This window comes from Ictidomys tridecemlineatus, chromosome 5, assembly GCF_052094955.1.
Source record: "Ictidomys tridecemlineatus isolate mIctTri1 chromosome 5, mIctTri1.hap1, whole genome shotgun sequence".
Classification (NCBI taxonomy): domain Eukaryota; kingdom Metazoa; phylum Chordata; class Mammalia; order Rodentia; family Sciuridae; genus Ictidomys; species Ictidomys tridecemlineatus.
In genome coordinates, this window is record NC_135481.1 from 174,447,892 (window position 1) to 174,518,419 (window position 70,528).

Consider the following 70,528-nt stretch of genomic DNA (forward strand, 5'->3'; position numbering starts at 1 on the left):
CTCCTTGATATCACGTCTCCCTTTCTGACATGACAAAGACTACATTTCCCAGACTCCCTTGCAGATAAGTGGGCCACGTGATTAAATCCTGGCCAATAGGATATGAATAGAATTGATGTGTTCAGTTTCTGGGATGTGCCCTTAAAAAGATGGAAGAGGGTGACCCCCCATCCCAGTGTCCTCTCTCTGCTAACTCCAGGGTAGAGATAGGACCAGCTGGAGCAGCTGTCTTGACCCACAAGATGAGGGTGGCAGAAGACAGAAGGACCCCAGGCCCCTTGTGATGGCTGAGCCGCCATGTTGGCCTCAGCGACCAAGTAGACCTTTACAGGAGAGAGAAACAGGATCTGTTTCATTGAAGACATGATTACTTTGAGTCTTTTTGTTTCAGGAATCAAATCAATGTCCTAACAATAGAGCAGAGTGCTAGACCAAGTCCTTTCCATAATCCTCCTACCTAGGTCTTTAAGTGCTGTATTCTCTTCCAAGAGTTTTCTTGTTCATGACTGAATCTGGCCCCTAACAACATGGCGGAGAGAGGGCTCCTTGGCCATGACCAGATAGACAGGAAACCAGGATGTAGGAGTGGAGGGTGATCTGCCCTGAGACACAAAGGCAGACTTCTCATCTCTCAGATGGGCAGGCAGGTCAGAGTTGCCATTTAGCTCTTCCCTGTGTCTAGCTTCTAGGATTGGGGTCCTCCACATTTGGGAGGACCCTGGGCACCTGAGCCCTGATCTGCCTATAAAACACAAACGAGGTGGAAGTCTCACAGGGAGAAGTTTCCACATTGTGACAGCCCCCCGCCTTCCTGCCCTGGGACACAGAGACCCAGGTACTCAGGATTCCCAGTTCTACTTCTTTTTCTGTGGCTCTTCACCTCCCCGTACGTAGGCCCTCCCTTTGGCCCAGACAGACAAGGCCACTTGTTCGATCGTTTGCCTTCTGACGATGCCCCTGTGTCTCATGGTTCCCTGCCCCTGCGTCCAGTAGTAGCGAGTGCTGTTGGGCCCCATCCACATTCCCGCCACACTCCCCTTCTCCTGGGGCTTCCTACTGCAAACACATCTGACTCTGCTTAAGGCACCTGCGTGACCTGTGCAGAGGACAGGCTGGGAGTACCCAGGACAGCCCTCAACGATGACAAACAGGTCCTGCTGGATAAAGACCTCAGTCCCCTCAGCTCTCAGGTGGGACATACTCCATCCAGCAGGACTGGACCCCAGTTGCCCACGATGCTCACCTGCCCGTCAGTGCACCTGTGGCGTATTGGAGCTCCTTCCTTCCTAGTCTTGTTCTGCTGTTCCTCCACTGTGCTTCCTGGGATGACCTTCACATAAACCACCTGTGCTCAGATTCTGCCCTCCAATCTGCTTCTGGGGCAACTCAACCCACAAGGTGTCTGCTTGGTCTCTAAAATGCATGTTGAGGGCTGGGGCTATGGCTCAGTGGTAGAGTGCTTGCCTAGCATGTGTGAGGCCCTGGGTTCGACCCTCAGCACCACATACATAAATAAATAAAGTAAAGATATTGTGTCCATCTACAACTAAAAAATGTATAAAAACAATAAATAAAATTTGTGTTGAAACTTATTTTTTTTCTTTTTAGTCCTGTTGAAACTTAATCTCCAGTGTAACACTGTGAAGAGGTTTGATCTGTGGGGAGTGATCAGCACCCTTATAAAAGGGCTCAAGGTTGAAGGGAACACACCGGGGCCCTTCTGCCTTCCAACATGTGGGATATGGAACAAGGTGCCATCTGGAAAGCAGAGAGCAATCCTCACCCAACACCAACGATGGTGTCTCATCCTTAGACTTTGCAACTTTAGAACTGTGAGAAATCTCTCTCTTTATAAACCACCCAGTCTCAGGAATTTTGTTAGAGCAGCAAAATGTACTGTAAGGCAATGTCCTGACTATATGTGCCTGTACATGAGTCCCCTGCTCCTCTTTCTGCACATGTCTATTAAGCTAAACCACCTGGGATGGTTTACTATGTGGCAATAGATAAACAGAGCACATATTTATCTATATAACACATAAAATTATGTCATATACCACTATTCTTTGCAAAATTCTGTATTAATTGATGTTCTAAAGTTCTCCAAGCAGACCCTATTCTCTGACAGATCAATGTCTCCACAGATATATAATTGCAGCGAGTGCAATTGAGTGACCGTGTGCCAATATGACCATAAATAACCTTCCACAAAGTCTGTTTTCTCTCTTGTGCCTTTGCAGCTGGGAGTAGCCAGGAGAATATTTTCATAATCCAAATATGACCAAGTCACTATTTTATTTTATTTTTGGTACCAGTAATTGAACCCAGGGGCGCTCAACCACTGAGCTACATCTCCACCATTTTTTCATAATTTATTTAAAGACAGGGTTTTGCCAAGTTGCTTAGCGCCTTGCTGTTGCTGAGGCTGGCTTTGAACTCACAATCCTCCTGCCTCAGCCTTCTCAGAGGCTGGGATTAGAGGTGTGTGCCACCACGCCCAGCCTGACCACATCACTATAAAGCTCGTCACCCACTGCAGTGTCTACAAGGGAATCTTTGTAGGTTCAACTACACACAGACTCAACAGGTGACCAGAAGCCACACCTGGTTTTAGCCTACTCTGAGAATGTGAGAGGGAGACCCCAGCTTGGGAGCTCAGCCAGCCTGCTATGCCACCAGGTGCTCCCTCAAGTGGAAGGCCTTGTTGTGTCCAGCAGAGGGCGCTGCCCGGGTACAAGATGGACTACCTGCTGGGCAGCAGCAGGCCCCATCCTGGCTTAACATCTCAAGTCCCATGGGAGCCAATGTCTTTGGACCTGTCCAGTTATGAGTCACTGTGTTCAGGAAGCCCAAAGTATAATTCCCACCAGGTATTTATAGTTCTCTCCAGTTGTTAAAAACGACAACTTTATTTTTTTCAGAACAGTTTTAGATTTACAACAACAACAACAAAAAATCAGGACAACAGTGCAGAGAGTCCCCTGTATCCTACCCTGAGAGACCTCGGTCATTAGCACCCTACACTAGAGTGGCGCATTTGTTTCGATGAATGAACCAATGTGGATACACTGTCCTTAGCTAATGCCCACATTTTATTTGGATTTCCCTAGGTTTTATCCACTGTCCTTTTTCTGTTCCGGAGTCCCATTGAGGACACGGCACCGTATTCAGTTGTCATGTCTCCTTAGGCTCCTCTTGTCTGTGACAATTTTGCAGACTTTCCTGGGTTTTGATGCCCTTGACAGTTTTGAGGGGACTGGTCAGGTATCTCGTCGAATGACCCTCAATGACATTCAGTTGGTCCTCAGTGGCGTTTATCTCATGATTACCCTGGGGTTACGGGTCGTGGAGAGGAAGGTCACAGAGGCTGAGTGCCATCTTCAGCACATCACATCAAGGGTGCATACTATAAGGTGATTTGACAGTTGATGTTGACCTTGAGCACCTGGCTGAGGAGATAGGGTTTGTCAGGTGTCCCCAACCCCCTTCCACACTGCACTCTTGGAAAGGAAGTCACTAAGCACAGCCCACACTTAAGGATCACAGAGTTATGTGGTCCTTATATATCAGGAGTTGATAAAGAGAAAAATCCAGAGAAAGAAGTAAAGGTGCTGTCCCCATCTTTGAGGACCAAGGACCTACATATTTGGAATTCTGCATGGGAGATTTATCTCTTTTCCTCACTTGTTTATTGATTTGTTCAGTTATTTGTATCAGCATTGACTTAGGGATTATTTGTTTCATACTTCCGGTTGCAATCCAGTATTGGTTCATTTATTTTTTCCAGCTTTAGTTATTGAAATTCTTTTAGTTGGCCTATGTCCTTTGACACACCCCCATCACTCTCTGTGTGTGTGTGTGTGTGTGTGTGTGTGTGTGTTTAGCATTTGTCTTCTGGCACTATAAGATGCTCCAGGTTCATCTTGTACATTTCATGCCCCATTTCTCCAAGGAGCCCTGGCTCTTCTTGCTGGTGACTGGCATCGGGAACCAGGATCTGGGTGCGAGGTGAGCTCATTGCTATGGAGCACCACTGCTTCTAGGCCTCTCAACTGACAGAGCAAGGAAATAGATATGCATATACTAATCCATGTTATATAAACGCCTATAAATATGTCTCATGTAATCATCTGCATCTATATTAAGCCAAGCATGAATTCATATTGATGTGTCCAATTCTAATCAATTGCTGTATGGATCATTCTAGCCTCTTCCTCGGGGGGTCATTTTTACCATGGACAATGTTGCTCAGTAACACAGCAGACATAGTGGTTTTTTTTTTTTTAAATCTGTTTCCAGGAAACAGCTTGACAATTAACCAAAGGTCAAATTCACATGCAACAGAGGAAAAGGTTTAGTTAACCCTGTCCACACACTCTTCAATATAGCTCTGAGGACAAAGAACAAACTCTGGCCTATAGGACTTCCCAGAAACCTGGCCTACTGACAGATGCAGTCTCACCTCTACCACATTCCTCACCAAGCAGTCCACATAAGCCAATCTGTCTCCTTCAGCCCTCACTCTTACTGTGCTGCCTTCCACCCCAGGGCCTTTGCCCATGCTAGCCCTCTAGTGGACCTCTCTTCCTTGCTCTCTCTACCCAACTGTATCTTCTAATCAGGGCTCAACCCTTGCTTCTACAGGGGAGCTATCCCTACCCCCAAGGGTCAGCACCCTTGCTTGAGGCTTTCACAATGTCCCTTTGCTGGGTAGCACTGACTACAGCTGCAGGGTTATATTTACTTATCTAGAATATGGGCTCTTGTGGATGGGTAGGGTTTACCTAGGTCACTGGTATAGAATAGGTATTCAAAAAAATACTTGCTCATTTTATTTGCTCTTTAGTTAAAAATTATTTATCAAGAGGCTTCCGGGTGTTGGTGTCTTTTCTAGTCTCTGGGGACACACCCTCAGGGAAACAGGCAAAGCCTCCACTTGTCTTTGGACACTCGTGTTTCCCTGGTGACAATAAACAAAGAAATAAACTAATATCAGGAGTTGATAAAGGCTGCAGAGAAAAATCCAGAGGAAGAAGTAAAGGTGCTGGGGCACTAGAATTTTTTTGAAGGATGGCCTGGGTAGATGTCTCTGGGAAGGGGACATATGAGCAAAGACTTAAGGGAGGTGAGAGGAGTAAGTACTGAGGATATCAAGAAGAAAATGTCCCAGGCAGAAATATTGGCCGAGATCCAAGCTGTGTGGTAAGACTGTGCACCACAAGGGAGGAACTGGGTGATAGCTGCAAGGAAATCTTTAGTTCAACTCCCATTCCCTTGCTGAGTCCATTTCACAGATGAGAAAACTGAGCTATGAGTGGCAGAGCTGGGATTGCATTGGTGGGTGGGTGCCAGGGCTGGCTTCCCTTTGAAGACCCTAACACTGGGCCAGGTCTCAGGACGTCTTGGCAGGAGACAGGCCTTCCCAGGCCCAGCGACTCTGCATAGGCTATGCTACCCTGGCGGGAAGAGTCCAGGGTGGCCTCTGCTCTCCTGGGGGGTGAAGACTGCACAGGCCTTTGGATGATGATCTGCTCATGATGAAGCAAAGGAGCCAGGACAAGGGGTCCTCATTTGCAGTCCTCCAGAGCCCCAGGAGCCTGCATGGTCATGATGCCCATGGACAGTGGTGAGGACTTGAGGCTCAGAGAGGCCCCCCGGGTCTTCTGGAAATCCCACGCCTCTCAGATCAAACCTCTCTCTGGGCTTGGCCTGGGCCCCCAGAGGAAGTGCCTTCTTGAGTTCTGTGGAGGAGAACTTCACTCAGCCCATCTTAATAAGTCTGGGCTCAGTAAAGGACAGAAGCTGAGGAAGTCACCCCACTCCTTAGCTGTGCACCGCACCCGCACACCGGGTTCTGGGGGCTCAGGCTTGGACCCTGCTCTGCAGGAGTTGTCAGTCTGATGGAGGGGGCTGCCCTTAACCAGAAAATCACGCCGGTCAGAGATCAGAGTTCTCGGGCAGGCAAGGGGGGAGATCAGATGGAGGGCCCCCGGGGACAGGCTGTGTGTGAAGCAGCCAGGTAGCCTTCCCAGCGGAGGAGGCGCTGCAGCTGGGCCTTGGAGCGCGAGGGTGTGCGCAGCCTTTAGCAGCGTCCCAGGAGCCCATCCCTCTTGGGCAGCGCACTACGTGGTCCCTCGGAGAAAGAAGGCTGGGAGGCCGCGCCAGGGCTTCCTTTCAGCCTCTAGGTGGCGCCTTTGAGCCGCCGAGCCTCCAGCGCCCGCGGAGACTACCGACCTGCAGACCTCAGAGGGGACCCTGGGTCCTACCTGGGGCCGGGTGTTGGGGGGTGCGGGGGTCGCTCCTGGCTTTGGCGCAGTGGGGGCTCCCCAGCGGCGGGGGAGGGGTCTTCTCCAGCCCCTCCCCCCGCCCCGCCCCCGAGCCCTGGGACCGGGGACTCCAGCTCGGGTTCCCGCAGCCCAGGCGCTGGCGGTACAGAGGTGCCCTAAGGGGAGGGGAGGAGGATGGGCTGGCACCCCCCCGCCTTCGCCCCCGTCCCCCACCGGTCTCCCGGTCCCTCCCCGTGCTAACTCTCCGGGCGCCCTCGCCGGCCAAGGGCGGAGCTCGATCCGCGGCGCCGGAGAATCCCGGCTCCCGCCCCTTCCCTGTCGCTACCTCCCCGGACCCCGCCACCCCGCCCCAGCGGTCGCCACCGCCGCGGTGTAGCCCCGCGCGGCGCGAGCAGGTACGTGCTCCTCGCCGGGGGCTCGGGCCGGGCGGGAAGGGGGCGGGAGCCGGGGAGGACCGGGCGGCGGCGGCCAGGCCCGCGCGCTCCCGGGCTGCGCTGCAGCCGAGCCCCCGGCCGGCGGGCTGGCGGGCGGCTCCGGTGGCGGGGGGCGGGTAGGCGCCGGGGAGGACGCACCTCGCCCGCCGGCCTCCCGGCGCCCTTCGCTTCCGCGCGGGGAGGCAGGGGAGGCCGGGCACAGGTACACACGCCGAGGGGGGCTGCGGGGGCGGCCGGAGGCTGAGGCCGGGGCCGGCGCGTGTTGGCGAAGGACAGCGAGCCTGACCTCGCGGCCCGCCGAAGGACAAGCGGCGAGGGGACCCGGGCACGCCAGCGCCGGTGCAGCCCGGCCTCCCTGCTGCGGGCGCTGCCCGGCAGGGTCTGGCCTGGGCCGCCCGCGGCGTTCGCGGTCAAGGGCAGGAGCAGGGGGTGTGAGCTGCGGGTGGCGGGCGCGCGGGCGCGGTGGTCGCCCAGCTGCCGGGCTTCCTGCGCGGAACTTTGGGTATAGCAGCGTGGACTGCGTGTGCGTGTCTGCGCGCCCCGAGGCTTTGTGTACAACTCATGCGTGTGACTATCGATTGGGTGTTGTGGAGCTTCACCCATCCCCGCTGTGCGTCCGTCTCCCTGGGTGTCAGTGTGCGCCATGGGTGGGGTGCTGGGCCCAGGCAGGTCTTGGCGGATCAGGCTTGAATCTCAGCAGCCCTACTCTCCATTTCTTTTCGGTCTTTTCTATCTTTCTAATACCAGTTCTTCCCCCTCCGGGGTACCAGAGTGACCTATGGATCTATGGGTCACACTGCTCTTACTGGGTCTGTGGGGACTGCTGTGGGAACCACCCCCAGGGAATTGAATATGGAACTGGGGTGTGTCTTTCAGGACCTGTCCAACTTCAGATGAAATTGGAGTAACTGGCGTGGTGCTGGGGTACAATCGGTGGGTACAATATTTGTGTCTGTGCTTATGTTTGGGTCATTGCGCATGGCCTTGTGGGCTTCTGAACCCTCGATTGAGAAACAGTGACATTCTGATGCTGGGGGTGGGTCTTTCTTCTCTGCCCCCACACTGGGCATCCTAAGGAATAAGTTTTGGGTTTCCTGGTGGGTGAAGGAGAGTCCCTTACCAAGAATTTGGGTGCTTCAGATTTCCTCTGGGACATGGAGTCATCATGTGTCCATTTGGGACACAGTTCTGTTAAAGGTGCTGATGGCCTGGTGAGTGGGTACCACATTTGAAGACCAAGTAGCACCTTCTGGGGGCCATTTATGGCTTTTGGTGTTAAGTAACAAGCCAACCAGCACTTCTGTCCTCTCTATCTATTCCCTGGGAAGTGACTGGGTGGGCATCTGGGGACCCAGGTGAAATTCAGACGTATCACTGTCCTCTGGATGCTCATGGTGGCTGTTAGACGGTTGGACCAAGTGGAGGGTCTGTGTTCCTGCTGGAAGAGCCAGGATAGTAGTGGAGAGTGTCACCACCTGCCTAGGAGTGAGTGGCTTTGAAGGTTTATGGGGAATGATAATTCTTAGGAAACCTGCATTCAATTCCTGATCCCTCACGTACATGGGATGAAATCTGGGCCTTGTTTTATAAGTTGGAGATAGTGATTCCTGATCCAGGGCTGGAGACGGTTATGGGTGATACTTGTAAGTGAAGTGCCCGGTACAGGGCCCAACAGGTAGTGGAGGCTCAGTAAGCGTTTATAAATATTGGAACTCTAGAAAGAGGAATGTAGTATAGAATGGGTTGTGAGTAGAAAGAGGATTTGTACTCAGATGAAAGGCCCTGTATGTGCTAAAGGGAGATGTCTGTGGTAAGTCCATATTGGAAGGAAGGTCAGAGAGATTGAAAAATGTCCTTTTTGTGCTGGACCCTTGGAGTTTTATTCATCCATCTGTTCATTTCATTCATTCTTATTTCATTCATTTGCTCATATTCAAAAACACACTCCACACATGCAGAACCGTAGGGCATCAGAGAATAAACATAGCCTACGAATGCAGAGAAAGTGTTTATGAGTGTGTGTAGATACATTGGAGCTGCTTTGCATTGGGGGTCTCTGTGCCATGTGGGGATTGTGTGCCCGGCCCCCTGGGTGCATGTACCCTCAGGTTATCAGCTTGTAAACAGAAGAGCATGATTCTCCTGTGGGATCAGGAAGGACACATGACAGCCAAGGAAGGGGACTGAGGTGGAAGCTGTGGGAGAGACACTTGCTGTCGGACCCCATTACCAAGTCAAGCAGAGAGTTGGGAGGGGATGGAGACCTGAGATGCCCAGATTCTTCCATTTTGCAAGAGAAGCCAGTAATCCAAAGTTTAAAATGTCAACCTTTTGCTTTTTTGTGTATTGGCAACAAATGCACCAAAAACAAATGAAAAGACCAGAAACAAAACAAAGCAAAACTTTTGCGAGCCAAATATGGCCCTGGGTATCCCCGGATGGGAATGCACATGTTCTGTGTGTCTATCTGTATGGTGGTGTTCAGGTCCTTGGTGGGGTGTCTCCTCTTTGCAGCCCAGAGAGTACCCCCTTCTCACCTCCCTCTCCCAACCCTCCTGTCCAGGCCTCCACTGAGGCATTTGACTTTGACCTCAGTAGTGGCTTTCAAGTCTGCCCCACTTTGCCCCCGCCAGCCAGTCCCCACCTGTTGGCTTTCTTGCTGGATGGCGTTACCTTCTGGACCATCTGTCCTGGACCCCTGCGCACCCCAGCGCGCCCTGCTCCAGTACCTGCCTGCCTATTTCTCCCTGGCTCCTTGACCTGGTTTTCAGAGTCTTCCATGAACTAGCTCCCGCTGACCTCCAAGGCACCCCTCTCTCTTCCAGAATGTCCTCACCCTCCTCATTGATACAGAATTTCCCTTTCTTCCTCTGAATCTGGCTTTCAAATGCCACCAACTCCTGGAAGCATCCCCTCTTTTCTCTTCTTGGTCTCCACCATGACCCTCGCCCCCCACTCCCATCCTCTTCCTAACACACAACAGTGCCCACTTCTTCAAGTGGCCAAGGCCTTGTGTGCATTATTTTTAAAACATTTTTTTTAGTTACACATGGTCTTTATTTTATTTATTTATTTTCATATGGTGCTGAGGATCGAACCCAGTGCCTCACATGTACCAGGCAAGCGCTCTGCCGCTGAGCCCCAGCCCCAGCCCTTGTGTGCATTATTTGATGAAAGCCTCACAACCACCATTGGGGGGAAGCATTTGTTTATTCCCATTTTACAAGTGAGAACAGTGAGTCTGCAGAGGAGCTTGCATCACATGTCTAAGCTCAAGTGGTGAAGCTGGGATTTGAACCTGATAGCCACTCAGTCTGAATTTCTCCATCATGGTAATGGCTCATCACTAATGCTTACTGGGCACGCACTTACTCTACTGAGTGCTTTATATGGGTTGTCTCAATCCTTGTTTAAGCCCTGTGAAGTAGGAGGAAGTGGTAATGTTGTCATTTTATAGGTGGGGAAACTGAGGCCCAGAGCGCCTAAGTGAATTTCCCACCAGCCAGTGATGAGTGGAACCCTAGCGTGGATCACACTGCTCTGTCACTGCTCTGTCACTGTCCCATTCTCCCAACCTCTTTGGTGTGGTGAGCTCCCCCAGTGGGGGAGGGGGGCTGTGCCCAGAGGTCAACGGTGGCACAGGCAGGGACTTGGTAGAGATTGGTTAAATTCAGCTGACTTTCTCTTTTCTCTTCTAGCTGCCAAGGGGCCAAGGGATGAGCTGGGGCCCTCCTTCCCAATGGCATCTCCCCCTGGTCTGGAACTGAAGACACTGAGCAATGGTCCCCAGGTCCCAAGGAGACCAGCTCCCCTGGGCCCCGCGGCCCCATCCAGGGCAGGCGTGGACAATGCCGGCTTCTCCTTGGAGGAGCATGAGACCCGTTTCCAAAGCCCCAGGGATGCCAGACCGGACAGCTCCCCCAGTCCTCTGGGGGGCGTCCCCTCACTGCCCCGGTCCCAGCGGGACGACCTGTCCCTGCGTTCAGAGGAGGGGCCGGGCCTGGAGCCCGTGAGCCGCCCAGTGGATTATGGCTTCGTTTCCGCCCTGGTTTTCCTGGTGACTGGGATCCTCCTAGTGGTGACAGCCTACGCCATCCCCCGCGAGGCCCGCGTCAACCCGGACACGGTGACGGCGAGGGAGATGGAGCGGCTGGAGATGTACTACGCCCGCCTGGGCTCCCACCTGGACAAGTGCATCATCGCGGGCCTGGGGCTGCTCACGGTGGGCGGCATGCTGCTCTCCGCGCTGCTCATGGTCTCCCTGTGCAAGGGGGAGCTGTACCGCCGGCGCGCCCTGGTCCCGGGCAGGGGCTCCCGGAAGACTTACGGCTCCATCAACCTGCGCATGAGACAGCTCAATGGCGACGGGGGCCAGGCCCTGGTGGAGAACGAGGTGGTCCAGGTGTCAGAGCCCAGCCACGCCCTCCAGGGGTCTTAAGGAAGAGCCCCCGCTTTCCGGCTGCCTTAGCTCCGGGCTCCAAGGCTCTCAGAGGCCTGGGGCTTCAAACTCCCCATAAAGGGCCCAGCTGTAGGGGGCTGGGGGTCTTGGGTGCGGAGGGGAAGCCCAGGGCAGCCCGCTCAGGCAGGTTCTGCAGTTCAAGGTCTTACTTACGGTTCTGTTGCTAAGAATACAAAGTTTGGAAAGCCCTGCTCTTGGAAGATGAGGTTTCTTGGCATGTCCAAGGGTGGGGAGCCATGTGAAAGGTGGCTCGTCCTGTTCTTATGCTGTGGGGAATTCTGGGACCTCCACTGTCCTCATGGGCTAGCTGAAGATGTTGGGTGATCTTGGAGGGGGCTCCTTTGAGCTCCCACCATCTAAGGTGGGAGGTGGTTTCATGGTGAGGGGAGAAGCCAGCATTTGGGTGACCCCCCTGTTGAATCCCAACTGACTGAACCGTGACCTTGTCCTCTCCAGGCTTTAGCGGCTCTGTCTGTAAAGTGAGGGGTTGGACTGGATGATCTCTCCGGCCATTTCTGCCCTGGAGATGGGAACCCAGTCTCTGCCTCTGGGCACCCTTTGCAGGAGGAGGGTGTCTGCCAGGCACTGATCCTTCTCCATGCCATTTTCTGGCCTCTCCTCTGTGACGGCCACTGTCAGGAGGCCAGCAGTTCTCACTGTCCTGCTGAAGAGCGCCTTAGTCAGTGTGGGTCCAACCCCACCGTGTGCCACAAACCTGCTTTTGGTCTGGGGGTCTAATTTCCTGTAGTGACTAATTTTCTGTGGTAGCACATTTTGCAAAGTTAGAAGCGCTGTTTCTACCCATTCTTGGGGATACAGAGAATCTTTCAGAAAAGAAAGTGTGACGACTTTGTGGTATCTGATGTGCCCTTATTCACCAACCCTCCTTAATACCATTGTCTCTTGGGTCTGACCTCATGCTAATTGCAGAAAGAACTTTTTTTGTTTGTTTGTTTTAAACACTGAGTTTGTCACCTCTACCCTCTCACTAGTCAAGTGTAGCCACCGTTGATCTGGGGGAGAGCGGGCACACTCAGTCCCGTTGGTGAACACTTGTTCTCTTTGGCTTGCGGAATGTTTCCGAGCTCCTTCCATACTTTCTACACTCTTGATGAGACAGGAACAAGGAGATACAGGCATTTGAGAATTTGGGGGGAGGCATCGTTTTGCCCAAATGGCTCTAGAGGGCTTTGAGCGTACCTGCCTTCTTAGGCCCTGGTATGAGGACTCTAAGGGGTCATTTCCGTGAGCCCCCTGCGGCTGAGTGGGTCCCACTTACTCCCTGTCAGTTGGCCATGTGGGCTGGGAATTCTCATTGTCTGGGGGGTGGGAGGATGGGGTAGGCCTGGGGTCTCTAGGGGATCCAGGGCCCCTGATTACCCGTAACAGGAGCCTTTAGTCCAGTGAGTGGAACATCTGGGCAGCATGAGATCACAGCTTCTGAGACAGATCAAATATCTGCTCCTGTTGGCAGTTTCTGTCAGGAGAAGGGGGCTGGGGAGGGCTGGGGAGGACAAAGATCCTTTAGCTTGGCTTCCCAGGTTCTGTTGGGGTGTCACAAAGAACAAAGGCCAAGATGGTGAAAGGGTCACCATCCCCTGGGCTCCCACGGATGTGTCATCTCTCCCAAGTTCCAAGCAAGGAGAAGCCACAGAAGGTGGTGAGCCAGGCAAGGTGAACGACAGTAGGATTGGACGCCCCAAATGATGGGCTGAGGCTTTTCAAATCCATAATGATCATAATAAAAATATCAACCCAAGCCCTGTGGATTACTAAGACAGTGGGGGGACTCATTTGGTTACTAAACCTGTTGAGAAGACGCATCTGGGACCATCAATTCCTATCAGTTTAAATGCAATGAATTGTATTTAGGGGCTAAATGTAGTAGAAGATTAAATCTCAGGTTTTCTCCAAGCCAGAGAAGCCTGCTTTGCATTCTAATGGGGAAACTCCTTTAGAAAACGTTTGTAATGGAGCAAAGCAATCATTACCTTGTCAGCAAATTAAGAAAATTCGAGAGATGCCAGAAACATTTCCTCAAGATTGCAGCTGAGATCTCCTCACCAGTGGGTCAGAAACAGGTTTAGGAAGGAGTCAGGGGGTGGGGGTGGAGGGGTGAGGATTTTCTTTGTAAGTTCCTAGGGGCCAGGTGTGGTAATATCCCAGAGGCCCCTGTGGTTGCTGGAAGAGGCCCTCCTCACCTCCAGGAACTTTTCGCATCTGACAAGTTACTAGGGTCCCCCAACCTTGCTTGTCCTGGGGGTATCTAAACAGATGGCAGGTTTGGAGTTGGTAAGACCTGGGTTGCATACAGGCTGTGCCATTTACCAGCTGTGTGACTTTAGGTAAGTGACTCTACCTTTCTGAGTTTGGGTTTCTTTGCAGAGTTGGTTTCATGAAAACTCTGCCTGGTGGGGGTGGTGCAGATCAGGATGGCCACTGACAAGGACACTCTGCTTCCCACCTGGACTGGCGCTAACTCGTTTAGGCCTGAATCATGGGGGTAGTGGGGGAGGTCAACCCTTCTCCCACCAGCAGATATTGTCAGATCCACTTTCAGAATGATCCGTGTTCATCCGTCGTGTTGGTCACTGGTGTCTGGCTTTCTTTCCTGACCATTCCATCCCCCCAGCTCATCAGCCCGTTGGCAGCTAGAGGAAGCCTGTTAAAAGGTCTGGTCACTTCACTCAAAGCTCCCCTCCGTGTCCCCTTCGTACCAGGCAAAGGCCCCAGTTCTCCCCACAGCCAGAGGCAAAGCCTGTGTCCCTCTCCTGCATAGCCCTTCCCAAGGCCCCAATTGCCTTTTGTATTTGCAATTCTGATGAATTTTTTCCTTAAGGATGGTCCCATAAAGTCCATAAGCTGCAGGTCCCCCAGACCTGCGTCGGTTCCCTACAGTGGCCTCAAGGCCCTACACGGTGTGACCCCTTTGCCTCTCCAACCTCATTTCCCTCTAGCCACCATCACCTTGTGGTTCCTCAACCTTGCCTGCCACCCCCACCCAGGGCCTTTGCACTAGCTGCTTCTTGGCTTAGAAGGCTCCTCCCCTCAATACTGCAAGCCCCACTCCCTCACCTCCCTCTCATGGACACCTTTACTGGCCCCTCTGTTTAAAACCACACCCCATACCCCGCCCTCACTCCCTCTTCTCCTGCCTGCTGCATTTTTGTCCAGAGCAAAGCATTGATCGCTACCCAGCAGGCTGTGTCCTGCTCTTATTGACCGTCTGTACTCCCCACTCCTCCCCTGCAGGATCGCAGCCTTCACGAGCCTGGCATTTTGGTCTAACCAGTTCATGCTGCGCTCACACTGTGACCAACTGGTTGGTGCACATAGTAGGTGTTCACTGATGAAGGGACAGATGAATGTAACCAAAGTTCCCTGCGCCTGCCAAGGAATGCAGTCCCTTCATGGGACCCAGAGCCCCGCAGTCCCTGCCGGGCCTCCTGGAGCCCTGGTCAGGGCTGAGATGCAGGGATGCAGAAGGCGGCCTGCCCAGAGTGTGCAAGGGCCTTATTTTGTCACTGGACCCTAGGAACCCACCTGCCTCCCCCTCTCTGGGTCTTGTACAGCCGTGTGCACCAAGGAGTCAGAAGGGCTCACTGATGAATGAAAACCCGATGTCTGCCATCACCTCTGCCCACCCACCTCAGGCTCCTGCGGGTCTCCCAGCTGAAGAGGCCGGCTGCAGAGCCGCGTCACTGTTGCTCTCTTTCTTGGGGAACAGTATTATTAGGATTCTCTTTAAAATGTCCTCCTCTCTGCATGGACACATCTGCACACACGTGAGCACGTGAGCATATGTGCACGCCTGTGCAAGGGCGGCAGACACACACACAGCTTGCCTGACCTTGCTCAGAAGCCAAGGACACGCGCTCTGGGAGAGTGGCTCCAAGCCAGTGCGTCCTCTGGATGACTGAAGATGGTTCTCTTTCCCCACCAGCCACAGGCTGTGCGGCTGGCCTCTCAGCAGCAGCCACGAGTCCCCTCCCCTGCCAGGCTGCTCTCAGGTGTCCTTCCTGCTCCCCTAACTCGGGGTGTAGGAGAGGTGTCCAGGAGCACTTCCACCCTGGCACTGTGAGAGGTGACTGTGATCCTGGGAACCAGGCCAGCCAGGTCCTCTGGTCACCCCTTGCCAATGGGTCTGTGGGTAAACAGAGCCACCTCTCTGCTTTTCCAGAGGAAAACAAAGTCTTCTTGCTCTTCTTCACCAGGGGCTGGGGGCCAAGAAACACAGGCAGGGGCCTTGCCAAAGTTGACAGCATGGTGCCCTGTGTCCAGGGGCAGGAAGGAGCCCCCAGGTGGGGTTCTGTGGAGGAAGGTGGGGTGTGGGTACCCTGACCAAGGCGGAAAGGTGATCTTGTGGAGTTGCAGGGTAGGGCGCTTCCTGTGAGTGCAGCTGAGTTAGCCTTTACTGGTCAGGTGTTGGGGTATCTTCAGGGATAGGTCATAATAGAGTGGGGTTGAATTTAGTTAAGAGGTTGCCCCAACCCTTCCTTTCAAAGGTCAAGGCCCCGGTGGCCAGAACCTAGCAGGTCTTGCTGTGTCTTCCTGTCTTTGCCCCAAATGCCCACATCATTCTCCTCCTGGACTGGGCTGAGCAGATGCGAGGACCAGGACATCTGAATGGTGCAGAGGAGAGTGGAATTCCCACCTTCTTTTCCCCAGAGGGCAAGTGCTGCCCAGCTTCCACCCCATGCAAGTCTCGGAGCCATGGGAGGCGGGGCCCCTGCGGTGGGCCCATCAGGGAGAGTGCAGGGGTACTGCCTCCAGAGGCGGACTGCTGGGTGCTCAGTGGTTGTTATCACCTTGTTGCCTGTTTCCTTATTGTAAAACAGCAGGGCTCACGACAGCGACAGCGACAGCATCTTCCCCATAAGGCTTCTGCAAGTAGCGAGGGAGGAGGTTGCCTGGACAGCACTCAGCACAGGACTTGGCGCTTCTAACTGCTTGGCAAAGTTACCCGTGCATGTTGGTCCGTCCGTCCACACCTCATCTGCCTTCTCCTCTGGCCTGGGCATGGTGGGCACACATGATCCTGTCCCTTGGCTACTTGGTGATTGCTGTTGTGACGGAGGGTGCCCAGGGGCTGTGGGAGGGTGTGCAGAGGATGGAGCTGGGACTACTGATGAGGTGACAGTGAGAGAAGCACAGGTATCCAGGCCGAGGGGAACGGCACAGGCAGTGCCCTCGACAGCCAGGTGCGCTCTGAGGAAGGGACAGGCTCTGTGCAGCTGTGACACGAGGCCCGAGGAAGGGCATCGTGGGTGCTGAGTTTCAGCAGCAGCAGAAGCAAAAGGGGGCACCACAGTGCTCAGGTCACAGGGTTACCATGACGCAAGGAACATGCAAGGCACAGGGAAGGGGTCTCTGTCTGCCCCAGGATAGTCGCAGATGTGTGTGGCAGGAAGAATCTTCAACTGTCACCTGCACTATATAGGGTGACCCTGGCATTGTGGACTCCAGCACCCCCAGCCCTTCTCTTAGGGCTCCCACTGGGGCTAGAAGACAGAAGCCTGTGCCCTCGTGGCCTCTGGGCCACCAGGGGGAGGCAGCAGCGCAGATCTCCTGGGCCTGGGTGAAGGGGAGTGAGTGCAGGGACTCTCAGCAGCCAGCCTTCCTGCTGAGTGCTGGCCCCCCAGGGAGCAGGAGCCCCAGGGAAGAAGGCGGCTGCCATGCCAACCTCTTCCCGGTGGCACCGGGCACGGTGTCTGAGCCAGCACTGACTCAGGCCAGCAGCCTTCAGCAGCACCCATCTCTCTCCCTCCCCACCTTTTCTTTCTTCCTCTCTTTCAATCTCTCACCTCCTCCTCCTCTTTTCGATTCCTGTGTCCTCATCTTTCATGAAGCCACCCGCGGGTTTAGGCACCCAGAGGTGAGCTGTCACTACTGCTGACTCATGGGTCTGTCATGGAACTCTCCCAGAGTCCCCACCCTCCCCCACCAGAGATTAAGGCTGAGGCCCAAGTGCAAATGGTTTCAGGGCTCAGCAGGTGAATTAAGGAACACAGTAGGCGGCTGTGGGCTCGGTGGCAGGATTAGAGGGGCCGCTCCAGCGCTGGCCTGGCTGTGGCCCAGCGGTTGTCAGAGCGCCTGGTTTTTCCGGAGCAGCTGGACAGCTGGACTTTGTGTGGGTACAAGGTCGCTGAAAGGGATTATCCCAGAGCCTGAGAATTGTGGCTGAGGCCAAGCTGGGCCAATGAGCTGCCACCTGCTGGGGCCAGGCCTGCATCCCCCTCCCCTCCCCCAGGGCTGACTAAATCACTCACCAGAGATGGGGTACCCTCAAGTGGGGGCTGGCCTCTACCTCCCCACAGCCACTTGAGGGTCACCCATCCAAGCATCCCTCCTTCTTTCTTTTGACAAAGATTTGAGCAGCTACTTTGTGCCGGGTTCAGCAACAGATGGAAACACAAGGAGAGAACGCCCAGAGGGCTCCAGCTGCTTCTTCTGCAGCCCGGGTGTTTGCAAATCTGGAAACAAAGTCTGTTCTGACCTGGGGGATCCCTGGGGTGGGAGGCCGGGGGAGGGGCTCTGGCTGGCTTGCAGGCAGGCTGGTGTGGTTGGTGGGGAAGGTGGTCCTGCACTCCCTCCTGGAGCTCAGAGGCCCTGGAAGGGAAGTGGACGGCTCTGTTGTTCTGGGGACCCAAGTATTGACACAGGTAGGTGACAGGAGGCTGGAAGCTGTGGTGTGCACAGGTGACTGTACCCAGCTGTGGGGCTGTGAGTCTCTGGCCAACTGGACGGAGACCTCCAGGCCTCTCTGAGGATCCAGGGGGAGGCTCTTGCCCAGTACGCAGTCAGCCCCCTGGAGACCCAGAAGCAAAACAGAACTTCCTCTCCCCAAGTCCAAAAAACTAGTAGGAATGAAAAGACACGTGGCTTCTGTCCCTCTTCATCCCCACCTGCCACCCGGGAGGAGCTAGGATCCAGAAGAGGTCAGAGGGGACCTCTTGGAACCAGATGAGTCGGAAAGTTTGCCTGAACTGTATTTTAAATTAAAGGGACCAGTTAGCTATTGGTTGAGCCCTAGGTGTCAAGATGGAAGGGGGATTTGACTGCACTCGGTTGGATGGAAAGGATACACTGCGTGTTTGTTCCCTGGACAGAAACTTCACACATTAAACAATTCACTTCTTAAACAACACACAGTGCTCTTTGTGTGCCAGGCCCTCTTCTTTGTCTGCACATCTTTCATCTCATCTACACTTCACGACATCACCTCCAGATTACAGATGAGGAAGCTTTGGCACAGGTGGGTTGTGACTTGTCAAAGGTCACACCCCTGATGAACATCAGTCACAACTCAGAATCGACTAATATGCCATCGCGCATCTTAATAACACAGGCCAGTCGGAGCAGGTTTGTGGCAGATCTGGGCTGTGGCTGCCACTCGAGGCCTGTGGTCTATCCTAATTAGGAAGCCCTGTGCGGGGTACTGCTGGGCAGGCCCGCGGCCCACTCAGAGCCATGGAGTCTCACATGGGCAGGCTCTGGGAGTCAAGCCCACCCTCACCTCCACTCTATAGATGGAGCCACAGGGGACAGAGCTTGGAGTCACCATGGCTCAAGCCTCCTGCCCACCCTGACCATTGTCATGGGAACAAGAAGGGGAAGGATGAAACTGCTCCTGCAGGTGTATCCAAAGGGGAGGGAAAGGGGGGGGGTCTCTGAGCTGGAGGCAGGACTAGTAGGTGCAGTCTCCTCCTCTGGGGGATGTCTGCCTGTCACCAGAAGTGGGCCATCTTATTGGGGGGCATGGACAGTTTGGCTTAACTTGGTCCAAAGGCCTCCCAGGCTTCATGGGTGGTGGGTGCTGACCAGGGTGCTGAAGCAGGACAGCGCTTCCTAACAGCCCAACGAGGGAGAGGGGGCGGCCGGGTAGAGAACCCTTCTATTTTTGTTACTCAGTGTTTCCTGGGGAATTCTTGGATTCGAAGCCAGGATTTCTATGGTCTTTGTGGCCTTGAGAAAGTCACTGTCCCTCATCTGCTCTGCACTTGTCCTATCACCTGTTCATGAACAAAAGTAGCTTCCATGTCACTACACTTGGAAGGCCAAGGAGAGTACTCCTTGGGGCCAGGTGACGGGGCCTGCACAGAGCCCAGGCTCAGCCCTGGGGCCCAGGGAGGCACTCAGGAGCTCGCCCTCTCAGTGGCTTTGGGGACCCATTGCCTCCCCTGTGGCTCTGTGGTCATGCCGGGTGGTTTAAGGTGCTCCTTTCTAACCCTGTAGCTCTGGCCCCTTGGGAACATGAGGAACACTTTGCAGACAGGACCAATTTCAGAGTCTGGATTCTCCTGGGGACTACGCTCACACAGGTCCTGCTGGGCTTTCCCGTTTCTGGGATGGGTTTTCCCTGGGCCCTGTCCTTTCCTGGTTGTGAGGTCTGGGCACGGCAGAAGAGCACTGGCTTTAGAATCAGGCCAACCAGTTGTGCCAGCCCTCGGGAGTGTGCCTCCGAGGATGCTGACCACGTGTTCCTTGAGTTTGTGGAGAGCATTACATGAGATGATGGACCAGAACACTCTGGGCGCCTGATAAACACCCACTTCCTGCACGGGGCGTGTGTGGGGGGGGGCGCAGCTGTCTTCTCTTGAGCCCCATTTCGCCTATCCGTATAACCGCAGCAGCACTGGCACCCACCGAGCACCCTGACACCTGCTAATAAGACACAATTGGTGGGACCCTGCACCAATTCTGCAGGAAGGGGCAATGATGCAGATTCTGCAGATGAGGGAGCTGCACATGGTCAAAGGGGGTTCTGGGAGTCACACCCTCACCTGCCTGATTCTGAGACCCCTGTCTGGCCTTGAGCAATTATCAGACCTTTCCAAACCCTCATTTTCTGGACTAGAACATGGGAATATCTCATCATTATCATGATTGGAAGGTGTAGTGCATGCTGGGTGCTGGAATATTTAAAGACATACTTGAACCGCATTGGTGTGACCCACAGGATAAGGGATGAATGGATACTGGGGTTACTTGCATGCATTAATCATTACGTGCCATCAATCAAGAAGACTGAGTGACTCAATTCTTTACATGTGATATCCAGAGGAAGGAAAAGAACAAAGTTTGTACACTTGAGTTTCTTAAACTTTAGTGTGCATATGAATCACATGGAGGACTTGTTAAAATGCAGATCCTCATTCAGTTGAGTCTGGGGTGAGGCCCGAAATGCTAAACTTCTAACAAGTTTTCAGGAAATGTCGTCTCTGCTGCTGCTTACTAGTAAGGATGTAGACAGACTTCTGGTCCTAGTTCTCAAACTTGCATGATCCCATGAATCACAAGAGGATTTGTGGTTAAAAAAAAAAAAAAAAAACAGATTTGAAGGCCCTCCTTTGGTGGTGTGGATGGGGACTCGGGATGTAAGTGTACTTAGAACAAATGTCTCAGGAGACAGGCTTGGGCAAGCAAGGTTGTAGTCCCCATTTATGTCACGGCCTGTGCTGATGATCACAGGAGGTTGGCTCACCAGACATTTGTCTCAGTTTCATCTTCCGGAATGCCGAGGTGGGAAGAGAGAGCAGGGGCATTTTCCTAGGATTCCTGGCTGTTAGGGTCTGAGAGGTGAAGTAGGTTCCAACAACCAGATGCATTCATTCAGTTGAGCCTTGAGCTCAGAAGTGAGCTGAGGGGGGCTGAGGTGGTGGTAGGAAGGCTACCCACTTTCTGGTGCAGGTGGAGGCGGTGGCTGTGTGGCTCTGGAGTTCCCACTCTTCAGATAAAGGCAATGATGATGTGGATCCTGCTGCTTTCTGGCCCCAACCTTTGGGTTAAAAAGCTAAATTGCTTATGCAGCTGAAACCCAGGACCAGCACTTGAACAGGACCCTCCTACTCCCTGTCCCTCTGAACCCCGTCACACTGTGATTCTCATGCACTCGCACTCGCCTTCCATGGCTCACCTGTAACAAAACCATCCGCGTGGCCACCCAGGGTCTTGTGGCCACCCAGGGTCCTGCTAGACTGCCATCAGCAGGTGTTCTCTAAGCACCTCCCACCAGCGCTGCCTGCTGCCAGAGGGTGCTCCTACTTCCTGTCGTTGCTGCTTCTGGCTCTGCAGTGTCTGTCTTCAGTCACCAGGACCTTGCCACCCTTCACTGCCCACCCTTGCCTTCTGACCCTCCCTCAGGGCCACACCCAGTGCAACTATGTTGTGGGATCCCAAGGGCAAACAAAGCCTGGGGATGGGATCCCACGGGCAAGTCTCTGCTCTGGAGCATAAAAGTTGAAGTGGCCTCTAGGCGTGCACCTCCAACTGACTCTCAGAAGGCTGGGGGTACACATGGGGAATCCCTCCTCTCCTTGATCATGGGACCTGTCTTTATTGGAACTGCACCAAAGTGCGATAAGACCAGGGGAGAGAGTAGGAACTGCTCCAGATTCTAATTTCCGCCTGTGGAGAGAAGCATAGATCAAAGAAACTGTCATTAAGGACAACAGAAAGGGAGGCGGGAGGGAGGCTGGTTCCAGAGAGTGAGGCTGAGTGGGACTTCCTGCCCATTCCCTAATGTGCCACCAGTGCAGCCATCTGTGCTTTGAGCATAGTGTACTGTTGGGGTTGAGGCCGTAATAAACACGACTTTCAGTGGAGAATGGCAGAGTCTCAGGCCCAAGCAGGCAACGACAAGGAGAAACACGGCCAGCTCCAGGAACTCGGGAGGAGAGAGGCCAAGGAAGAGCAGGGCCATGGGATGATGCAGCCTAAAACAGGATCAGTGGCTGTGGCCCTTGCACACCAAAGCGGATGATTTGGAACCAGACCTTTATTCTAGGGATCAACTATGAAATTTCAAGCAAAAGTGATGGTGTCAATCACTAGATCTGAAAAGGTCACAGGAACTTCCCTAGAGAAAGGACCTGTCCTGTGTCATGTCCATCCTGGAACCATCCCCCAAAGTCAAATCCAACTCCTCTGTCTCACCAGCTACGGTCATCCCGCGTGGCTATTATCAAAGCCATAGTTTGCTCCCCAAAGGTGAGTGGCTCTGGGCCCTGCCTTGCTTGGGTTGGGTCAAAATGTTCTGTTTTAAAAAACACAGAAGACAAACCATGAGATCCAACTTGACACCCATTAGGATGGCTACCAGCAGGTAGATGAAGAATAACAAGTGCTAGCGAGGATACGGAGGAACTGGGACGGTCATTCATTCACGTTGGAAATGTGAAATGATGGGCTGCTGTGGAAGACATCTGGCAATTCTCAAAAAGTTTAACACAATGTTGCAGGTGGTCCAGAATGCCACCCCTGGGTATAGGCCCAAATGCACTGAGGACAGCTGCCCGCACAAAACCTATACACTAGCCTTAATAGCAGCATCATTCCTGATAGCCAAAAAGTAGAAGCAACCCAGCTGTCCATCTCCCAGCAAACAGACAGAATGTGATATATCTTTACAATGATTATTCAGCCATAAAAAGGAACGAGGTTCCCATACGTATCACGACACGAATAGGTCTTCAAACACTGTGCTACGTGAAAGAAGCTAGACACAAAAGGCCACATGTTGAGTGACTCTACTTATGAGAATTGTCCAGAAAAGGCAAGTCTTTAGAGACAGAAGATAAACTAGTGGTTGCCTGGTACTGGGAGGGAGGAAATGGGGGTGACTGCTAAAGTTTATGGGGCCTGGGGGGTGGTAATGGTGAAAATATTCAGGAATTAGATACGGCGATGATACGCACTGTGAATATACTACAGCCCACTGACCTTGGAAAGGGTAAACTTTTGGGGGTATGTGAATTCTCAATAAAGCTGTTATTTAAAAAAAAAATAAAGAGGAACAGGTTATTATTAATGGCTGATATTTATTGTTCAGGTTCCAATTTTGGAGGTTCTGTAAGATACACACTAAAACATTCCCTTTGCTCCGTGTGGTTTTTTCATGATTAGGGGAAGAGTGGCCCAGAACAGAACAAGCTCCAAAAGCTTGACTAGGAAGTTCCTCACGGTCCTGTTCACTCCCCGCACGTGACATCTAGGACACTGTCTGTGCTCCTTGTATCCTTGATACAAGGAGATCCACACTAAATGGCCAGTTCTGTAGATGAATCACTAAATTTTCTCTTTTTAGAAAACAGAATTATGTACACTATTAAGAAATGGCAAATTTGTTTTAAATTTACCTTTTCCTTGAATCAGGGCCCTAAGTTATCTACCTTCCCTGTGTCTGATGTTCCTTTAAATGCTTCTCTCAATGATTGTTGCTGCATTTTTTGTTGTTGTTGTTGAGAGCCACAGCCGAAGGGGCCCCAGCAAACTTCCAGCTGCCAGCTGATTGGCTTCTCTTCGGTGATTCTCATTGGGCTGTTTCCTCGCCCTTTCAGACCACGGGAGCTGCTCATTGGGGGACTTTTTTTGGCTCTGCCCATGCAACCCAGCCAATCGGCCTCAAGAGCAGGAGGAGTGGGGGAGGTGGAGAGGCTTGTGGGAAGCCGGTGGTGGCAGTTGGGCTCTGAGGGTTTTTCCTGAGGAGCTGTGTGGTGTGGTGTGTGTGTGTTCTAAAAATAAAGTTCGTTTCTTTTGACAAGTGGCTCCTGAATTGTGCCCAGCCAGACTGCGGCATTTTTTGGTACCAGGAATTGAACCCAGGAGCACTTAAATGCTGAGCCACATCCCCAGCCCTTTTTCCTATTTTATTTAGAGACAGGGCCTCACCGAGTTGCTTAGAGCCTTGCTAAGTTGCTGAGGCTGGTATGAACTCACAATCTTCCTGCCTCAGTCTCCCAAGCTGCTGTAAAGGTGTGTGCCACCACACCTGGTGCTGTTGTAGGGTTTTTGTTTTCTTTTGGGTTCTGGGGATTTAATTAGGGGCACTCGACCACTGAGCCACATACCCAGCCTATTTTGTATTTTATTTAGAGACAGTGTCTCACTGAGTTGCTTGGGGTTCCCTGCTTCTCCCAAAGTTTGAGACCACATTTGGATGGAGTCCATTCTCCTATGGTCTTGTGATCCTCCTGCCTCAGCCTCCTGAGCTGCTGGGATTACATGTGCCACCATGCCTGGCGCTGTTGTAGTTTTATGACCAAAGTGCTCCAAGCCCCTTGGTTGCAGGTATGGTCCAATTCCAAAACAAAAACGAACATTCCCATCTGCCAACCCTAAGGAAGATTATGAGCAATGATGGTGGTTACGTCTTTGCCTGATACCTGCGTCTTTCCTCATAGCGGAGATGTTTTAAAGACTTCAAAGTGGTCAGCTCCCTGACTCTGGGGTCTTTTACTGTGTCAATGCACATAGTGGGGCTTGCTAGAAATACCAGGGTACCTGCTCATGCGAGCCTGCCCACCCGGGCCAGCCTCAGGTACCCAGGCCGGCCTCTACCTCGACCTGAGGCTGGCCCTCCTGGGCTGGTTAGTGGTTTACCCTATCTATTTTGGGGCTAAGCAGACAGGGAATCTTAGGCCACAAAAGCCAGCCTAGCTGACACCTCAGAAAAGCTAGTGTCCAGCTGCTGTCTACAGGGGAGTGACATGTCCTAATTTAGGGAAAGCGACGCAGGCATGTTGAAATACTGGCTGCACAAAGTGCACGGGGCCTTGACCTCGTGCCTCCGCCTGTGCTCTCTGGTGCTCTTCCCACTGCAGCACCGGCCTCAGCCCCACACACGCCCGTCGGGCTCCAGCTTCAGAGGGTCTGGCGAACGGCAGAGGTCAGGAGGGCCAGACACAGGACATAGCACACAGTTTCCAGAGGCTGGGGCTCCCTGCTCCTCCCAAAGTTCGAGGCCACATTTGGATGGAGCCCATTCTCCTATGCTTTGTCTGGGTCCCCAGAGGGATAAATAATACCGTTACAGATGCCACACAAACCTTGAGCTTTCACTCTTTTCCTTTGCCCAATCCTAGGGGTTGTGGCCACTCATGGAAAGAGACACCAGAATATCGGAGAGCAGCAAAGGCACCTCCAATTTCACAGGTGGGGACAAGGCCCTAAAGAAGGGATTTCCTTCCGATCACTCAGTAAGTTATGGGGCAAAATGTGATTAAATTCTGTTTATTCCTCTGCTTATAGGCCACTGCTGTCCAGGCCCAGGCGATCCAGAGGGTTGGCCCAGAACAGGAATGGCCAGGAGATTTTGCTCTCATCACAATGATACAGTCTTTGCACAACGTGCCTGTCCTTGTGAGAGTCATCCTTGTGACCTATGGGAATTACAGTCACTCACTGCCATCCATGTAGCTAGATTCATCTCAGTAACGTCAGGAGCAACAGTGACATGAAAGGGGAGGTCGAGAAGAATGGGTTCAGATGGGAGGAGCTATTCAGTCCTATAGTCTCAGAGCCTAAATTCTCAAAACTGGAAGGAGCTATGCATTAATGTAGAAAGAAAAGTGGGAGACTGGCAACACGGACTCTGTATTGACATTTGGTTCTCAATAATAACATCCAAAATGCGTTCTGTTCTTATAGCATCAGGTGGAGGGTGTATGTTGCCGGAGTCTCTCTGGTGGTGGGAGAGACACGCTGATTTCTCTTTGGGACCTATGTGCAGCCAGGTGGAGGGCTGCTGTACCTTGGCTCTGATAAGGGTCGGGGAGGCAATCCCAGCCAGCCTGCAAACACATGGGCAGAGTCCTTTGCCCCCAGCCCGCAAGAACACGGTAGCTGGTGGGGCCGGCGATGGCAGCTCCAGGAGAGTGGAGGGGAGGCTGGGATGTTACATTCTTGAGGCCTTCACAGATACATGTCATCGAAGCCCGGCGGGGGGAGATGGTCTGGGTTCGGTCTGAAATGGAAAAAGGGGCTGGTGAGGTAGAGGGAGGGAGGGCCGAGGCCACACACCCCTCACCTGTGTGCTCTCCAGAGAGTCAGGTGGCTGTGGAGTTGAAGAGCCTGCACTTTACAGCCAGCAGCCTTCATTTCCATCCTGGCTCTCCTAAGCTGGCTAAGTTAACCGAGCCCTGGGGTCTCAACTCTCACATCTATAGAGTGGACAGTACTCTCCACCTAGGACCACTGCCACAGCGGCCAGTGAGCTCCAGGAACATGTTGAACTGCACTACGTGTTAGTTCCTCCTGCACCCTGAGAGCTCCCTGGAGGGAAGGGAGGCACAGAGGCACAGAGGGAAGGTAACTCCTGGAGGCTCCCGGAAGGCAGCGGGCAGGGCCTGGAGGAGAGCCCACACTCCTGGCAGCAGCAGCAGGGGTAGTGGCAATCCTGCTGGCGTCAATCCTGCAATGCTGAGCCGGGCTAAGCTGCCATGAGGTAGATTCTCAGCACACCTGAGCACATACTTACCCAGATGGGCTGGTCCCAATGGGCCCAAAGGGGTCAAAGCGAGCTCCTGGGGGCACAGCGCCTGGAGGAAGACGGTTTGGGAGGCCTGAAGATGGGTCAATAAGAGCTCTCGGGAAACCGGATCTCAGGGGATCCACAACCATGCCACCTCTCCGACACCTGAGGCAGAAAGGACAAAGGTAAGCAGCTGAGGCAGGGACTGCCCTTGGCACAGAGCCAGGAGGGCCAGAATGGACGAGGATGACTGGGAGGTCTACTCCAGGCGCCCCAGCAGGCTGCGCCAGTCAGAAGGAAGCAGGCAAAAGCAAGCCCACAAAGAGCACCCCTGCCCTTCGGAGGGGCTGGAGACGGTGCAGGAAGACGCGGAGGGCTCCCTATCCCTGCCTGTCTGTATCCCAGGGTCACCGTGATCGAGAATGGGAGAAGAACTGGCCAGTTGGTGCACAGCTGTCTGCACAGGCTCTGGGAGGCACTCCCCAAGGTCTAGGGCTAACTGGAGCATCGAGACGATTCACCAAGCTGGGTTTCCCGCCTCGTCCCCCGAGAGCCACAGGGCAGTTTCTCATTGCCTGTGGGCTGCCCGAGTCCAGCTCCTGACGGCACCTGCCCTCTCGGAGTTCTGCAGACATGACCTCAGGTGCTCAAATGAGGAGGAATGAGCTGGTGCTCCTTAATCCTGCAGCCACAGCTGAGTGGCACTGCAGAGCTCCATGATCTCCCTACTCTCCAGCAATAGGATGACAAAGATGAAGTCACCTTTCTGTGAGGTTAAGTGCTAGTCTCAATCATGCAGAGGATGGAGCCTGGCTGGGGCATGATAATTCTGCTGGGTGCAAGGCGACCCACACAGAATCTAACGGGGCCCAGAGACTTCCCTTCCACAGGGAGATGCCCTGTAGCCCTGAGCACCTAAGGTCTGGGCCCTGCTGGTGCTTAACCCAGATCTGAAAGACCCCGTGTAGCTGGCATCCAAAGGAAGGCTACTATCTCCCACCAGGTGCAGGGGACAGAGGACAGAAGAGCTGCCTGCTGGGCTTGCCCCGTCCTCTCTGGCACTCAGGCCCTGCTGTGCAGCCCTGGGTTGGAGAGCACCCTCAGTGGCAGTGCCTTCTCAGCTGCCTGGCAGCAACTGCCTCCTTCACCCCAAAGGAGAGACTGACAAAAAGTTCTAAGATTAGAAGATGAGCTGGGGCTCAAAGCCACAAGAGCAACTGACGCTGCTGCCACCTCCCGAGCAGTACTCACCCAAAAGGGTCTAGGTCTTCTCCCCCGACAGCAAATGGGCCCAGGGGATCACACCTGAAACAAACAAGGGACAATTAGCGCAAGTCCCAGATCAGCCAGGTGCCTGGGCTCCCAGAGGCCTGACCCTGATGCTTTTGGGTCTGCAAATGCATTCCTAGCCCCAGGGGACAGAAACGACACCTGCATAAGACCACAAGAGGAGATATTTCCAAGTGGTCCCTGGCACAGGTTGACACCAACCATTATCACAAGACCATTATGTGCGAAGAGCTGAACAAAAGCTGGCAACATGGAGGATCCAGTTCATTTTTTTCCCCCTTTTGCTATCCTGGGAATTGAACCCCAGAGTGCTTTACCATTGAACTACACCCCAAGCCTTTTGATTTTGAGACAGGGCCTCAGTAAGTTGCCCAAGCTGGCTTTGAACCTGAGATATCCTCTTGCCCCAGCCTCCCAAATTACTGTGATTATAAGTGTGCACTGCCACACCCAGCCAGGATCTTAGTTCTAGGTAAAGATTTATTTTAACAGGGGCAACCTCCAGATACACTATTTTATCCACACCTTCTTCAAGTTTTTAAACTTTGAATAAAGAACCAAGAACTTTTACACCAGAAAAATATTGCTCAAAAACCAAACACTAAAATCACAAAGTTAAGACTGAAGAGCTTCCCAGGTGGAGAGAGAGGGCAGCACAGTCCCAGGCCACGCAGTGTGTCTCAGCCTTCTCTCCATCACGGCCCTTGCGTGGAGCTTCAGTGCCCCGTGTGCTGCGGGCCTGCTCTGCGCCCTCCCCACAGGAGAAGCACAGCCTTCAAACCTCTCCCCTCTTCCTTGGAGGAAGCAAGGTACCCACTTCCTCCTTCTCTGAGAGTGCATGACGAAGTGGAGCAGAAATGAGGGGACACTTTCTTAGAGCAACCCCGCAGCTCTTCTACCCACACACAAAATGGCATCCCTCTTTCACAGTCGTACATATCTTCACATTCTTTGATCCAATAATTTTACACCTAGGTGTCCACCTTGAGGAAGGAATAAGCATTCCCGTTAAAATGCATCCATGAAGACCTCTATCAGAGAAACCGGAATCGGCCTCCCCGGGGACCAGTTAGGTCCAGCACCGTCTATCCCTATATGCAGCCATGGAAACAAGAGAAACAATGTTCCCAGAATGCTTTAAAAATTATGTAGAAAATGCTCATGCTCGAGGCCCAAGTGTGGGGGGGAGAGATCATCCAGAGCCCAGGGAACAACTGAGAAAAGTGCGTGGGGGCGGGGAGGGGACGACAGGTGTGAATAAAACTAGAAAGGAGCGTGCTGCAAGTGTGACCAGTGGCAGTCGCTCTGGGGGTCAGGTTCTTCTTTATATTTCCCATAAAGGATATGAAGATGAATGTAATAAAACAAAAAAGGTTTAGTATTTTAAAATGCGTGCTTTGGAGTCTGCTCAGAGCCCTGGTGAACAACACAAATCTGACACTCTGGGGCCAGTGGGTTCCTGCCAGAACTGGAAAGCTTGCGAACAGCAGCTAATCTAAGCTTACAGGTAAGAAGCCACTAACTAGAGAAGAAATCCAAAATAAGTGCTTCTCCAGTCAGCTCCACCAGAGGGCTGGAGAGGATATGGAAGTCTGGGTGGAACAGGGCCAGGATTCCAAGGAAAGGAACCCTTCCCGACCCAGGTTACTGCCCGCCAGCCAGGACTCATGGAGCCGGAAGTCGTGGTTTCTAGTGGCCTCCAACATCATGGGCCTCTCTGGGGACAGGCCAGGTGGTGCCTGTGGGCAGCAAGCATCTTATCTAGCTCCACAAAGCGCCCCCTACAGGGCAGCGGACACAGGGCTCTGGATGGTTGTTAAAATGCCTGGGGAAAGAGTCTGACTGTTTCTGAAATAGGAAGCCATTTTCATTTTTCTCTGACCACAGAGAATGAAAAACACAGAAACACAACAAGGAAGGCTGGAGGGGCACGACGAGGCCCACTGCAGCCATCTGCGCACTCAAAATTGTCACAGCATATTCTGTTCACAACAGTCTCACTGCAACACATGCACACTTCTGGGAACTCACGGTGCGTATGCTTAGAACCCATTGGAAATAAATGGCACCCAGGATCCCTCTTCCTCTCCACAGCTCTTTTGGACAAATCTTGGTTCTAGGTGTGCTGATTGAGACTCTAGACTCTAGGGATTTAATTTTCTCTCTCTCTCTTTTTTTTTTTTTTTTGGTATATGGTCCTTGAGCTCAATCCCTGGCTCCGGAAATCAACTGAAGGACTGAGGAAACTTGCCACTGAGGAATGGCGGGGTCCTCTGGGGCAGGATGTCCTGGCAGCCAAAGCGGCCCCTCTCCTCAGGGAGTGGGTGGAGGGTGATCTGGAAGACACAGGATTCCCTCCCAAGGAGCAGCCCTTTTATATCAAAAGAATAAGCCTCCCTGGGGCATGAAAGTTCAGCTGAAAGGACTAGGGACTGGGAGCAAGAAGTATGTTCTGGACTTTGGGTTTGGCAGCAGAAGCTTGTCACAAAACCTCTGCCTCTCATCCTTAAAATACAAAATCTAGCAGTGCACAAGAGGCCGCCATGATAGTGAGCCTCGGTTTCTGGTTGGCGGGAAAGGCCTATGAGGATGGGCTAACAGCAGTCCTGCTATTTACTGTGAGCTTGTGTCAGACCCTGTGTTAGTTTTTAAAAATTTAGTTTCTGAAAGATGTATTGTTCAGATTCAGTTTTCTGAATAGGTAATGCATTCCCCAGTGTCAAAATTCATGAATAAAAAAGGAGGATACAAAGGTTCATCATTTTGGGTCAGATGTTTTGAAATTCAGAATTTTTCCCTGTATTTTGGAAAGGTCAGATGGGAATATCAACATATTTTGTTTATTACTTCTAAGAAGGGCCCTGTAACCAGTATGCTAATATTTCTCCAAAATGAATGAATGAATATTCACATTTACGTGGGATTACTGGAGATATAAAGAATTTCATCCACTTCAGGTTAGGTTTTGCCATCAGTAAGGGTTTTTTTTTTAATATTTATTTTTTAGTTTTTTAGGTGGATGCAATATCTTTATTTTATATTATATGGTACTGAAAATCAAACCCAGTGCCTCATGCATGCTAGGTGAGCGCTCTACCACTGAACCACAACCCCAGCCCCATCAAAAAGTTTTGATACCAAGAAAAATAAACTTTTGGTTTTAAGAGCTTTTTTGATTTCAAAATTGTGGACAAGAGATTATGGATCTGTAATAACTAAAATTCTCCCTCCTACTCTTGTACCCCAGCCCACCCAGACAATACCAGTTTCTTGTATGTTCTTCCAAAGATACTCTGCATCTGTGCAAATACGCATCTCTGCTACTTTTGAAACAAACCAATGTGCCGAGTTCCCCGTACACACAGTCCCGTCCTCACTGCAGCCCCGACCGAACCTAGTTATTTTCTGTATTTTATACATGAAGCTCAGAGGGGCCAGGTTTCCTGCACAAGGCCACAGATACTAGTAAATGGCACATAGGATTCACCCTAGAACTGCCCACCTCAAAAGCCCAAAATCTTTTAATGAGGTGTGTTGAGACTAGTTACCCTTCATATAATTACTATTATGTTCAGATTTAGATTTAGCATTTTATTATTGGTTTTCCAATTGTTTCCTTTATACTCCCATTTCCTCTTTCTTGTAATTACTTCATTTTAATTTGTTTTGACTATTTTTTAAAATTTTGTTTTAGTTGTAGACGGACACAATATCTTTATTTTGTTTATTTTTATGTGTGCTGAGGATCAAACCCAGTGCCTCACACATGCTAGGCGAGCACTCAACCACTGAGCCCCAGCCCCTTGACTATTTCTTTTTGTGCAGTTCTTTTTTTTAGTGGTTTCTCAGAAAGATTTCAATATACATAACTTTTCACAGTATACTTAAAAATAACATCTTACCATTTCAAGTGGAATGCAGAAACTTCACCAGGACACACAGCCCCCATTTGCCATCTCTATCTCACCGTTGTCATATACTATATTACTCTGAAAACCCTATCCCAGAATATCATTAATGTTTGCTTTCAACTATAAAACACACCTTAGAGAGCTCAAGAGAACATTCTATTATATCACTCAGTTATTTTCCGTTTCTATTACTCTGGCTTTATTTCTGATGGCCTGTTTCCATCCAGTGCCATTTCTTTCTGTCTGAAGAGTTTCCCTTTACAATTCTTTTTGTTCTCATTTTCATTTCATTGAGACAATCTTAATATTCTTCAGAAATGAAGGTAAACTAGTCACAATGGACATCGAATTCTGGATTAACAATTTTTTTTTTCTCAACACTGTAAGAATATTGTTTTACTTTTTGTAATCTCCATGGTTTCTGATAAGAAATTAATAATCAAATTCTTATTTCCTGTGAGTAATATACTGGTTTTCTCTAGTTGTGTTCAAGGTATTTGCCTTTACTTTTCCGCAGTCTGTGACATGTGACATCCTAGGCATGGACTTCTTCAGCTTTACCCTACTTATAATTTGCCAAGCTTTTTAGATCATTGGTTGATTTCCTTTGCTAAGTGGAGGTTGTCAGCCATGATTTTCTTTATATATTTCTCTCTGCTGCACTCTTTCTGCGCTCCTTCTAGGACTCTAATGGCCCTAATGTGAGACCTTTTATAATTGTCTCACAGGTTTTCCCAGACTTTTTAACATTTTTCTCTCTGTTGTTCAGTTCTGTAGTTTTTACTGCTCCATCTTTAAATAACAGACTCAAGTCAAATCGATTCATCCAACAATGGAGTAATTTTGTTGTATTTTTCAGTCCTAAAATGCCCATTTCATTCTTCTTTATATCTTCTATTTGCCTTTGTCTTCCTATCCATCATTCATTTCAAGACTATGTACCTTCCCGTCTTGTAGTATTTTTATAATTGCTGCTTTAAAGTCTTTGTCAAATAATTCTAACATGTGTGTCATCTTGGTATTGGCATCTGTTGACTGTCTTTTTGTGAGCTGAAATTTTCTTGGTTCTTTTACGCCCAGTAATTTTGGACTTTATCCCAGACATGGTGAACATTTTGCTATGAAACTAAGGGAGAATCTTGGTATTTTTATTTTAGCAGGCAATTAACCCAGTTGCATTTGGGCTCCAGCTTCTGGTTTCAACGTCAGTTCTGTTTTTAAAGCCTTTGTGGTACTACTAAGATCTGTGCCATGTATGTGCTAGCAGGGGGTCAGTCGGGGACCTGGACGGTGGGCTCTCCTGAGGCTCTAGTCTGGAAGTGTTTGACACACTGTTTCAGGATCAGATCCGCTTATGGACAGTTTGCAAGGAAGGCCAGGAGTTCATTCTGAGCGCCTTCCTCTCTGTTGTCTTTTGGTACTTTTCCAAGGGGATTTTTAAAAATTTTAAATGTGAATAATACAAAGTCCCCTTCCTTGACAGAACCCCCAGTGGCTTCCCACTGCCCCTGACCTTGGCCACAAGGCTCTATGTAACTGGCCTGCGCCAACACCACTGTGGCACCTCCTCCCTCTACCCAATGGTGTACTGGGCTCCAGCCACTTGGACTTTCTCTTCCTTTGTTGAAAAATTAAAGGCATGATCATCATCTCTTCTGAAAGTGCTGACACACATGTCAGGAGGAGGAAACACTAAGGCTGAATCCAGCTCTAATGCTCATGAGCTGCATTGCTTTGGGCAAGCTGATCAACCTCTTGTGCTCAGTTTTCTTTTCTAGGAAATGAGGATAAGGACAGCAGCTGCCTCCTTGTCTTATTATAAGGATTAAGAGAGACTACATTTACATGTATTTAACACTTAATGTAACTCCTGGACACAGTTAGGACTTATTTAATATTAATCATGTTAGCATGTTAACCTGTCACAATCCTATTGGATTCCTTCAGAGAAAAAAAATCTGGGGGTCCCAAAAAGGTAGTTTTTCAAAACATTCTGATGGCTCCCAAGGATCACCCAAGGATCTATTCAGCCCCACAGCACACACTGCCCCTGGAGTCGGGTCCTGTCTTTATTTGCCTTTTTTTCCTTCACATGCTGGTACAAGTGACCCCCACCCTGCCCGCCAACGTACATTTCATTTCTCATTTTCATTTCATTGAGACAATCTGGTACCCACTCTTCCCTTGGCCATAAAAGCCAATTTCCCCAATGTCATAACGTTTTTTATTGGTCTTTTAAAGTTTGGCTTAGGCATCATCTCTGTGAAGTCTTTCCTTCTATCCTGTCCCACTTCAGGCTAATTGCTCTTCTCTGAATTTAAGTACATCTCAGACATATTTCTGTCACTGTTTTTTAAAAAGACTTATGATCTGGACCTAAAAAGGCAATTAGCCCTAATCTAATGGAAACTCCTTGAAGGTTGGGCCATATCTCATCGTGTATTCCGTGCCTAGGGACACATGAGGGGCACTTAAACAAAATGACTAGGGGGGGGGGAAAGCAAAGGCTTTAGTTAGCCTCAATTCCAATTCTGGCTTCACCAATTAACATCTCTATGACCCCATGGAAGTCACAAGATCTCCAAGGCCTAGTCTTTTCTTCCATAAAATACAGATATTATTGTCTATTTCTCAGGACTGTCACAGACATTAAAAGAGAATGTTTATTGCAGCATCCTGCCTGCTACATCACAAAGCAATCAAGTAGTAGTGCCAATATTCTACTATTATTATAACACAACTTTTGCTTCTTACTGGATGTGATGAAGCTAACTGTATAGAAACCTCAGCTTTCTTGCGTGTAAAATAAAGATAGCTCTTACTGATCTGATGGAGGTGTTGAGATATTAAATAAGAACACGTGGATGAAATGCCTAGCAGGTTGTCAAGAACAGGTAGTGCTCAATAATTAAACATGACATATAGAAATATTATTGAACTCACTTTGCTGTCCATGGGAAAGAACTATAAGGTTCAAGATTATTTGACTTCAAGAGAAAAAGAGTGTAAAATTTTTAGGAATAAGTAATAATAGTTTCACAAGTAAAAAATGAAAATTATTCAGGTGGCACACGCAGAAGATATTCTTTTCAAAATATGCTACTGAATGAACTGGCTACCAATATGGAAAACTATGAATTCTGTCCTGCATATAAAAATTTATTCTAAGTAGATTGAAGATCTAAAAAGGTAAAATGACAAACTTCTTAAAGAAAATATATGATATTTCTTAAACAAATGAAAACAATTACCAACTGTATAGGGAAAGACTGATAAGCTAGATTCTATTAAAAATCAAGAATGTTTTAATAAAAAACCCACCATGCACGGAGTAGAAAGACAAGCCACAGCGCGAAGGGAGATTCATAATATAAATATCTGGCAAAGTTCAGAATATATAAGGAATGCCTGCAAGTCATAAAATGCTAGGTGAACCAACAGAGAAAATTGACAAAAGATTGAATTATATATTATAGATATATATAAAAAAGATCTCTGGCCTCTACTTTATCTTAGAAGCCTTTGGCTTTTTCCACTGTGTTGCCATCTGCGTTGAGGGTGCAGAAGCCGGGGTGGGTGAGCAGCTAAGGCCTCAGCATGAAAAAAGCAGTAGCGCCACCTAGTGGCCACATGCCTCCCTCACATCGCCCCCTCGCTTCCTGGACAGATGACTAAACGTCAATTTTTTTAAAATTTCAATCTCAATTTCTTAGTACTTGTCTTTTTAATATTGTGTGATAATATGGGAAATACTGTATGCACACAGGACTTCTATTGCATATATTTATCTTGGAAAAAAAGTGCTCATGCAATTGTTTAAGTTTTTACCTGAACTGCCCATTTGTGCAAGGAAAACTGTTTCTACTAGAAAGAATGACAAACCATGATTACTTGACTTGGCAGTCGATATTTTCTCCAAAACAAAGTGTCCTGTTACTGGGCTGGGGTTGTGGCTCAGTGATAGAGTGCTTGCCTAGTATGCACAAGGCACTGGGTTCGATCCCCAGAACAACATTAAACAAACAAACAAACAACAAAACTAAACAAAATAAAGGTATTATGTCAATCTACAACTAAAAATATTTTTTTAAAAAGTATCCTGTTACTTCAAGGAAAACAAGGAACAGTATTTGTAGTTGATGATAAAATTCAAAACTTTAAGCAAAAAATAGTCAATTTGGAAATTTGTTTCCAACATGAGCTTGATGGCATTCTAGTATTCTGATGAGAATTACCAATGAAAGTGATTTTGGCATATTATAAAACAAAATGTATCATTCTTTTACCATATCTGTTAATTGATATTTTCCAAATGGCCAAATAACCTGATCTTCCAATATCATGCATAGGGAGGGGATCCATTCAAAAAACAGGGTCCACAGTAGATTTTAATGTAACAGATGTATGCAAAGTTCACAGATATGGATTCAGATTCCACGCCACCAACCCTTCAGTTGTTAAGTTTTGTGTAATAGCAAAGAAGAATAGACACACAAAGAATATTTGAAAAAAGTTATTAAACTACCCTTTTTTCCAATAAAATACCTGTGTAAAGCTTTAATGAAAACAAGTCCCCTAAAGATTGAATTTCACAGGCACAAGCGAGAATCCAGCTGGGGTGTAGCTCAGGGGTAGAGCATGTGCTCAGAATGCAGGAGGGCCTGGGTTCCACCCAGCACCAGAGAGACAGACAAACTGAATCTAGCGATCTTCTATTAAGTCAGATATTAAAGAAATTTTTAAAAATGCAAAACTATATCACTCTACTCACTATTTTTTTTTTGTTTTGAAAAGATATTTTCATCAAAGTTTGTTATTTAGGCTAACATAAAATGGGTTGCTATTTTTAAATGCATGAGTAACTGGGTATTTTTAAAGTTTGAGTTGTGATTTCTAATGCAGTAAGTGTTGGTAGACATCCATAAGATCTCTTTGGGGGCTCCAGTAAGTTTTTGAGAGTGCAAGAGCATTCTTGAGACCAAAAAGTTTGCGATCCACCAGCAAAGTGGGTACAACTCAAGGGTAAGGGAAGTATAAGAAAAAAAAAGTGTAAGGAAACACACACACAGACAGACACTATTTACAATAAGAAATTACAAATGCTTGAAATACCCCATGGAGGTCGGACAAAAGATGAAAAATAATAATCAAATATCAGATACTAAAAACATGTTTAGCATTTTAGTAAATGGATTATAAACATTAAAAAGAAAATAGAACACAAACTCTTGGGAACATTCAAAAATCACATGTAAAGACTGAGATTAATAGTGAATTTAGAATCACATAAACTAGAGTTTTATATCTAAAAGTGTATTTTTAGTGAAGCTGGCTAAGCTCAGGAAAAACTGTTTTTTCAAAACAAGGAACTATGGGCTGGGGCTCAGGAGCAGAGTGCCTGCCTCGCACGTGAGAGGTCCTGGTGCTGAGGATCAGCACCACATAAAAATAAATAAATAAAAGATACTGTGTTGGGGCTGGGGATGTGGCTCAAGCGGTAGCGCGCTCACCTGGCATGTGTGCGGCCCGGGTTCGATCCTCAGCACCACATACAGACAAAGATGTTGTGTCCGCCAAATACTAAAAAATAAATATTAAAAAAAAAAAAAAGATACTGTGTCCAACTACAACTAAGAAAATATTAGGGGAAAAAAAAAACAAGGGACAAGATTTGGGCAGTTTCCTATCTGAGGACAGATGAGCAAAGGGAAGTGGGTGAGACTTAAAATGACAAGAATAAAAAGTTAGGCTTAGATAAAATAACCAAACCAAGTCCTTTCCTGATAGACAGTCTTTGCTCGTCTTTCCTAGAGCACTTGGGAGAGGGACAGACCTGCCATCAACGCCCAATTCTCCACTCCAGTGGCCCTTCCTCTCCAGCTGTACTTCTAACCTAGAAGCACTCAGCATCTAACAGCAGCAGGACACAAATCTAGTGGCAGACCAGGCTCCCTCGACAGGCTCCAGACACAGTGCACCCACACTCTGGAAGACAGATGTCTCTATCTAATGTTAGGGCAGACACCCGACTTGGGTGTGCATTTAGAGGTTTCCAGGTGTGAGACAGAATGCAGGTGTGTCAGTGCACCAGCCAGGGATACACCTCAATGGCTGTTCAGGGTCTAAAAATTTTTACTTCAGGTCTAAAAATCTTCCCCCTCAACTGCTCTCTGGGGATTATTTTCTTAAATCTTGCCACCATACTCTAATTAGATCACAGCCCAGAGCACATCATAGGGAGTGGGGACATCTGGAGGCCCAGCTCTGCCTCTTTATGAATGGCTGGTGACCTTAGGCAGGTCTTACTTCTGTTCCCTTCTGTGAAATAGGGGGTTACATCAGATACACCCTTCCCAACTCTTTCAATCACTCCTTATTGTTCTCCACTCTCACAACAGGACCTAATATTTTCAAAGATGTTTGCCAAATAGGCTTATCTCCTATTACTTAAATAGAGGTATATAATTGCAAATCAGAGTAAAAAAGCAATGGCAGTTCACATTTATCGAGCCACACAGGCAACTGTCCCTTCTACCCTGTCAACCCCAGCCTTACTACCTCAGCGTGGGCTCCAGACTGGGAAGTGCTCAACTAGAGACTAAGGTCCCTGGTCTGTTGCCTTCTTCAGAGCAGAAGCCTGCATCTAATGCTGCCACCCTAACCTGCAGAGACCCTGGATGAGGCTCCCTCATGCAGCATGCTGTTTTGGAAAACTTCTAAGTTGTCCGAGAGGTCAAGACAAAATGAAACACAAGGAACAATGGAATGCATCCCCTTCCCAAAAGTCCTTCTACATCTTTGCATTTTGCCAAAAAGCCTGGCCCGGGCCCTGTACCAAGAGCTCTGGAATGAACAGCTGACTCAACGCCTGGGCAGTACCCTCGACTGCTGCACGCAAGCCCCAGAGAAATGACCCGGGGCAGACTCCAGGCTGTGCGCGGCCTCTAGAGAGGAGACCATGCAGCCTTCAGAACCACCTGTGTCTCCCTTTTCTGCCTGGATACACCAAGACTTGGACAGTTCTATTGAAAACACTTGGAGGCCAGGGAGGCGGCAGAGTGGCGGGCTGGGGAGGATGGCCGGATCCTGCAGCAGAGGCAGGGGCCACCTGTAGGGCACTGTACTCACCAGGGAGGCTGCCGGCTGGTGTGCGGATGGTGAGAGGGAATCCGGAGGGGGTCCACCTCTCTGGCTGTGGCAGGGGGAAACTCCCGATGGGGACTGCTCACACTAGCCTTGTCCCACTGCTCATGGATGGGTGAGATGATTCCAGACAGGATCCGAGACCGGAGCTCCTCACTGTTCTTATAGGTCCTGCGGGAAGGAGATGAGGAGTCAGTAGCTTCTCGCAGTCCTCTGGCAACCCTGCATGCCGTGTTCTGGCAGCGGCGGCGGGGGCGGCGGCCGTGATGGCCCTTGGGCTGTCTGCAGCGGTGGGATCGGGCCGTCCGGCGGACCTGGGTGAGGGGGGCAACAGCCCGGCGCTGTCTCCGAGATTTGGGCCTAAGCTTCTTAGGCATCTGAGTTGCCCCTCCTCGCTTACCACCCCATTAGAAAGAGGTGAGGGTGTGGGGGCACAGGGCCTGGACTGGCTGCCTCTGCCTGCACCCCACCCCTCCTGCAGCCTCATTGTGTGTTCATCACCCCGTGTCATGGGAAGGGTCATGGAAGGGTGAACCAGTTCCTGATCTGGGCAGGCAGGGCTCTGTGGGCTCCAGGGCCCACTGCTGTCAGGAACTGGGGGTCACTGAGAAGGCTGGTCCTATCTTCTGTCCCTTCCTGCCTGGGGCTCCTTTTTCTGCCTGAGAGACAAGCAACGGGGTGCAGCTGAGGCGCTGGGCAGGATGGGACTCCAGTCTCCTGGGGTTTTACCACGAGCCACGGTCTGGGCCACAGGGCAAAGCACATAACTGAAATCACACAGAATGTGTTCCTGACCATACGGAGTCCCGTTAGCAATGCAACAAAAAGGAAGTCTTTAAATACAGGGACATTAAACAAAGCACACTTCTATATAATCCAAGGATCAAAAAAAGAAGTCCTGAAAAAATTATACCATACCGAATTAGAATGAGAACAACATATTAAAACATGTGGGGTCTAGCTAAGGACTGCTGAGAGGAAACGATCACATTCAGTGCGTGCATGGGAAAACAGGAAAGGCTTCAGATCCATAACCAAAATTCTGACCTCAAGAACCTGGAAAACGGGCTGGGGAGATAGCTCAGTTGGTAGAGTGCTTGCCTCACATGCACAAGGCCCTGGGTTCAATCCCCAGCACCCCCACCCCCAAACACACACACACAAAGAAGAACCTAGAAAGAGGAAAGCAAATTAAACCCAAAGCAAGCAGAGGTAAAGAAATAAGAAAATAAGAAATCAGTAACATTGAAAACAGGAAAACAATAAGAGAAAATTAATGAAACAAAAAGCTGGTCCTTCAAAAAATGAATAACATCGATAAACTTCTATTAAAATTGACAAACAAAAAAAGATAAGACACACTAAGTCAAGAATGAAACGGAATATTATAAAAGATCTGTAACCACTGAAAAGATAAGCGAATGCTTAGAAAAACTTAATCCAACAACTTAGAATAACTGATTCTTCCTAAACTATAACTAAAACATTTCTGAAATATATAATCAAATAGTTCTCTTAGAGTAGCTGAATTCATACTTAAGCAAGCCCTTCCCCCAAATCTTCAGTTGTAGATGATTACTTTTAAGTCTACTAAGTATTTAAATAAGAATTAACACCAATTTTACTGTTGCTCCCAGAAAATATAAAAGGAGAGATCACTTCCAAAGTCAGTTTATAAGTCAGTATTAGTTGAATATCAAAATCAGACAAAGTACAAAAAAAAAAATCCCTACAGTCTAGCATCACCTATGAACTTAGAAGCAACCCCCCCAAACAAAACATTAATCAACTAAATTCAAAAAATCTAAAAATTATATACCATAGAATTTATTATAGGTATGCAAGGATACTCTAATAATCACAAATTAATCCATGTAATCTACCATATCAATAAACTATAAAATTCATATGATCATGTCTATTGTACAGAAAGAACAGTGGACACTAATTGATAGGATAGCTGGGTGTGGTGGCGCACGTCTGTAATCCCAGTGACTTGGGAGACTGAGGCAGGATGATCACAAGTTTAAGGCCAGCCTCAGCAACTTAGCAAGATCCTGTCTCAAAATAAAAAATAAAAAAGGCTAGCAATGTGGTTCAGTGGTTAAACATGTCTGGGTTCAACCCCTGGTACCAAAAGCAAACAAACAAACAAAACCCAACAAGATAAATCCATTCATGATTTAAAAAAAAAAACACCTCAACAAATTAAGGAAGGAGGGAACTAAGAGCAGAGGAAAACTTCCTCAGTTTAATAAAGAGCATCAACAAAACACTCACAGCTACAAAGACACCTACTGGTGGAGAACTGAACACCTTGCCCCTAGTGTTGGGAAAAAGGGAAGACGTTCTCTCACCAACTTGTGTACCATAATACAGGCGCTTCAATAAGGCAAGAAAAAGAAGACACCTAAAGATTGGAAAGTGAGGAATAAAACAGTCTCTATTTGCCTACGACATAACAGTCTACCTTGAAATTCCCAATAAAATCTACCAAAAAAATGGCAAATTAAAACTTTATAAGACACCACTGCACATCTATCAGAATAATCACATATAATCAAATGCTGGCAAAGATGCAAAGATGTGCATCACGCGCACACCAGTGGTGGGTACAAAATGGAACAGACACTCTGGAACAAAGATTTTGACTATCTCTTATAAAACTGAACATGAGATTATCATTGTTCTCTTGGGCATTTATCCCAGAAAAACGAAACTTACCACCACCCATAAGCTTGGGCAGGAATGCTCACAGCACTTCCATCTGTAATAGCCCAAAGCTGGAAACCGTCCAGGTGTCCTTTAACCAACAGATGGTTAAGTTATGGCACATACACACCATGAAATACTGCTCAGCAAACAGAATGAACAAATATTAATGTACATACGACTCAGATGGACCTCAAGGATATTATGTTGAGAAAAGCCAATCTCAAAAGATTACCCGTTATGTAATTCCATTTATAAATGTCAAAATGTTTGAAATGACAAAAATTCTAGAAATGAGAACAAATTCCCAGGGGGTTAGAAAGCTAAGGTTGGGGGTAGGTATAGCTACAAAAGAGCATCAGCAGAGATCCTTGTGGTGATGAAAGTGTTTGGCTTCACTGCATCTAGTTAACAACCTGCGTGTGATACTGCAGGATAGTTCTGGAAGAAGGAGCACATCACTGAGTAAAATGTAAAATGGCTACAAAGGGTCTACTAAGAACAGAGGAAAACTTCCTCAAAGAGCATCAAGAGTTTCTTATAACTGCACATTAAGTCCACAATGATCTCAAAACAAAAAGTTTAATTAAAAATCTTTTTTTTTTGATTAACACTTGTTTTTTTTTTCTTTTTCTTTTCTTTTTTCTTTTTTTTTTTTTTTGAGAGAGAGAGAGAGAATTTTATTTATTTTTTAGTTTTCGGCGGACACAACATCTTTGTTGGTATGTGGTGCTGAGGATCGAACCCGGGCTGCACGCATACCAGGCGAGCGCGCTACCGCTTGAGCCACATCCCCAGCCCTAAAAATCATTATTATTATCGTACAGCTGTAAAGTGACTTGGGGATACGAGGTCAGGCGGGAGTTTCAGGCTTCTCCAGCACAGGAGGCCGGCCAGGGCAGGCGAGGAGCTGGGCGGAGGCCGGCCTGGGTCCTGCGGCCCCAGCAGCTCGGCTCTTACCAAAGCCAAGCCTGAAGAGCCTCACCGAGGAGAGCGCCACCAGCAAGAGGGCACAGGCTGCGCAGGTCTGGGAGCCGGTGGCCTATGCCCCCCGCCCCCCACCCCTGAAAAACCGGGCTCGTGCTCCACACGGGGAACCTGGGCCACTCCGAGGCTTCCCCGCCCCATCGTGGTGGGGATAAAGCTCACTGCTCTCCTCTTTCCATCAGAGGAGCTGTGTGACTCGGTAGAGGCCGTGTCCCTCCAGGTAGGTGTGTATCAGTAGAACTTGGCCTGACAGAAGGTGGCCAAGTCCTGGATTGGGTTTTGGTGGTGGCAAAAGACCACCCATGATCCCGTCTGGCGGAGAAAAGGCGTGGCAGAAAGGACCCAAGTAGGCCACACTCCTTCGCAAGTCACAGCGTACCCATGGAGGGGCACAACAGGGTCCTACCAAGAGGAGGGGAGCAGGCTGCAGTGACTAAGGGAGGGCCAGATGGAGGGAGGAGGCGGAGCAGCTGGGCTGAAGCTGAGGGGAAGGGCTGGGCCGCGGTGAGGCGTCTCCATGGAGACGATTCCTGGAGATGGAGAGTTTTTCATTTGCATATTCCTAGAGCTGGCCCAGTCTGGCACTCCATGGCTGCTCCTGCTGTTCTCAGCACACCGCTCTGGCACTGCTACTGCGGCTCTCACTCCACGGTAATCAAACAGGAAAACAGAACAAGACAAAACATCCTCCCCCACACAAAAATCCCAGGAAGAGTGTATTTAGAAACACAACTCTCCCTGGGCTTGCAGGGTATATTCGAGGCTCTAAGGAGCGTGACCGGCCTGGACAGTTCCTGGGTTCCCCCATTGGTTTTGTCAATCTCTCTCTCCCAGTGGAATTCTAGAATGAAGTCAAGAAAGAGACCACATTCCAAATGGCCTTCTCTTAGAATCAAGGGGACCAGGGGTCAAGCATGTGCATCACCCAGGAGAGCAGCTCTCTGCAAGGCCAGGGCCTGGCCCTTCCTTCCTTGTCTACTTAGTATGACAACAGACAGGGACTTGCCCTCCAAGCAGCCTCTGAAAGTGGGGAAGAAAAACTCCAAGAAGCTAATCAGAAAATCCTCAGGAAATCCTACAAGACTTTAAAACCCCCATCATGGTGGCCAGGGGAGGCTTCTCTGAGGAACTGACATTTGAATTAGAGGGACCAATGAATAGATAGGAGTTGGCCAGCTGAGGTTGGGAAGAACGCTCTAGGCAAAGGAGTCTGAAGAGGGCAGAAGAGAAGCAGCAGGTGGCTCAGACAGACCAGTACAGGAAGGAGAGTGAGAGAAGGCTGGGGTGGACCTCAGGCTTCAAGGACCCATCAAGGATTTTGTTCTTTATTCTGGAGCTATGGATATTCACTGATGGGTTTTATTTTTAAGAACTAAAAATATTTTTTTCTTACTGTGGTAAAATACACATAAAATTTACCATCTTAACCACATTTAAATGGACAGTTCAGCGACAGGAAGGACACTTGCACTGTTTCCATCCACCACCACCGCCCTTCTCTAGAACATCTTCATTTTCCCAAACTGAAACTTCACACCCTTTTTTGACAGTAATCCACATTTGACAGTATTTTAATTTTCCAAAACTCCAAAAATCTGTTAACATTTATGTAAGTTTCATTCAAGAGGTAATATTTAAGAAGAGGTGAATTCTAAAAGAAAAATTTACCAGTTAACCACCCTTCAGTAAAAAGTAGAAGTGGGTACCACTTATGACACATAAAAAAATTCCACCTTAACATTTCTGAATAAAGCTGTAATCACTTCTCTGTCATTTAACTTTTGATATTTAGTAAGACTATGCGAATCGTGTTCAGAAACTTTTGAGAACACACATAACTTCAAATAGAAGTACCACCTAGGATTTTCACTTCAGGCTGAGTACCTAGGATCTACAACTTAAGATTGCATATTATATACGATTTCCATTTGAATCACCTTCACTATGTTCACCAAAATTATTTTTAAAAATAATTAGATCAGGGCTGAGGTTGTGGCTCAGCCGCAGAGCCCTTGCCTAGCACATGTGAGGCCCTGGGTTTGACTGTCAGCACCACATAAAAATAAATAAATAAAATAAAGGTATTATGTCCAACTACAACTAAAAAATAAATGTTTTTTTTTTTTTTTAAAAAATAGATCAATGGTAATCAAACAGGAAAACAGAACAAGACAAAACATCTTCCCACACACAAACCCCAGGAACGAGTGTATTCAGAAAAACAAACGGAGATTTAACGCCAACTCTCCCTGGCATTATAACTCTAATTATACTTCTAAATATTTAACATGGTAGATTCAAAACTAAATATTCAATGCCCCAGTTTTAAATTTTCTTTCAATATAATCCACATTAATAACAAATCTTAAGAGCACTATCTCAAAATAAATCAGCTTTTTTCTAAAACTTAACGTTACATTACAGATTGCATTCTGTTCCATAATTCTGATAATCTTTTTTGGTAATGAAACAAGGCTTTAGGATGATTCATTTCTTGGGAAATCTTAATGGCAGTCACTCAATAAATTCAGTCATTCAAACACTCAAAACTGTTGTTGGCAATGACCAAGTTTCTGGGGTCTTTTTTTTTTTTTTGGTGGTTATTGCTTTATGGCAATATCTATATTTAAGACAAAGAACATCTCCCATTAAGCCTTACATGAAATATTACAAAATTCATACAGAAGATAGACTCATAGAGGCTAGCTATAAAGCTGGTGTTTTAAATAACTCATCCTTGAAATGGGTACAATGTTTAGAGGATATCCAATAACTTTTTTGCTCTAAAATATATGCCCCTACTTTTCAATGTTCCCATTCAATAGGAGACTTGAGAAGCTTAACAGTTTTGCTATAAAAACTCACTCTTCTTAACAAACCAAAACGTAAAAGGAAACCAATAAAGGACATGTTTTTCACAGTTCACAATAAGTAAAAGTGCACTAAGTGTTTAAAAGCTACATGTGACTATTTGGCACAGGTCATCTTTTAAAGGCTCTTGGAGGATCCCTGCCATTACTTATTGTGGTCATGACTGTTTGATTATTAGCAGCTCCTGGTAGCTGTGGATTGATAAGTGCCTGGACATTGCTTCTATTAGCATATGAAAGTTGGTGTCCCCTTGATTCAGGGCCAGTTTGAAGGCCATTTCCCACTGATCCAAATGTACTGTACCTGTTACTATTCATGGAATCAGTCTTCTGTTCACTGTGAGCCTCTCTGTTCCAGTCCTTGATAATCTAGGCTGGGCTCACTGAAATTTGGCACTTCTGAATAAACCATACAAATTCTCCAATTTTCTGAAGTTCGCTGTCCCTCCCAGTACAAAGCATCAGACATCCTTTCCACATGGATGTGTATCCTGGGTCCACAGACACTATCCCCTGGCTGAAGGAGAACCCCCATCTCAGCCCACACGGAACAGTGACGCTGCCCGTTTTATCTGCTGCTTTGTGCGATCTCACTTTAAGGCTGTCTTGGGTTATCTCCAGGAAAATAAAGATGACATTTAAGTTTTTCATCCGGGGTTAATATCTTTTATAAAAAGAGGTGGGATGTTGACCCCACTCATATAGAGCAGTGAGTGGGGACAAGGCTTCCTACTTTCCCAGGTCCGGGGCAAGGGTGGAGGGACAACTGGGGCTGGGGTGGCCCAAAGAGAATTGTTGGGTTTTATGGTGAGTTTAGTTTCTGAAGAACTGTCATTCTGCTTTTCACATCCCCTTCCCACACAGGGGTTCAATTTTCTCCATGTTCCCTCTCTCCCTTCTTGCTTCACAGTAGTCGTCCTAATGGGGTGAGGTGGTGTCCCTGGACGCTTTTAAGTAAGAGTTATAATCATGATCTAATCAACTTTTAAAAAGACTGGTCCTACTGCCGTGTGGGAAAGCCGCTAAGGGTGGGTAAGCAGGAGGGATGTACATAAAGGACCTGCTCAGAGTCTGCATGGAAGAGGGGAGAGACAAAGAGCAGGTGGCCTGAATGATGCAGGTGGGTGGTATGGAAGTCTGAGGAGTGAGTCCAAGGTGGTTACTGCTGACTAAACAAATCAACACAATAGGGGTCGTGGGCAATTCCTAGTTCAGTTAATCTTTGATGACAGTGAATTTATAGTGATACAAAGCTTCCTCCAGAATCCTGAGGTCAAAAAGGATGGGGAAAAAGTTGTTCCTAAAATGGAATAAAGTAAACAGATACTCCAGTACACTGATTAAAAAAATTAACCTAAGTTTTGAACATAACACTTTTGACTGCATATATTCTTTATGGGAAACAGTCAAAGAACAAAAAGAATTGGGAAGAAATCACATCTGGATCTGTATATTTAGTAGGATTACTCTTGGTAGACAGTGGTGGGCAGTTCAGAAACTGCAAATTTTTGGATCAAGTGAATGAGTAAATAAATTGATGCTGTTGGGAATCAGAGTTCTTGCTACAGGAGAAGGGAAATGTAAGTTTGGAATAAGAAGAATCCTGTGATGTTAGATTTAAAACAAAGGTATCAGTTTGAACTCAAAATCTAATGAAAAAATGATTCCTGGGCTCTATTCACTCAAAGGGCCCAGAAGCGGCAACACCTTCAAATTAATGAGCATGCCTGGGGCCAAGACTTTGGTTTTTAAATACTATTCTCCACTAAGAGAAATTATGGCTCTCAGGGGAATGGTTGATTCCCAGCCATAGGCAAGGTAAGCACAGGTACACTCAGAACATCATATTCTGCAGAAAGTAGAAAATGCTCAAGAATTTTGTCAAAAGGATAAAGGAGGCAGCTTGCAGGGACTCCCACTCTGGGACAACTTAAACATTCAAAGACTGATAAAAAAGAATCCAAATCTACCAGTCCATAGTGACATTTAATAAACTAAAAATAATGGGGCAGGAAAAAAATGGTAACTAAAAATGTAGAAAAAAATGATAGACATAGAAAATGACTATTTTACAATCATCTCTGTAATAATGAATGCAGGCAAAAATCATATATAGATGTTGAATCACTGGGCAAAAGACCATCAGGAAATAGAACATCCATGGGCTGCTAACAGGATCCCAGATTATTTATTAAATACAGATGCTCTATGACACAGAAATCTGGTGGACACTGTCTTCACCACATGATCAAATTTAAGAACACCAATGATAAGATAGACTGGGTCCCGGAAGTAAAGCACTGAGGAGGACGCAGCTCACCTATGAACTGTTGTTCTCAGCAATGTTCAACCTGAATCTAACGATGCAGAAACAACTGGATGAAGCCAATCATATGGAAACGATCTGCACCTTTTGCACAACCAATCTTGAATCTTCACAACTGTCAACGTGAGGGCTGGGGGTAGGTATGTCTCAGTCTTAGTGCACTTGCCTGGCATGTGCGAGACTCTATGATTCAATCCCCAACAACGGAAAAAACAAACAAGTTATATACATACATTTTTTTTGTGTGTGTGTGTGTGTACGTCTTGAAAAGCATCAAAATGAAAGTCTAGGAAACTGCTGGAATAAAGGGAAGTAAAGAGACATGAAAATGCAAGGTGTGATTTGGGGATGGACGGATATGGGAAAACTAAAGGAGCAGCTACACAGGACACTGTTGGGATGACTGCGGGAATCTGATCTTGGGCTGAGTATTAAATGACAGCATTGTGTCAGTGCTGCACTTCCAAGTGTGAAGACGGTATTAAGGTCAGGTCAGAGGATGCCCTGTAAGAACAAGGAGATGCACGCTGCAGTGTGCAGGGTTAAAAGTTCATGACATCTGCAAATCATTCTCAGATGGTTCAAGAACAACAAAAAATTTTAAGAAAATTAAGCAAAAGTGGCAAGACATTAAAAATTGGTGAATCTAAATGATGGGCAATTGGGTGTTCACTGAGGGTTGTTGCAAACCATTTCTTCTGTGGTGCTGCACATTTCAAAATAAAAAAGTTTAGGATTTAGAATGAGAAAACAAGCCATAGTCTTGGAGAAAATATTTACAAAACACTTGTCATATAAAAGACTGCTAACAAAAATATACAATGAACTTCTAAAACGACCCATTTAAAAAGTGAGCAAAGGATCTGCACAGATACTACATTAAAGAAGAAATATGAACAGCAAATAAGCATAAGCAAAGATACTTCCCAACATGTCTCTAAGAAACTGAAAATTAAACAATGAGGTACCACCATTAGAATGGCCTAAATCTAAAATACTGACAAATCAGACGCTGGCAAGGGTGCAGAACGACATGAGCTCCCGCCTTTAATCCTGGGGGATGCAATGGTGCAGCCACTTTGGAAAACAGTTTGCATGGAATCATATTCCAGTTGCACGACCTTCTGAAAAGGCAAAACTATGGAGACAGTAAAAAGACCAGTGGTTGCCAGGGACTGAGGGAGGGGAAGGAACACGCAGAACAAAGGGTTTTTATGGAAGGGAAACTACTCCACATGATACTGCAGTGGTGGCGACAAGGCATTACACACCTGCCCAAACCCTCAGAATGTGTAACACCAAGAGTGAGCCCTCATGTGGACGCCATGATGTGGGATCATGATCTATCACATAGGTTCACTGACTATAATGGAGGCATTGTTCTGGTGCCAAAAGAAGAGGGGGGAGGCACAGCGTCTGTGGAGTGGGGGTTCACGGGAACTCTGATCAGGCACAGGTCCTGCAGGAAGCCTACTTCCGACTGAGCCAATGGCCTGGCCCTACCTTTACTCTGGAGCCACTGAGCACTGTGGACTCCTGACTGCATCATTTTATTTCATGGGGCATTTCCTACGTGAATCCTGCCTTTAACAGAAACAAAAAGCAAACAAAAAAACAGAAAAGAGAGTTGAGAAGAGTTTGTGCCAAGGAGTGAAAAATTTTGTTAATCTCCCTTGAGTCTCTGGATGCCAAAACCTCATTCTTTATTTCTTTTTTTTTTTTTTTTAATTTTTTATTTTCATTCTTTATTTCTTGTCATTGGTTCTCAGTTTGGAAAAAAGACATCATTTAGAAGTACCTGTGGAAGTCATGCAGGTCTTCTGCACTGATATAATCATCCAAGTTCAGGGTCAAGTCTGCCACCTGCTGTGAGCCATATTCCTAAAAAAGTGAAATAGAAAATGAGAGACGGGGTATTTCTGGGCTAATGAGTGCATGGGTGGGAAGAACAGCATACAAACTAAAAAATACGGATTTTCAAAGAGACACTGATGAGGACTCTTTGTAATACATGACACAGTCTTCTAATACTTAGGGACTTCCTTGATATAGAAATACTGCCTTTCCAAGGCCAGACAATCTATTTCCCAGGTTCTTTTGCAGACAGGATGCAGGTATGTAATTTTCTGGTTTGCAACTAAGAACCTTGTCTGATACAAGATCTAAATATTTGTCAACAGGGAAAGGATATGGAATACTATGTAGAAATTAAAGCAAATGAGGTACACCTATGTGTGCTCCCAGGTGAAGGCCTCCAAAACAAGAGTGAGAAAAGCAAAGGGCAGCAAATCACATTCTGCAGGATACTTACAACAGACGGACCACAAGACAAAACTTAACAAAAAGCAAGCTATTGCCCTCATGGTGCTTCAGTAGCAGATCACTGACATTAAAGCAAAGCACCAGTAAGGACACAATCACAAGCTGGCACAAAAATAAAATGATGAAGTAGAGAAATAGAATTTAGATTTTTCTGGCAGGTGGGGTGGGTAGTAGGAATGTATTTCAGAGTAAGTGACAAAAGAGGGGGAGTCAGGCAGACTGAAGAGAAGGCGGAGGCTGCGTATGTACGTGAGGTGGCAGATGGGAGAGGGTGGGGATTACAGCACAAGAAACATGAAGTGTACAGGTTCCAAGGCAGCAAGAACGCTGCTTGCTTACAAAGCTAAAAGCAGCCCACTGGGGCTACAACAGCCTTTCTTCCTGCACTGTCCCTGAATGGCTTGCTTTGATTTCTTTAACCTGTGGAGAGAAGTCCCTCCTTTATAATCCAGGCAGCGACCATCTTTGTGCACAAAGCATTTCTATGTTTAGGGTTCTCACCTCAGGATAAAGCTCTTGAAGTAGGGACACTGGGCAAAGGCTTCAGGGACACTTACAGCTCTGCAGTCACTGTTAAATGGGTTTTGGAACAGCCACCTCAATACCCACCGCCATCCGCAGACCCCACAGGTCTGAGACTCACCAGCACATTGATGATCATGCTGGTCTCCATGGTGATGGCTTTCACAAGGAGCTTTCTGGAGCCGTCCTTGGACTCATACCGGAGGACATACAGGTCTTTACTGTTGTTCCACCCAGCTGGCAGCAGCTCTGACTTCTTATCACTGGGACCTGGCTGAGAAGACAACGGGATTGAGGAGAAAGATCATGACCTCAGAACAGGGACCTACAAAGAATCTTACAGATGATCTATCGGCACCTCTCACTTCACAGACAAGGCTACGGAGGTCAAGAGAGTGACCTGTCCAAGGTCATGCACCAGTTAGAGGTCTGGGGCCCAGGTATTTGGAATGTTCTCCCCTCGCCGGCTGTCTTTATGACACAGCACTGACACCTGTCAAGAACCTGCAATCTCAGTTTAATAATCATCTCCCTCTCCATCACTGCCAAGAATAAAGCTAATTAACTTAAGGGACACTATGGAATTCTAAAGCACTGATTTTCAGGGTTTGGACCTTGATCTATGTGCCACAGGGTCACCAAAATGTTGACTAAAAACACCAACTGTTTAACAAAAGTTACAGACGATTTTCACATATACCTAAAATGTAATATACATACAAGATTTTTAAAAATACAAAGTGGAGGGCTGGGGTTGTGGCTCAGTGATAGAACACTTGATTGCCTAGCACATGTGAGGCACTGGGTTTGATTCTCAATACTGCATAAAAATAAATAAAGGTATTGTGTCCATCTACAACTAAAACATATACATAATATATATTTAAATACATATATATATACACACATATATGGGGGTAGAGAGAGAGAGAGAGGGAGAGAGGGAGGGAGGGAGGGAGGGAGGGAGGGAGGTGTATGTGGCTACAAATTGCTTAGGAAAAAGAACATTGCAATCACCACAAAAGCCTTGGGTAGCAAATCCCCAAATTCTTCCTTCTTTCCCTTCAAGAGTAATACTACTCTGTATTTTTAAAAAACTTTTTTTCTCACTTTTCCTATAAGTTGTATTACTATACATACAACCATAAAAATACAGTTTCCAATGTTTCTAAATTTAACACGAACAGCATCACTTCCACCAGTTGCCATTTTCACGTGAAGCGATTAATCCCTGCCAGTGCTTCAGTGTTTTTGCTATAGCTGATTCACATTCACCACTATGCGGCGCTCCACTGTGCGAATGGGCTTCAAGACTTGCTCACTGGCTGGTGGAGACAGACAAGTTTCCAGTTCACTTACTTTGCTATTATGAATAATGCTATGAACATCCTGGACACACCTGGCACACATTTGAATTAATTTCTATGCCTGGAGGTAGACCCTTCTCTATTGATGAGATAAAATCAAATTGTTTACCAAAGACGTGCTGATGTCCACTGCCACTACCCCCGAGGGAGAGCCCCTGCTGTTCCACCTGGTCAGCAACACTGCTTTCATCTGATTTTTTCATCTTACCCACCTCACTGGTGTAAAATGCATCTACTGTGAGTTATGATGTTTCTCCTTTCTTTTCCTTTTTAGATAACCTAGAACTTTATTTTCACACACTAAAGTTTGAGAAATAGTTCAACTCATTTCTACAGTAAAAATGAACAGTGATTTCTGGGGGCAAGGGGGAGATTTCTTAAACAAGATCCATACAAGATAAAAATACCGCCATTGAAACTGCTGATAATTTACAGCTTCTGCTCAACAACAGGCAATATGAAGTCAAGACATCACGGCTAGGAAAAGACATTTGCTAGGCTGCAGAAAAATGAAAAGTCAAGCTGAAATAATGAGATAGCAGGTTATACACACCTGTCAGACCGGTGTTACCCATTTGTTATTTTTTTACCAGACTTGTATGGGAGACCTCCAGGCACTGCTGGTGAGCATTTAAACTCCTTTAGGGAGTTTTTAAAATTTAAACAGCCCCTTTAGGGAGCAATCTGGTAGTATTCAGTAAAATTAGGTGAGTCAATATCCCATAACCCAAATTCCCTACTTCTGGAAGAACTCTGTGCAGAGATAGGACAAGGGATCTTCATCCCAGCCTTGGCTAGGGCAGCCAAGGAGGAGGTAAAAGGCAAAATACACTTACAGTGGGTTACTCTCTAGCAATCAGAATGAGCAAGGTGGATCTAATTGTAGTATTACTAATCAAAGTAAAAAATATGATTTAAAATCCAGAAAAAATGAGATTTACAGACCAGCACCATTAGTGTAAACAATTTAAAAAGCACACAGAAAATGATATATGTCTTTTTTAAAAATTTATTTTAGTTTCAGGTGGACATAATACCCTTAATGTTTATTTCTACGTGATGCTGAGGATCAAACCCAGTGCTTCACATGTGCTAGGTGAGCGCTCCACCACTGACCCACAGCCCCAGTACCAATGTACATCATTTCATGGATGCATATTTATATTGCTCAGCATGGAGCAGGCAGACTGGGAAGATCTGTATTAATAAAAGTATGATGGGAAGGAATGGGACCAGAGAAGAACACCAGCAAAGGCCAGAAACGCAAAACTCGACACACACTAAGGACAATGGGAGGCTACAATCGAGGACTGCTTAGGTTCTCTTCTTTGGTCACCCTGGTGCTCAGGAATTCATTAGGAGGAATGGTCACAAGTCAAATTCAGGATGTCGAAACTGGCAGTGGTTTAAAAGCTGGCTGGATGACAAATCAATTCACACTCCAGAAACGAAAGAGAGGGACAAAAAACAAAAGTGAAACTAAGCAATCGGTCCACTAAGGGAGAAGGAGAAACCATTTTCCCACTCTGAACAGGGTACACTTCCTGCTACATGTTTACTGATGTGGGTGAAGTTATACTTCAGAGCCAGGGATTTGATGACATGCCTTATCTTTGCTCTGTGGAGGGGTCTTTTATTTCTATTACGCCCTCGTATACAGCATTCATCCACCAGAACTGGCATGTGGGAAACCTGGCCTGCTCACCACCTTTGCTTCCAGAGTAAAGTCCTGGAAGAAGGACGCCTCTTGCTGAAATGGGATCTATGTTCCCCAGAAAACAGAGGTGGCACTATGAGACAGGCTCTGGTGTTATCAAGCCAAACATGGCATTCAATTGCACTCGCGGCCCTCAGCTCAAATATCAAGTGTCCCAGAAAGCTCCAGTTGGAATGTAGCCAAAGTGCACAGTCATGTAGTTTGACACCCTTGGATGAAAACTCTAGGACCTGGGGGAGCCGACACTCACGCAAGGTCACAGCACTTGAGATATAAAGCTGGATTTGGGATTCAGAATTCTCAGCTGCCAGGCTATGGCTGGAGATTTTTCCCAGCCAGGTCCACCAAACTGGCCCCATGAAAATTTTTCTTGAGAAAACCCCTCAAAACCCCGGGGAGGAAGCATTCTTTAACAGCTGAGTGTTCACCCCAGTGCCTCTGGGCTTCAGCCAGAGAAACGAAACAGATCGTTCTGGGCATTTTCTCTTTCTTATAATCCTTAAATCCCCACAGCACAACACAAAACCAATTCTCTAATTTAACTCTACGGCCATCTCCATCCCCTGCCACTTAACCTGCCTGACATAGCTATAAAGCTCTTATGAGAAGTGGTGCTGACTTCAAGAAAGAAATCCAAATTTAAATGCTGGACTTCCACTGAGGCCAACAGAAGTGTTACTCTTCCAGTCAAGTTTTATAGACCAATCCTACTGCGCCAGAGGAGGCTAAACCAAAGAGAGCAGACAGCCTTGCTCTCTACTCAACTGTTGATGTGTTAGTCAAACAGACACTCTGGGGACACTGTTTCCCTCTTATCACCCCCAGGAAGATGGGGGGCAGGAGGTGACTAGAGCAGCAACACAAACATCCTCTGAACTTGGCAAACACTATGGACTCAGCCAACTCTGCTGGCTCCAGTCTGAATATTAAACCTCAATAAACTAACAGGAAAGACACTGCTCCAGACGGCTTCTGCTCTGAATATGAGCACCCTCAACCAATGTAAGCAGAGGCCAAGTACAACCTGAGCCTGCAGCCACTTCAGGAGAAAAAGCAAAAAGAAGCACAAATACAGCAGACTCTGTTGGCAGTCCCGACACTCATTCCTTTGAGGGCATGTAAGGTTGAGCGCTGAGGTGGACAGGGGGACAGTGCCTTCCAAAACTCCCATTCCCCAGCTCTTTGGCCTCCCCAGAGATGTGTGGAGCTAACATTTTTTTTCTGGTCTGCAGGAGCTTGACCGTCACCATTAACTGAGGAGATAAACTTTGGGAATCTGTCACAGATCTTTTTTTTTTTTAAACCACTATTGAAATGAGATTTATTTTCACATTTCATTTGAAAATTTTGGGGGCCTAGAGTATTTTGCAAGAGGGTGATGCCAGGGAAGACACCAACCCATAAGAACTGACATCCATACCCTGGCAAAGTGACAGACACAGGCGCTGACAGGATGTACGGGGGGACAAGTGGGGGAGCAGTTCTGCAGGGTTCATATATGCCTGTGAAATGGCAAGCAGGGGGCCAGGTAAGCCCTCTGTACAAGCTCCTGGTCCTGGGGGGAGAGGAAGGGGTTATGATAGTGGGGCAGAGAACGAGCCGGCAGGCAGTAAGGTGGGGAGGGGCTTGAGGACAGGATGGAGCGGACCTGCTCCATCTGAAGAGTGCGGCCAACGGGCAAGTTCCAGAGTAAATCCACATCTTACTCCACACCCTGCCCTGTCCCACACATCAGCTCTCTGAAGAACTTCCCAGGAGAAGTTGATATGAAGTGACTGGGCCAAGTGAAAGAGCTGTTAAAGACTAGAAAGCCAGAGCGGAGCAAGTCAGGAGCCACAGGGTTCCTGCTGGAGGAAATGTGCAGTGAAAGGGGGCGCCAACACCGGGGAGTGGGGGAAGGCAGCATCTCTCCCAGGTCCCAAGGTCTGAACTGCTGGGAGGAAGAAATGTTCCCCTGAGTGTGTGTCTGTGTGTGTGTGTGTGTGTGTGTGTGTGGTGGGGGGGGTTGTTGTTGCTGACTCTGCTTTCCCAGCCTTTTCTTCTCCAGGTGTGTGTGGGGGAGGGTGTGTTGTTGTGGCTGCTTGTTTCCTCCTGGAGCCCATGTAAGCTATGAAGGATGTGTGCCCTTGGAGGTAGCAGTGGGCTGCTGAGCACACACCTGGGGTCCCAGTGAAATAGCTGAGACTGGGGGGGCCGGGGAGACAGAGGTCAATGATAGTTCCTGTGCTCTGATTCTGCTGATGGGGGTAGTGCTAAAGGGGTGTGGTGGTCTTGGTCCTAGTTCTATGGGAGAGAGGAATAGAAGCAGTAGCAATGATTCAGGGGGATATCTGGCTAAATGCTTGAAATGTGTAAAGCATTTGTGGGGGCAAGGAGGGAGGGTCCAGAAAGCTATATACCTGAGAAAGATAAAAATGGGTTCGGGGCTTGAGAATTAAAGTAGTAAAAAATGAGAGGAAGGTTAAAATCTCACTGGGAGACACAAGGGGTGGGGTGGCTTGCTCAGAGCTGGTCTTGGTTCTGGGAATGAGAGGACTGGGACAGAGAGGGTCAGGCCTGGAGTCCTGAGTTTCTGTGTGTATGTGGGAGTGTGGCTGGAAGGAGCAGATGGGAAACAAAGGGGCCAGGTCCAGTTTTCATAGGAAGGCTGATGTGATGGGGGTCACAGGGAAGGGACAGGGAAGGGAGACATTCGTGAGATGGGCTGAGTCCAGGTGTCCTGGGGGCTCTGTGGGGACATCAACAGGCCTCCAGCTGTTAAGAAGCAGAACCTAGGGATGGGAGAACAGGAGGGGCTGACCCTGTGGGGAAAACTATAGCTAGGAATCCTAACCTGACCCTCACATCCAGGATGTATGGGTACATGTGTGTGTGAGCTGATGATGACGGGGGCGACTGGGCCCAGAGCCCTTCAGCAAAAGGGTGTGTGAGCCCACCCAAAACCTCATGTTCATTTCCAGATGTCCCGTGGAGGCTGGAGGTGGGAATGGGCGCAGTTTTGAGTCCGGCCTCCCCATCCCTGCTCCGTGACTGTGTGGCCAGAGTTTAGGGGGAGCAGGTGGGGTGAGGACTCTGGGGAGCTACACCCTGTTTCGGGGTCAGATCCACAGAATCCTGGCCCGAGCGACCGCCAGGCTGAGCTGAAGACTTTCTGTCCCCCGGCTGACAAACCAGGCTGTGCCAGCTGCGTGGGGAGGGGTCCCGGGCCCCAGCGGCGTCAGGATCCCCCGGGCCCGGACCTGGGGTGACGGGCAGAGGCCAGGCGCTCGGGACGAGGTCTTCGGCCTCCGGGTTTCGGCAGAAGACAGCTCCCCCCTCCCCAGCGGACGGCTCCGCGGCGTACCTGGTCGCCGGTGCCCAGGCCGTAGTAGCCGTGCGTCACCACCTCCCAGTGCAGGAAGCAGACCAGCGCGTCCTGCGTGCAGGTGATGGACGGCGCCGCCGACTCGTAGAGCACCTCCAAGCCCGCCATCAGTACGCTGGGCTCCTGCGGGCGGAAGGAGGAAGGTAACACTTCAGGGATGGCTCCGCCCACGCGTGGCTATTACTCCGCCCCGCCCTCCCGCTGCTTCTGCCCGGTCTCTCCCGACGCCCCAAAGGGAGCTGTCCGGGGGCGTCACAGCAGCCACCGGAAGTAGTTCCAAACGGCAGCGCAGCTTCTCTAAGAGTGCCGGGCTGGAAACGCGAGCCGGGCTCTGAAGGGTTCCCAGAGGGAGTCCGCGCACGGGGCGTGGCCTCTCAGAGCCGGGATCGCGTTCTCCCCGCAGCCTGCAGGACGCTGGGCGCTGAGTCCTGGGAGAGGGCACCTCGCTGCAAACTGGACTTCCCATCCGCAAAGTGGGTGGTGCTAAGCCGGGAAACAACTTAGGAAATGTGGGGGAAATAGACTTATTAGCACGTCTGCAGTGCTTGCCACGAGTCACCTTATTCTAAATCCTTTTCTTGTCTACATGGGTTGACCCCCACCCCGAAGTGGTAATACCACTAAGGAAAATCGAGGTACCAAGGGACAATTTGACCCCGATGACACAGCCAGCCAGTGAAGGGCAGAGATGGTACTGGAATCTACCAGTCTGGTTCCTAGGATAGCTTCTATTATGGTGTTTGTTGGGTGCTGCGTCCTGTGCCAAAAGCTTACTTTGCCCTTTCAACAAATCTTATGTTCTGTTATCATCCCCATTTTGCAAGTGACAAAAACTGATCAGAGTTGAAACTACTTCCCTAAGAAGATGGGAGCTGTGGACGTCCGAACTGAAACTCTGACCCACTACCTAATTTAATCTTTTTTTTTTTTAACCTAACTCCTCCATGATTTTTACCACCTATTATATCTTCAACAAGTTTCTTGAAGTCCCATTATTGTTTTTACTCGAATTTATTTTTCCACATCCAGTCAGCATCGTGGTCCGTCCCACCCATTGTCATTTCTCACTTGGATGCCTGGCGTCAGCCTTTGAACAACATCCCTGTGTGCCTACAGTCTGATTTGCACCCTGAAACCAGACAGAATCTGTTAGAACACAAGTCAGATGGTGTCCTTCCACTCCAAACCTGGCAGAGTTCCCACCAAGCTCAAAAGGAAGAGTCCTCCCCAGGGAACCTATGTATGGTCTAACCCCCACTGCCATCCCAACTGTCCTTCTGAACCAGAATATCAGTGCAACCCCACCTGGAGGCTAACCTGTAGAAATATTAATAAGAAACCCATCAAGGCCTATTTCATATAAAAGATCTTGAGGGCCCCCTGGGGGAACACCTCCAAGCCACTCCTTTGTCCCTGAGGTAGAAATCAGAACACGGGATGAAGCTGGATGGAAATTATAGGCCATAGTCTTGGTGCTGTTTTCAGTGCCTGCTTCACATCCATTTTGCTAAATGCTCTACCCAGAACTGAGTTAGGGATTTAGGATAAGGAAAAATACGAATCTTAAGGGAAATATCCTCAAGCCACTGCAATGCAGAATCAAGCCACTGAGATGCAGAAAACACTGTTGCAAACCTTAGCCCATGTCCTGGCAATACAAAAGCACAGGAAAACTGGCTTCACCCTGGATCCACCTCCAGTCCAGCCCCTGATACAGCCCTTCTATAAATATTGGACCACAGGCCAAGCCAGGGCTGCTTCTCACTCGGCAGACAGCTTGCATTCTCCCTTAAATGTGTATCTTCCTTCTTATATAAATCTCTGTCTATGCCTTTGTCTGGCTAGTGTTGAAATTCTTTTCCATCACTATGCCAGGAACCCTCTGGGCCCAGAGTTGAGTTCCCTCTCTCTTCTGGGAACTCCTCAGACCTGTCTCCAGGGACATCTCTTCTCCTGTGACACTGCCATATATTTTAACCTCTCAACACTATGCAAATAGTCGTTCTACTGTATTGCTTAGGGAATGGTGACATGGAAAACAAGTTTGAACTTATTCTGTGTGGACATAATTTTTTTTTCCTGGATATTTTCTATCTCCTGTTGGTTGAATCTGCAGATAAGGACTCCACAGATACAGAGGGCCAATTGTACTTCTTTCTCTGCCTACAGCACTCTTTTCCCAAATATCTTCATGGTTTGCTCCTTTATTTGAAGTATGGCAGTTCCTTACCTCGCTTTCTACCATCTCAGCAGAGGGCTTCCCTGGCCACCATCGAAAACAACCTTCTCCTGTTTTTTTTCCCCATTTCCATGCTTTTCTGAAAGGCATTCAGTGTCACCTAACACGATAGCAAGTATTTATTTATTTGCTTATTTACTAGTAACTCTCTTCCCACTAGACTGTGAGAGGGAGCAGGGACCGTGTCTGTCTTGTACACAGCTGAACCTGAATGCCCTCTGGGCTTGGCCCCTACTTAGTGAATGAAAGAAGGAATGGATACAGAGTGAGAGAATTCTGGATCTCAAGTGGGCCCGTCTCACCCCATCACTGCCACTGACCCTGTCCACGGGCCCTTTGCCTCTCCAAACTCTGTGTTCCTCCATTTTCCCTGGGGTGCCCCGATTCTTGAACCCCATCTGTAAAGCTTCCAGATGAGCAGCCTGAGGAGCAGTCCGGCTGAAGGAAATAGAGACTTACAAACACTTCAGGGAAATAGGGAGCTCAGGAATCTGACCTGTCGAGATCGCCCTTATCTGCCCCAATCCCCCTGCTCCCCCAAAAGCCTGCCCAAAGCAACCAACCGACTCCTCCCATGACCTGGTCCTGCTAAACCCTATAAAACTCAGGCACTTGTAGCTCCCCGCCATTTTCCCTTTGGAAAACGTGCCCCTCTGTGGTTTAATAAGGCGCTGCTGATCCCTGGAGTCCTCTCTGGGTTTCTTCTTCTCTGTGTTCTCTCTCATGGTCTTTCCAGGTGTGCTGCCCACACTCGGGATGCTAGGCTGACGGCCATGGCGCTCCTCGGTGAGATGTACTTCCCATGACATAAAGCTCTTTCCGCTGAGAAGCCCCCCACTTTCCGTCGGTCCTGATCTTGCTTGCTTGATTCCCCTCTACTACTCACGGCTCTCCCCAGTGATGAAGAATCCCCACAGAGCCACTCTTTCCCCCAAGAACCTTCACAGGCTGGGAGGCCATGGTGGGGTCCCCCAGGCTGTGCACCACCGAAATGTGTCCCCCAGGGGCAGCCCTCATCTCAGTTCCTGCTGCAAGGCAGGCCTAGATGAAAAGCCGTAGTTCCGTCCCTACAGAGCTCACGTCTAGTGGTAAAAAAAAAAAGTTATAACAAAGGTTATAACTGAGAGCCCTCAGTCCCAGGAGCCAGGAGAACTTTATCTTGGAAGTTGCTGGAATTGCTGGTTCCTGATAACGTCAAGCAGACCAGCTTTGGGGCGGCTGTGTTAGGCTTTGACCCCTTGGCTCCACACAGTTTTGCCTGCAGTTGCTTGTGGCCTGCATCTCACAGAGCTTGGGTCCCCTGTTCCTCAGCATCGTCCTGTCCGGGCGGAGCTGGTCCCAGGGAATAGCAGGAGAGGAGTGGGAAGGGAGGTGGGAGGGAAGGGGGTGCAGGACCTGTCAGTCATCTCCGCGGGCAGCTGGGTCTCATGCTTCTGTGGGACAGGTCTCAGAGTTGTCCCAGTTGAGGACATGGGAACTGGGATTTCCTTGTCACTCCTACCTGATCGGTCACAGGTGAGATCTGCTTTCTGGGGGTCACGGAAAGTCCTCAGGCGAGTTGGAGAATTTAGAGAAAGTCGGCTTGGGTGCTTACAAGTGACTTCGGAGGGGGAGAAGGGCCTTGAAGCAGCCCCAGCTGTGGTCCTCCCAACCTCCAATTAAGGGTGGGGCAAGCCTCCAAAAGTCTGTGTCCCGCAGCCAGCGGGCCAGAGGCATTAGCCCCGGGCTGAGCTGTGACTCCTGCACCAGCCCGTGGTGTTCTGTCCACCCTGAGTCCCAGGGTCTTTCAAGAATGGGGGCAAATGGGAGGATGTCCTGGGACCAGAAGTGCCCCGGTTCATCTAGCACTTTCTGTGGACTCACCTACATCAGCAAGAATCCCAATCTGCCCTGCGAGCTCTGGGAGCGGCTGAGAGGAGAAGCGGGTGGCGAGTGCCTCCCCCACTGGGCCCCCACCACCTGGGCAGAACAGAGCCCATAGCAGAGACCAGGGCCCCCAGGTTGGGGGAGAACTTTCAGGAGGCTGCAGCCACCCGTTCCTGGTTGCTAAGTGACAGCAATGTGGGTATTCCAAGCTCCTCTGTGTCCCTGGAAACCATGAGGTTGAGCTAAGGGCAGGCCCAGGGCATCACTCACCAGCGAGTTCTCGATTGGCCAAGCGTCAGCTCCACCACCTCACCTCCTCCAGGTCGCTAACTTGACCCCCAGAGATACTCAGCATCCTTGGCGCCCGGAGAAAACAACTTTTTAAAACTGTAATTCTAAAGTAATACGATTGTTATTGATTTTGGGAGGGGATATTGAATTGATACTGGGGAGGGAACTCAGGGGCACTTAACCACTGAGCCACATCCCCAGCTCTTTTGTGATATTTAGAGATGAGATCTTGCTGAGTTGCTGAGATCCTCAGTAAATGGCTGAGGCTGGCTTTGAACTTGCGTTCCCCCCTACCCCAACCTCTGGAGCCACTGGGATTGTAGGTGTGCGCCACCGTGCCCGGCTCCATATTCTGCTCTCTATCTCTGTGAATTTGACCTCTCTAGGTATCTCTTTCAGGTGAAACCATCCAGTATTTATCCGTTTTTGTGACTGGATTATTTCATTGAGCATGATTCCCTCCAGATCCATCTCTGTTTGCAGCATGTATCAGAATCCTTCTCTTTTTAAAGGCAGAGTAGTATTCCATTGTCTGTATATTCTACATTTTGTTTATTCATCCGTCCACCCAAATGTAGGTTGCTTCCACCTTTTGGCTACTGTGAACAATGCTGCCATGAACAGGGTTGTACAAATGTCTTTCTTCAAGATCCTGTTTGCAGGTCTCTGGGGCTCTGTATCTACAAGTGGAACCACTGATTCCTGCGGCAAGTCCACCAACAGGCTGTTCTCTGGAGCAGCTGCCAACAATGCACACAGGTCACGATCGCTGCACATCTGGTGGACGTTTGCTTTTAATTTGTTTTTTATTTTATTTTTTATAGTAGTCATCCTAATGAGGTGGTCTCTTACTGTGGTTTCTATTTCCATTTCCCCATGATCCCTGAGGCTGAACATCATGTCCTGTATTTATCGACCATTTGTGTATCTTCTTCAGAGAAATATGGATTCATATTTACTCATTTTAAACTTAATTGTTTTTTAGGTGTTTATGTATTCCCTTATCTGATATATGTGACTTGCAAATTTGTAATTGTTGTTGGTACCGAGGATTGAACTCAGGGGCACTCGACCACATCCCCAGCCCTATTTTGAATTTTTATTTAGAGACAGGGTCTCACTGAGTTGCTTAGCACCTTGCTTTTGCTGAGGCTGGCTTTGAACTCATGATCCTCCTGTCTCAGCCTCCTGAGCCCCTGGGATTACAGGCATGCGCTACCATGCCCTGGCTAATGGCTAATAGTGTCTTTTGATGCACAAAGCTTTTAATTGTCCTCAAGTCTGGGCTGGGCGGGCTGCCTTGGAAGAGCAGGGCTTCAGTGCGGCCCTGTGGGACCACAGCTGGAGGCCATTAGCTAGCATCCCGCACCCCTCACAGGGCTTGGCCACGTGTCTCTTGAAAACAGATTGGCCCCCTCCACGGCTGACACATAAAAAAGACTCCTTTGGCCTGGCTTTTCTGCTCATCAGCTTGTCTGAGACTCATCCCCGTTATCGTTTGGATCTCTCGCTCCCTTTTTATTGCTGAGTGATATTCTGTATGGATATATCCGAGTTTATCCGTTCCCTCATCCATGGACATCTGGGATGTTTCTAGTTTCTGGTGATTACCATTCATGCAGCGATGGACCTTCCGGTACGGGTCGTGATGTCGACAAACATTTTCATGAGTCTTAGTTCAGCTCCTAGAAGTGAGGTCCCTGGGCCAGGGGTGGTAGTGTATGTTGGTAATGGGATGGGGGAGCCAGGTCCCTATCTATTGTAAACATCCAATGTGATGGCTTTCACGGCCAGAGATTCCTCAGGTGTCTGTGAAAAGGAGTCATTTCTTCTTATACTTGTAACTTGCTGAATTCTGTAGGAACGGAGCTACATCCTCCCTTCATTCCTAGGCCAATGAACTGCCCTCTAAGCTGTAACCCCATAGGCCTAGTTCTTAGGACTGTAGCCTCAGGGAGGTAACTCAAGTCATCTGGAGTCACTGCTGCCTGTGCTGAAGGCCACTGTACAGTAACTCCTGCACTTCATTCCACACCTGTGAACTACTTATCAAGAATTCCCTGTGCATGTTTTTTGGTCTTGTAGGCTAAGAATTCAAACCCACCAAAGTTGCAATGGTTAAAAAACCATGTCAAATTTCCTATAAAAGCCCCCATGTTGCCGGGGCATGCGGTGGTGCATGCCTGTAATCCCAGAGGCTTGGAGGCTGAAGCAGGAGTATTGAAAGTTGGAGGCCAGACTCAGCAATGGTGAAGCGCTAAGCAACTCAGTGAGACCCTGTCTCTAAATAAAATACAAAATAGGGCCGGGGATGGGGCTCAGTGGTGGAGTGTCCCTGAGTTCTATTCCTAGTACAAAAATAAATAAATAGATAAATAAAAGCCCATGTAACCTCAACTCAGGGCACAGAACTTGAGAGCACCAGCTCCTCTGGTGTAATAAACCTGTTTTCCAGCCCTCAGAGTGGTGCTTGGTCTCTTGCTGAACACAATTTCCATAACAATAAGATCTGCCAAAAGGATCTCCAAGGTGGTTGTACCCCTCCACCGCACCAACCAGGAGCCCCAGTTGCTCCACATCAGCAGGAAAAGATTGAACAGGAAAAATGTGCTCACAAAACCTTTGGATGGATTGGAACCTAAAGATTAGGGGAAGTTTTCAGAGATCCTGGATGGTCCCTGCAGAGACAAGGAAAGCCACAAGAGGGCGCCCCGGCCCATCTAAGTGGCCACAAAGGGCAGCGACGCAGGGCGAGGCACAGGTCTCCTATATGAGGCCCTTTTTGCAGAGACGTCCAGGGAAGCCCTGGGCTTGCCCCCCAGAAGGAACGTCTAACAGTCAGTCTTCACACCTGGAAATACTTGCTTTTAACTCGGTGACATCAGGGAGAGAGAGTCCTCAGAGAACCCAAGCCCCAGGGGCACCGAAAGTCTGTTTCTGAGGGAGCAAGGACCAGGAGGGGTAGTCTCCAGGACCACTATGTAAGAATCAGGCATTGGTAGCTACGGCCCTATTAAAAGATCAAGCCAGGTCCAGTGGTGCACACCTGAAATCCCAGTGACTTGGGAGGCAGAGGCAGGAGGATGGAAAGTTTGAGGCCAGACTCAGCAACTTAAGGAGATCCTGTCTCGATATAAAAAAATAAATAAAATAAAAAGAACTGGGGATGTAGCTTAGTGGTGAAGTACCCTGGGGTCCAATCCCCCGTATAAAAAAACAAAACAAAACAAAAACATAATTTTCAGAAAAAAGCTAAAATCATGACTGTCATGTCGCTATAGCTTTGAAAATGAACATCTTTGAAGATTTGTTTCACTTGTTAAACATGAAGGAACCTTGCTGATATTATAACTGGCTCAAAGGAAAAGTAATGAAAGCACACGGAGTCGAGAAGTAGAATTATAAATGAAGGGTTATGTGGTTTTCCACTAAGGAGAGGGGAGGTGGTTCCATCGGACAAGACCTAGTTCGTGTGTTGGTCTGCGATCTTCAGTTTACAAAGAGGCAGGAAACAGCTCAAATGAGAAGAATCAGAAGGTCCCGAGAGGCCAGCTTCTCATGCTGGGGAAAACCGCACTTCTCAGTTTTCCTGGGACTTGGTTTCCTCATCTGTAAAATGGGATTCACAGCTGCAGTTCCTCCTCGGGTTGTAGGGAAAGGGGAACAAGCCGGTAGAGGCTGAGGATGAGCTCACAGAAAGCAAGCTACCGTCTCAGGGCACTCGACCACCGAGCACACCCCTGCCCTGTTTTGTATTTTATTTAGAGACAGGGTCTTGCTGAATTGCTTAGGGCCTTGCTAAGTTGCTGAGGCTGGCTTTGACCTCGAGCTCCTCCTGCCTCAGCCTCCCAAGCCTCTGGGGTTCCAGGCGTGGCCACTGCACCCTGCCAGCTGCCGTCTTTCAGGGCTCCAAGCTCTTCCTAAGGCAGTGACCACATGTGGCTCAGATGCCCCGTTGGTGAGTGGCCTCATTTTCCGCCCTCACAACCCACTCTGAGAGAGAGACCGTGATTAGAGGGCCGAAGCTCTCAGAAGTGGTGGCCCTTGCCCAGGGCCACTCCGGTAGTCACCACAAACTGGGTGAAAACCCAGTTCTGTGCAGCTCACAGCGATTTGATTCTGTGGAGTGTCCCCGTCACCTTGGTAGCTGGGCCTGCTCCTGCCCGTGTCTCCAGGAGGGTTGGGTCAGCCAGGCTCTGGAGGCCCTTTCTCCCCTCCCCTCCCCTCCACTCTGTGGGGCACTTCCCAGCTGCCAAGCTGACCAGGCCACAGCAGCTCTGGCCTCGGCCTGGCAGGTGGTGGCATGGGTGTGTGACGATGTCTAGCCTCCAGCAGGCAGGCCTCAGCCTGTCCAGGACGGCAGGGTTTCCGCCTTGCTCACACGGCCTGGTGGCAAGGGCTGGTCCTGGCTGGACTTGAACAAGAGCAAAGGAAGCGATGTTCCCGGGGTTGAGCCCCGAGTCGGCAGCGAGGCGGGAACGAGGGCCGAGTCCAGCTCCATCTGCATTGGTGTCCCCCTGCCTTGGCGGTGGCCCAGCTGTCACCCGGCACAGCGCCATCATCTCAGGGTATCTCCGTGCCATCTGCAGCAGGAAAGTCCTCTTACTTTGGGGCGGGGCCTCCGATGTCCCCAGCTCCAAGCCAAGCTCTTTGCAGGGCCGGGAGGAGCCCCGGTCTTCAGACTTAGTTTGCAGCTAAAGCTCCCTGGGCAGCAGCAAGTTTATTTGTTTGTGTAACAAATTGTCCTAAGGGGAAAAAGCAAAGCAGAGAGGCACCGGGCATGGGGGTGAGGAGCTGGGCCAGAGCAATCTGAGGGCTGCTGCTGCCCACCAAGGAAGGACTCTGGGTGGACAGGGCACCCTCTGTAGCAGCAGTGCCCAGGCCTGGCCACCACCAGGGGTCCCAACTTTATGGGACAGTCTGGGGTGTGCACTCCAAGTTCTGGGGAAACCCCAAACCCCGGGACAGAACAGACGCTCTCGGTCACTGCTTCACTTTACACACGGAAAAACTGAGGCCGAGGGAAGGAGTGGGCCCTCCAAGGCCCACGCAATGGGGACAGCAGCCAAGTGGGACTTGGGGAGTCTGTGGGAAGCTGGTTCTCTTGCCAGCCGTGGGATAAAAGGCTTTAAAAAAAGAAAATCCAACTTCCTGATTCCTGGAGTCCTTGTGGCTCTCTCCGTCTGGCAGGACAGAGATGCCAGGGAGCACACCAGCCCTAGAGTCCAGCTGTTGGAATCCTGGCTCTACCACCTATTGGCTGTGTGACCATGGGCAAGTCGCTTCACCTCTCTGGGCCTCTGATTCCTCATCTGTCAACATGGAGATAATGGTAAAAATAACCCGTGCCTCATGGGGTTGTGTTGAAAATGAAATGAGGCAATGTCTACCAAAGAATTAGGGCAAAGATGTAATCAGTGACGACTGTGGAAGTAGACTTGCAAAAACTGTCTCTTCCACAAGTGTGACAAAGAAACTGGCAACGGTGGTCAGCGTCGACCTTTTCAGAACTCTCAAGATGAATCAAGGGCTTGTGGGATTGAGGGATCCCTTATTCGTGGTTCCTATTTGCCCCGCACCATCCTCCTCTTCCCAGCTCTATGAGTTATAAATAAGAGAACCAAACAGAAATTTCGAAGCTAAAACTACAATAATTAAAATAAAAAATTCACTAGGACACAACAGCAGGTTGGGGCAGCCAACCTGGGAATCGGCAGCCACAGTCACAGTGAAAACCAGCAGTCTGGCAGCCACCACCAGAAGGGACAGAATGGGGTGGCGCCTTCAAAGCCACAATCCCCGAGAACCATCCTTAGTTGGCGTACCCAGTGGTGGCCGGAAGACTTCACTAGCAAGACTGCCTTGGCTCCACCTGACTCGGAGCCTGCCCAGTGCAGGAAGTCTCTTCCTTGCCTGTCCCCTGTGGACATCTGTCACCAACATTCACAAGCAATGACTTGATTTGGGGATTATTTTGGTGGTGGTAAAACTTGGGACAAACAATAGGCTGATCAAAAAACTTAAAAGAGTGCTGGGGATACAGCTCAGTGGGTAGAGAGCTTGCCCTGCAGGCACAAGGCCCTGGGTTCAAACCCCAGCACCATACACACACAAAAACTTAAAAGATGAACAATGAGATGCTCACAGGAGCCTTTAAAAACTCTGGTAGACAGACTCCTGAGAGCCTGGAGGTCCGTGTGTGCATGCAGAGTTCCACAGGAAAGACCCGAGAAGGCCCTGGATGCTCACCTTTAATCTCTACTTAAGCAGGAGGTGAAGGCTAAGGCAGAGTCATGAATTTCCTGATTGGCTTTTTTTTTTTTTTTTTTTTTTTGTATTGAGGATTGAACCCAGGGGCACTTAACACTGAGCATGCGCATCCCCAGCCCTTTTTTTCCTATTTTATGTAGAGACAGGGCTTCACTATGTTGCTTAGGGCCTCATTAAACTGCTGAGGCTGGCTTTGAACTCTTGATTCTCCTGCCTCAGCCTCCTGAGCCACTGGGATTACAGGCCTGCCCTACCATGCCTGGCTGCCTTGATGACTTTTAAGAGTGGCCCTCAACAGAAAAGCCCCTCAGAGAAGATGGGGAGACTTATTAGTCCAAGGTGTTTAAAGACAACTCTGCCTAACCATGAATTGACCACTAAGGTAACTGAGCAGAGATTTTATTACCCCCACAAAAAAAAGGATCCAGATTATGCAGAACCAACTCAGAAAAATCTGAAAAAACAAATCATAGCAACAAACCCTAGGGAGGGAAGAGAATCTAATTTCCAGACGATGCACATTATGTTATAGAAAATGTCCAGTTTTAACAACAACAACAACAAAAAAGTTTGAGAGAGTACAAGAAATAAAAATGTATAGTCCCTACAGAGAAGAAAAGCCATCAATAGAAACGGATCCTGAGGAAGCCCAGACATTGGACTTACTAGAAAAAGACTCTGAGGAATCTATTTTAAATAGATTCAAAAAGATCAAAGGAAATCATGTCCAAAGAACTAATGGAAAGTGGAATGATGCCTCATCAAATAGAGGGTAATAATAAAGAGACACGAGTTATAAATAAGAGAACCAAATAGGAATTTTGAAGCTAAAAAGTACAATAATTAAAATAAAAAATTCACTAGGACACAACAGCAGGTTCACTAGGACACCACAGCCAACTTGAAGTAGGTCAATCGAGACTATTCAATCTGCAGAAGAAAGAAGAAAAGAATGAACAGAGCCTCAAAAACCTGAGGGAGACCATCAAGCACAATGTCTTGTTTCCAAAGGGAAAGAATGAGATGCAAAACCTTGATCTAGCTGGATGTGTGGGCGCACGCCTATAATCCCTGTGGCTCGGAACGCTGAGGCGGGAGAATTGTGAGATCAAAGCCGACCTCAGCAATTTAGTGAGTTCCTGAGCAACTCAGAGACCCCATCTCTAAATAAAACACAAAAAGAGCTGGGGATGTGACTCTGTGATTGAGTGTCCTGGGTTCAACCCCCAGTACCAACAACAACAACAACAAACAAAACCCACAAAAAAACCCCTTAGTCTGCACATCCAAACCCCTCTACACACTCTAAGTAGAACAAACTTAGAGATACACACCAAATATATCATAATCAAGCTGTTGAAAGACAAAGACAAGGACAGAATCTTGAAAACAGGAAGCAAAAACCAGACTCATCTAATTTCCTTAATAAGATTAAGGCAACCTTCATAAGATTAGCAGCTGATTTCTCATTAGAAACCAGGGAGGCCAGAAGTTAGTGGAATAACACCTTCCAAGAATTCTCTATCTTGCAGAATTATCCTGAAAAAAAAAAAAAAAAAAGAAGTTAAGGCATTTTTAAATAAACTAAAATGGAGAGAATTTGTCATTAGAAAATCTCCCCTTCAAGGAATATTAAAGAGAATTCTTCAGGCCAAAACAAAAGGATATTGCACGATCACTAAAATCCACATGAAGAAACAGAGAACACCGCTAAATGTATACAGCATAAATAAACACCATGTGAATAAATATTTTTGTTTATAAATATTTTTCTCTTAGATGACTATGTCAAGAAGTAATTAGATAAATGGGTCAATGTCCATACAATCTGTAAAGATATAATTTGTATGATAATAATTCAACACAAAAGAAATAAAAGGCCCACATCGGACAGGAAGAAGTAAGAGGATTTCCTTTTGTAGAACATGATCATGATCTTGTAGAAAATCCTAAGGATTACACACACACACACACACACACACACACACACACACACACACACACTCTATAAAGTTAATAAAAGAATTCAGCAAGATTGAAGGATGTAAGATCTACATGGGAAAAAAAAATCAATTACATTTCTATTCATCAAAAATAAACAACCAGAAACTGAAATAAAGAACAAAAGTCTATTTTATGATGGCATCAAAAATAAACAAAATGCTTCTGAATAAATTTAACAAAAAAGTACAAGATTTGTACATAGGAAACTACAAGATACCATTAAAAGGAATTAAAGGTCTTAAGTACATGGAAGACATCTGTATTTATGGGTTGGAAGATAAGATATTAGTAATATTCTCCAAATTGACGTATGAATTCAATGCAATTCCTGATAAAATCTCGGCTGACAATTTTGCAGATACTGATAAGCTGACCCTAAAATTTACATGGCATATAAGGGCCCCAAAAGAATCAAAATGATCTGGAGGACTCAGACCCTACAAAATCTACTACAGAGCTATAGTAGTCTAGATATGTGGCACTGGCATAAGGAGAGACACAGAGATCACTGGAGTAGAATTCAGAGTCCAGAAATAAATCCACACATTTATGGGAAACTGATTTTTGACAAAGGTACCAAGATTATTCAATTGAGGAAAGAATAGTTTTTTCAACAAATGGTACTGTGACAACAACAACCAGGTGCAAGAGATTGAAGAGAGACCCTTATCTCCATCCAGATAGATAGACAGACAGACAGACAAACTAAAAGTAGATCAAAGTCTTAAATCTAAGAGAGGACACCACAAGACTCTTTGAATAAAACTTAGAAAAGTCGTCAGCACCTTGGGATGGACAATGGCTTCTTAGACATGCTACCTGAACAACCAAAGGAAAAAAACAACCAAAGAGAAAAATTACAACTTCAAAAAATTCAAGGTGTGCTATCAAGAAAAT

The 70,528-nt window shown here is 48.2% G+C and overlaps 2 protein-coding genes, 1 non-coding gene and 1 pseudogene across 7 annotated transcripts; 2 read left to right on the forward strand and 2 right to left on the reverse strand.

Annotated features, from left to right (window-relative positions):
* Positions 1–6,190: 6,190 nt before the first annotated feature.
* Tmem74b (transmembrane protein 74B) lies at positions 6,191–12,939 on the forward strand. 4 transcript variants are annotated; one of them, XM_078051559.1, is made up of 3 exons: positions 6,191–6,682; positions 7,598–7,654; positions 10,420–12,939. In XM_078051559.1, the coding sequence occupies exon 3, from the start codon at positions 10,461–10,463 to the stop codon at positions 11,157–11,159; it is 699 nt and encodes a 232-aa protein (XP_077907685.1). In that variant the 5' UTR covers positions 6,191–6,682; positions 7,598–7,654; positions 10,420–10,460; the 3' UTR covers positions 11,160–12,939. The 4 variants fall into 4 exon arrangements, with proteins under 4 accessions (XP_077907685.1, XP_077907684.1, XP_077907687.1 ...); XM_078051560.1 differs by lacking the exon at positions 6,191–6,682 and adding an exon at positions 6,815–6,923; XM_078051558.1 differs by lacking the exon at positions 7,598–7,654 and having other exon boundaries at positions 6,193–6,682.
* Positions 12,940–25,174: 12,235 nt separating this feature from the next.
* Positions 25,175–57,230, reverse strand: Psmf1 (proteasome inhibitor subunit 1). Of its 2 annotated transcripts, none has more exons than XM_005320561.5 (7): positions 56,941–57,230; positions 50,635–50,787; positions 49,468–49,550; positions 38,760–38,945; positions 27,682–27,735; positions 26,437–26,595; positions 25,175–25,923 (listed from the first exon to the last, which is right to left on the reverse strand). In XM_005320561.5, exons 1-7 carry the CDS (start codon positions 57,067–57,069, stop codon positions 25,872–25,874), a joined length of 816 nt encoding a protein of 271 aa, XP_005320618.1. In that variant the 5' UTR covers positions 57,070–57,230; the 3' UTR covers positions 25,175–25,871. The 2 variants fall into 2 exon arrangements, with proteins under 2 accessions (XP_005320618.1, XP_013211951.1); XM_013356497.4 differs by having other exon boundaries at positions 50,635–50,783; positions 56,941–57,226.
* Trnav-cac (transfer RNA valine (anticodon CAC)) lies at positions 39,845–39,917 on the forward strand. The gene has a single exon. It is a non-coding gene; the product is annotated as a tRNA-Val (tRNA).
* On the reverse strand, positions 42,202–49,442 carry LOC120886260 (SOSS complex subunit B2 pseudogene; annotated as a pseudogene).
* Positions 57,231–70,528: the final 13,298 nt, after the last annotated feature.

What these genes read in the sequence shown, in the direction of transcription:
- Psmf1 (XM_005320561.5), bottom strand. Translation starts at nt 57,069, where the DNA reads ATGGCGGGCTTGGAGGTGCTCTACGAGTCGGCGGCGCCGTCCATCACC. An exon ending in GCCTGGGCACCGGCGACCAG is followed by an intron (nt 50,788 to 56,940) that starts GTACGCCGCGGA and finishes TTGTCTTCTCAG; the next exon opens with CCAGGTCCCAGTGATAAGAA. An exon ending in GAAGACCTAGACCCTTTTGG is followed by an intron (nt 26,596 to 27,681) that starts GTGAGTACTGCT and finishes TTTCTGCCTCAG; the next exon opens with GTGTCGGAGAGGTGGCATGG.
- Tmem74b (XM_078051559.1), top strand. Translation starts at nt 10,461, where the DNA reads ATGGCATCTCCCCCTGGTCTGGAACTGAAGACACTGAGCAATGGTCCC.